The sequence below is a fragment of the Phoenix dactylifera genome, unplaced genomic scaffold (assembly GCF_009389715.1).
Source record: "Phoenix dactylifera cultivar Barhee BC4 unplaced genomic scaffold, palm_55x_up_171113_PBpolish2nd_filt_p 000437F, whole genome shotgun sequence".
Lineage (NCBI taxonomy): Eukaryota > Viridiplantae > Streptophyta > Magnoliopsida > Arecales > Arecaceae > Phoenix > Phoenix dactylifera.
In genome coordinates, this window is record NW_024067872.1 from 48,793 (window position 1) to 119,697 (window position 70,905).

A 70,905-nucleotide genomic window follows, 5' to 3' on the forward strand; every position below is an offset into this window, starting at 1 on the left:
CCACTTCACAATCTACATTGCTACAACTATCATTATAATTTTTAACTTCACCATGGAGAATCAGGCTCAGGTTAAGCCTGCTGAATATTGTAAACTGTAACACTAGATATCTTTTTATGCTACCTAGTCACAGTTATCACTGGTTCAGTTGGCAGGCTCCTGTACTAAATGGCAGGCATCCTCCCCAGGTTCTGATCATGTTGAGATCATGTTCACAAATCATCCTTGTTATAGTTAATGGAACACTTCTTCTACATGCATGGTGCCAACATACATCAAATGCTTTACATGATGATAATTGGCATAACAGGATTTTTCCTGTTTGCACATTGACCTACAAATTAGATTTTGTGGCAACAAAAACCTTGAGGTTTTTTTTGTTTTTTGATGGAAAACCTTGAGGAACTTCCTAGTAGGGAAGCTTTTCTTTCTTGCTTTTGATTGATTATTAGATTGGGGAGGGGGAATTGATTTAGATTCCTTCTGGTGGGCATATGTCCTTTTATATGTACAGTGGAAGTAGGATCCTCCAATATAATTAATTCAACCATATAAAGGTTTCAAGCACTGGTGACATACGCTTTACTTGCTCTGTTCTAGCCACTCATCACAGAATTTATTTGGATTTCCAATCCATATTCAGAGGTGAAAACATCGGTCACCAATTTAGATTCCTCCCCTCATAGCCGCCATCAATTCCCTACAACCAATATGAACATAGTCTGGCTGCTGCAGTGAAGGAGGTGAAAACATGCTCTTGGTCCAAAGACAAGAAGAACAGTAGCCTTCCATCAGACAACATGATACCTGAAATCATCCTCAGCCTACCAACAGTGTCAGACTTGAATGCAAGTACTTCCGATGGCTAACCTCCGATACCTCCTCCATCCGATCTCATGCCGCATGCCAAGCCTTCACCCCTTGCCTATGACCTGGGCCAATCAACCACCTGGTATGACATCCTGCACTCAACAAGATGAAGAGACAATGTAATAGTTTGTGGTGACCTGCAAGCTGACAGAAAAAATATTCATGGCAAGTTTAGGAACATATAAAACATGAGATATCTGGTGTGTAACAGATAAAGTAGAGCCCTTGGCAATCAATATTTCAAGAGTATGAAGTGATAATGGATGATCCATGATGAAGATATCAGCTGTCATATGGTGGGAGGCTCCTGAATCTAAAATCCAGCTAGGTGCAGATGCAGCAATGCATGTCTTGGAAGGGTTTATCATGGACCTCTGAGAATGAAATGGGCATTAAAGCCCCTCCATGTATGCGGCAGTAAACCGAGTTTGGGGCTCATCCTGGATACACACTGGGGTACATCTAATAGTACTCTTTTTTTCTTCGAGTAAAGTACTCCTAAGAGTACTAATATGACAAATATCGACAATGATCTGCCTGCAGAGCAAAGAATCTCTATGACAAATATCAGCAATGATCTGCAAGGAGAGCAAAGAATATCTATTGATTTCAAAAAAGCGCAAGCCGATAGGTTAATTATTATTTGAGGACTAAAACTTGGCACCTAAAATGCGTGTGGGTTCATAGAGAGAGTATTTGATGGATGGACCTACTTAAATGGAGGAAAAGAAGAGGCCATGATTAAAGGGGGAAGAGAAAAGATGGATAAAAAAAGGACAGATCATGCTATTGAGACTTTGAGGAGTTTAAAAAAGTTAAAAAAAAAAGTTAAAGAAGCCATGTTGGTAACACATGTAACATTTTTAAGGCCTTCGAGAGCAAGCTCCCACTTCTTGACTCTTTAAGACTTTCTTATTATATATAGTAGATTGGGTTGCAATGTAAGTCTTAAATAATTGTGCTACACATTAAAGTGATGTGTTACTTGTGAGGGGATAAGTAGTAAATATTTTGATGTACCATACACTAAAGTTCAATGTCTTTCTCATTCTCATGCTTGACAAATAGAGTTGTCCAAAGTTAAAATGCATGTGCGCCATCACAAAAGTGTGAGATTTCATTTTACATGAACTTTAGACTAATTGTATAATTATTTTAATAATAAATAATCTAAACAAATAAATATGAGAAGCATAGGAAGTCATGATTTTCAGATGATTTTTATCAATAAATTTATATTCTTTTCAGCCAATATAAAGGCCAATAAATATAATAGGCATGAAGAATATTTATAGAAATTCAAACAGAACATCACACATCATCAGCTAATGCAACAGGAAGCACTTACTAGAAGAAAGGGGAAGCTTTATATAAATTCAAACAGAGCATGATTTGCTTCCATGCCACTGGACCAAACAAGTTTATCTAAAATTGTAACCAGAAACAGAACACCAAGGCAACAGCTCATTAATACATAGTAACTCTGACCAAAAAAAAAAGACCCTGCTATGAGGACAAATGATGTTGATCTCTTCTTCAAAACAAAGTACAAGAATTATGAAAACATCATTTTTATGTCTAACCTCATTCCTATCCCCGTGAAGATCTTCCATTAGAAACACAGAAATCATCATGGGGAAGCTTCTACAGTGGCAAGCATTCAATCTCGAGATTAGTACTCTCCAAAGTTGCGAATCTTGTCCATAAATTTTCCATCAATGTTGCTCACAACTGTTTTGGTGCTAGATTAACCCAAAAAAAAATGCATTTCTTAACTCCACTTTAGACTAGAAGATACCAGTTATGTTCCTCCTACCTTCACAGGTTTCATTCTTCCACCTCCTCTTGTGCATCATCTTCCGTTAGGAGGTGTTCCAGAGAAACCTTAGCCTTCTTGGGCTTTGGCAAGCTTTCGTCATCGGCTTCTTCTGCTTTTCGCTTCTCTCTTGCATCACTGTCTTCATCATCAACTTCATTAACTGTATCATTAGCATCAGAACCTGTGTTGGTTTCATTGACAGACTGAGCTAACACTGATTCTTTACCCATCTTGCTTGTGGTCGATTGGTCCCCTTTGGTTAATGACTTTTCACACTCCAGCAGAAAAGAGCGGACCTCCTTAGTAGGTGCAGAATCTAGAGGGGTTTGCCCAGATTTTGTTTTGGCAGTAAGGCTCGCACCTTTCTTAATTAGATACTTAATGAGCTCTAGATGGGATCCCTGAGCAGCATAGTGCAGAGGAGTCAGCCCTTTCCTGTTAGCAGCTTTTACGGAGACTCCGGAAGCCAAAAGAATACGAACTATTTCTAGATGACCTTTCTGAGAAGCAAAATGGATCGCAGCTGTGTCATCCATCGCAGCAGCTCCAACATCAGCCTTGTTCTTGCAGAGAAACCTCACCACATCTGTCTGCCCAGACCATGCAGCTAGATGCAGTCTCAATTTCAGATCATTAATGTCAGGGAAACATACTATAGATAATGGCCAAGATGAAGAGAAACATTATAATATGTAGAGAGCATGTAAGAAGGAAAAGTTTTGTTTAATACCCTAAAAACTACATTTATTGCAAGTTTGCATTGCAAACAAAATGACCAACAAAAGGACCAAACAATTGGGGAAAGAAAAAGAAAGAAAGAAAGATCATTAATTAAAATAAGTATCAGTACAGAAATTGTGTAATCAAACAACAGTCAAGCATTTCAAACCATTAAAGTCACTTACAGTTACAGAGTTTCAATATCCGAAACAAAAAGTAAATGAATAGTCTACCACCTTATGTGGTCTGGTAAGTTGGTTTAAGGTAAATTAAAAAATCAGTTGTTCACAAGAGTTAGCAGGAATAGGATAATTAAATCATAAGAAGCATTTCCAAGTTGTCAAGAGAAGCAAAAAGTGTATTGTGTTTGTAAAAGAAGAGATAGCAGTTGAATGATCCGCAAATTAAACTATTTACATTTTGAATCATAAACAATTTAACCAGTCATGACTTCAACCAAATGAAAGTCTTCAATATTCTTTTACATAAAACATAAGATATCCTCAATATTCTTTTAAATGCAAAAATAAGACTTTGAAGTCATAAAGAAAAAAAAAAATTGTCGATATCAGCAATCAGTCGCAAGACCACATTATTCAAAACCTTAGGCAACAATTCTGGTTATACAATTACAAATACTGAGAACAAAAATCGAGCAGTCCATCACCCTTTTGTTTGCTTTAGTTTATAAATTACTTTTGATTAGCTTATTTAGGCATTCCTACCATCATCTGATAAGTGCAATATGGTTTGGGAGCAAAATGTTTTTCAGGAAAAACATGTAGAGCATGCATATAAGAGGAAAAACAACCAAAACACATTTGATTGAATTGTTCTTTAAATTCATTGGTTCCAATACTAGACTTCCATTTTATAGAAAGTACATCACTCCATTAAAATGCTTTAGCACAAATAGACAAAAAACTAACAATTAATTGACCCTCAAACCAAATTTGCAATCCTCCAAAATAATCATATTTTTTCTTAAGGGAACGCTGTTAATATGATAACAAATATATTCTTTTGTAGCAACATGCCCATCTAACTACCCACTGACTTGTCATCCAAATATGTAATCTTCAAACTCACGAAACAGACCAATCAAGTGACATTGGCTGACTATAGGGGGATCTGCTGGCTAATATTTCCAGCTCATAACAGTAGAAAAATGTCCTACATCACCATTAAGAGTATGCATTATATACCCCTGAGAATCTAGAAGATGATTTTTGCAACTTGCTATCCATTCCCTCACTCTTTAAAATAATAAAAAATAGAAAAATTGTTCTGGCATATCTATGGATGTTTTGCCATTGCAGAAGAAAGCAAAGTAATTTTTTGAAAGAGCAAAGGTTTATTGTAATTTCTGGAACTAACTTTGTTCAAGATATTTCCTTCATCTTTCACATTCCTCACTTCATGCAAAACTTATCGTTCCTTTTCTTGCTTAGCTTCTCTTAAGTCTACTATATCAGGCTTTATATGTTACTTGGGAAAAGATTTCTAATATCAATTTGCATTTTCCTTCAATTCTTACTAAGAATATTTTCCCACTCCTCCAAGCCAAGAAAAAAAATAGAACAGAATTAATTTGATAATAAAAGCAGAATCTGCCCAGGTACTGCCATACTATATTTGAGAATAAAATTTAATCCAGTTAATCAAGAATGAGAAGGTTAACTTCCACTCATTTTTTTTATAAATACCACAGATTTATCTCTCACATCCTTTTATGATAGCCCACTCCTTATCCTGAATTGTCAGAAGATAACTACAATGACTGAAACCATTAGTTGTCTATACTCTTGGAGATAGGAATATCAGTTCCCGATACCTATAGAAGTCATGTTGCTCAAATAGGAACTATTTTTTTCTAGTGTTTTATACTGTACTAGTAATTTTTGTTCTTACTTCTTATATATCTACAGGAACCATATCCTACATGCACATGGGTTTCCTCCGTAACTAATTAGCCTGATGCCATATGTTTGGACTGCCTCCATTAGTTCTTTGCCGTCCTAATTCAACCAAAAGATTTTCAAATCCTATATCCAACAAGGTTTTCTGAGATACGGCCCTCTTTCTTGACCTTTACACATAAATCCAATAAGTTCTCCTTGCAAGGACCTGCTGTAGTCTTTCTTCCATGCATGATCTCAAGGTATTTATCTCACAAGTTTCTGATGTCCCATTATATTCCATAGAAACATGTCCTGGAATAGATTATTTTGAATTTCCCAAAAACATGATGTGTAGAAAACGCTATAGAAAACCATACGAAAGCAACTAGAACATAAATGGTTCATGTTTTCTTTCCTAAAATAATTCCCTGAAATATCAAACTTGTACCCACAAATACCATGGCCTATGGTTTTACCCAAGGTTTGCTGTACCGGTCGGTACCAGTCGGTACCGACCGTATCGTACCCGTACCGATGGGTACCGGTATCGGTACACCAATGTCGGTACGGTCGGTACCGAGCGTATGGTACCGTACCGACACTCGGTACGCCTATACTAGTGCGGCACCGGTACGGGGTTCGGTACCGGTACGGCGAACCTTGGACTTTTACCTAATGGTGAATATGTCATGTGTCTGTCCCATTCCTTGATTGTACTGTCACTTTTGTGTGATTCTTCTCTACAGTGAATAAGGTGAATCCATCTTATTCAGCTCTAAATCACTATAACTCATATAAGTGCAACTCCTTAACTTTGTCTTTTCTCATTTCTAATTGGTTTTTCGGTGTACTCATTTCTAACTCTGTAATCCTAAACTTACCACACACACGCCTCATTATATTCACTCCTTGTGTCTAATAATCTTCTTCATAATCTTACCCTAACATTCCCACTCAGAAAAACACCACTGGAGCTATATAACTTTCCCTATCAGAGACACATGGGACTGTCCCAAATCTCCTGGGAAATCCACTATACATAAGTAGACCGTACACTGCTATTTTTTCACCGGTAATTAGCTTCTGAAATGAATACATTAGCATCTCCGGCCTCGATTTCCAAAAAAAATCATGGCAACAAGATGCATCTTTTTAATATGTCCACTAAAACAAAGATCTTTAAACAGATTTCCACCAAAAAACAAAATTTTAAAAACCACCTCATGGATAACAATGCCATAATTCCCCTAGATTGATAGACATCCACCAACTTTAGCCTACCAGCTAAAAAGGGGGAAAATGTTCAGAGCCTTTGCCTTGAGCATAAATCTCTATTCCTGTTCACTGCTCCAAAAAAAAAAAGTATTCTTTTTGATAATTCTTGCCAATAGGAATCCATAAAATCAACTGCAAGATAAAAACATCAAAAAAAGAAAGAAAAAAAACACGAAAGATGAATAAAACCTAACCCTAAAAGAATGATAGCAGTCTACCAAATTACCATGGGGCAAGGGGCAGTTTACTCTAATTCCATTCAGCACTGAAATCTAGAGACATGGAGATGAGACCGTATGGAGAATATTTTTAAGATTAAACGATCCGAGAAAAGAAGGATACGGCGTTCGGGAATGGCGGTCTCTGGAATTGATGGCAAGGGGATTGGAGTTGCAGATGGATTCGACATTGCGGAGGTCGCCGGACCTCGCGGCGGCGTGGAGATCGGATTCGCCACCTCCTTGGTTCTTCTTCGAGGGCCCCCGAGGGTTTCCCATCTCCTCGACACCAACAAGTTCGAGACTTCAGGACAACCTCCGGAACGCGAACTTGCGAGGCGAATGCTGCGCGTACGCTTCTTTTGGCTATCTTTGAAGCACCGACATCGATCGGTGTGACCAAGCCAACCAACCTTGGGTCTGATCAAACTTACTAAGGCCCTGTTTGGGGAGCTGTTGGCAGTAGAGCTGTTGGAAGTAGAGCTGTCTGAAGTAGAGCTGTTATAAAAAGCTGTTTGCTGTTTGGTAACTACATTCGTAAAGTGTTGTGGTACTTTGTTTTGTGTTTGGTAAACAAACTGAGAAAGTACTTTTGTATGACAAAATTACCATAAAGGACATTGCATAGTATTATACAACAGAACATAATAAAACATAACATAAATTAATACATAAATATACGATATAGTATAATATTATTGTAATATAAAATAATGTTATGTTAATATAGCATAATAGTAATATAATTATTAGAGTAAATTAATATTTGGTAATATAACATAATATTAAATTATTTAACATAACATATTAATGTATTATGATATAATGTAATATATATTATATTTATAGTATAATACAATAATAAAAGTATAAAATATTATAATTATTAGTATAAATTAATTTCTCATAATATAACATAATATTAAATTATTTAAAATAACATATTAATGTATTATAATGTAATGTAAGATAATATAATATAATATTTATAGTATCATACAATAATAAAGGTATAAAATATTATAATTATTAGTATTAATTAATTTTCCATAATATAATATAATATTAAATTATTTAAAATAACATATTAATGTATTATAATGTAATGTAATATAATATAATATTTATAGTATAATACAATAATAAAGGTATAAAATATTATAATTATTAGTATAAATTAATTTTTCATAATATAACATAATATTAAATTATTTAAAATAACATATTAATGTATTATAATGTAATATAATATAATATAATATTTATAGTATAATACAATAATAAAGGTATAAAATATTATAATTATTAGTATAAATTAATTTTTCATAATATAACATAATATTAAATTATTTAACATAACATATTAATGTATTATGATATAACGTATTATAATATTATATTTATAGTAGGTGATAACGTATTATGGTATCTCTCTAACAATTTTTCTAGTTAGGTGATAAAATTGATTAAATGATTACTAGATGTTTAGACGAGAATCACATAGATGAAAAATTATTTAGCATATTCTACGTGCATACTTTAATAAGGCTTGGAATATACTTCATATAGCCTGGCACACAGTTTAGCCTTTCTAACACACAATTAAGGATTGGACACAATTAATCTAGCATGGTATACATATATCTTAGCACATAGTTAATCAAGGATTGCACATAGTTAATATCCATCCTCTCTAACTTTACCTTGTTCATACTTTTTTACATTGTTGACGTAGTAGCAACAAAAATACAACGAACATTCATGTTTGGTCAAATACAAAATAAAACAACATGTGGAATTGCACTGCACTCAAAAGTCAACGAGCTATAAGTTGAGAAGCAATATGATCACGCAGAATATCCATCTCACGGTTACCCAATATTTGGCTTTGCTCTGCACTCAGTTCTTCCTGTGGTTCATTAATCTCTAAACAATCAGAAGGGAGTAGATCCTCATTATCATCATAAGGCTGAAACTCCAAATCTTTGATTGCATGATTTCTAATAAAATTATGAATAGCCATGGAAGCCACCACAATTTGGACTTGTTTATGATAAGAAAAGTTGGGCATGGTACTCAACATTCTCCATCTACTTTTCCAGCATCCGAATGTCCTCTCAATAGTGCATCTCAGGGAGGAATGTGCATGATTAAAGATTTCATGCATACCCTTTGGTTGACTTCCACGTCGAAAATCTGGTAAATGATACCTCTCCCCTTTGTAAGGCCCCATATATCCCAACATGTGAGGATATCCTGCATCCACCAAATAATATTTACCTGCATATATATATATATATGAGTTAGTATTTTAATATATTTAATGAAAGTTAAAAAAGTATACTTGCGATCATAATATATTTAATTAATATGCATACGTCTATATTATAATATATTTAATTAAAATGCATACCTCTAGGTGGGTGTGGAAATTGGAGCTCTTTTCTGTGTATAGCATCTAAAAAAATACGAGTATCATGAGCAGTACCTTCCCATCCAGCACAAACAAAAGTGAAACGCATATCAAAATCACAACAAGCCATAACATTTTGTGTAGGAATCCCTTTTCGGCCAATATATGGTACTTGTTTGGATGGAGAAATTTTCACTGGTATATGGGTGCCATCAATTGCTCCAATGCAGTCCTTAAAATAAGGCCACCAACGATGATCATCGCGGATTTTACTTGGAATATTTTTGAACTCTTTATCCAGCGGGGTAATAATATCCTTGGACATCCTTAAAACAGCATTTAAAACATGGGTGAAATATCTACTAACTGTTTCTCCGGAATGTTGAAATCTTTCTTGAACCATCCTATTCCCAAACCCATGTCCTAGAATCATCAAAAACATAGACACCAGCTCCTCAACAGGAATATATCTAGAAGCCTTTAAACCATATTTGATTTTCAATTCCATGCACAGATTAATAAATACATGTTTTTCCATTCGAAATTGTTGTTGGCATCTATATGGATTGCCATGTAAAATTTCTGATACAAACTTGTATCCAGTTTGATAAGAGGTCCTACAAGGCTCCTTTTCAATATATTTTGTGTAATATTCAGTAACCATACCAACAGTTGCAGTTAGTAGAATATTATAATTATCATTATCAACTATCTCATCTTCACTGGAATAATTCTCCTCAGAACTATTGTCAATGCTGCCCATACCTGTAGAAAACATATTATGCAAAAAATAAAACATCTGTAGCAAATAAAACAAATGATATATAAACATATAATGCAAATACATATAATATCACAAAATCATAACATCTATAATATCCATAAAATCAATAGCATCCACGATACATTATCCAAGAGATACCACAAATACATATAGTCCATCATCATTCTATAATAGAAGTTCATAATTAAAACTACAAAACATATTGCCATAATAGTACGTCAACAACTACTTATGTAAGTTTGACATTCGCTTGAGCCATTCAATTCGAAGATTGGTATCTCGGAGTGCCATAAACATCTCTCGATGTTCTCTTTTAAGGAGCACCTCAGCAGCAATCAAAAGCAGTTCAGGTTGTGTTACCATCTCAGGCATCATATGCACTACGTCCATCACCTCATCGATACTACGTCCAGGTTTATCAATCATCTTGGATGGCACTGTACTTTTCTTCTCCACTGCATCAATAAGACGACTCAATTGCTGAGATAGTTGTGCAGCACCCCCAACCTTCTTGCATTTCTTATCATGCAAAGTAGAGCTAACTCTTTTCTTTCCTCTCTCTTGGATAGCATCAGATGCAAGAGTAAGGTTAACATTAAAATTATCAGTGGGAACATCATCAATTTTATATGCAATCATATGATGGTCCTCATCTGAGTCACCTAAGCCCTCAAATGTATCATTATTAACCCCATCCAACCTCTCATATACTTCAATTGTGTCCTCAACATCCTCCTGCAACAGTAAAGCTGGTGCCCAGGCCCCCTCCCCAGTGGCACTAGTACCTCTAAATAACCTATCCAATTTTATGGCATGTTGTAGACCACGTTCTCGAAACTTAGCTGCATCAGGAATCTCCTGCAAGTTAACAATATATAGTTGTCAATAGTAGTTTATAGGTTAGTATAAAAAATCTTACAAATATTAAACTAGTGGCACGTGTACCTGCAATTTTTTTTCCCACCATGCATCTGGTGCATCTATTGTATTTCTAACAGGATCCCATCCAAGTCCTGTTTCCTTTCCCACCAATTTCATCCAAATGCTCCAATTTGCTTTCAGGTTATCCCACTTATTTTTAAATTTTTTGTAGTCATATTGATTTCCAGTCTTCTCATTGAATTTCTTAATTATATTGGCCCACCCTAACCTATTGAAATGTGTTCCTGGGCGATTACCAGCTTCAACTTCACCAATACATATATCGATAAACTCCTCTATCAATTTTTCATTCCAAATGGCCTTCCTCTTCTTCTCATCTTGGGTTGATGGACCAGCAAGGGTATGTTGGCTCTTCTTAGACATTTGTTTTTCTTACAATGCAACAACAAAGACATGAAACATTTTGTCAATCATAAGTCATGATTTCATCCATATGAATAAAACACCTTGTAAAGCATATTAGAAAAACAATGAGATATTAGACAAGGCATGCAATAAGAGGCAATTATTTGATAGAACTATAAGCATTTTGTTGCTTGCACTATAAACCTGTGCCTAACTGCACTTTGTTGCTTGCACTAACTACGCTCAAGCCAAAACATATTACATTGTCAAGTTCCCAATATTAGCCAAATACGATGTTGAGTACCCAATATCTTCTTGGCAATATTGGAAGTATTAGTAACAATAGTATGCACCACTAAAATGACAATAAGGTGTAAGATCTTTTAATTAAAACATGCTTCAATATTCATTAAATGTCCATTCTTGGAATCACTAGCAGTGAATTTTGTTGAAGAATGATAATGTAAGTAGTAATTTGGACTTTAAGTCAAAAGTATAAGCATAAAATATTTTTGCTAATTAAGAATAAAAGGAGTATTCTTACTTCTTAAAGCTTCAAAGTGCAATGGAGATTGCAAATTTCTGAGCCACTAGGTGATAGTACCTGACAGAAAATGATCCAATCATAAGTTAGAAGGCAACAATAATATTACCAAACTCCATTAAAATTCTAAATACAAATCTATCTTTCTCTCTGTAACAGAGAGAGGAAAAACTTGGTCCACCCGAAGAGAGAGGAAAAATTTGGTCCACCCGAACCACAGAGGGAAATCTCTCTCTCTGTAACAGAGATGTCTCTCTCTGTTCTCTCTCTCTCTCTCCCTCTGTAACAGAGAGGGAAAAGAGCTCGCCGTCCACGAGAACTTCCTCCCTGCAACAGAGAGAGGATCTCGCGGTCCACCGTGGACCGCGAGATCATTAAGCATACAGAGAGAGGATCTCTCTGTGTTATAGAGAGAGATCCTCTCTCTCTGTTACAGAGAGATCCTCTCTCTCTGTAACAGAGAGAGATCCTCTCTCTCTGTAAGGGGAGGCACCGTGGACCGTGGTGGTGCGGTCCACGGTGTCGCAGCTTGATCAGAGGGAGGATCTCTCTGTAACAGAGAGAGATCCTCCCTCTGTCTCACCCGTGGCGAGAGAGGAGGCATCGTGGACCGCAATGCTGCGGTCCACGGTGTCGCGGCCACAGCCTGGACCGCGATGCCGTGGTCCAGGGGGGTTCTTCGTGGTCCATGATCGAGGAGGACGGGCCGCTAGGTGATGATTAAAAAAAAAAAAAAACAACACATTGGTTTTGGAAGGTGCAGAGAAGGATTAAATTTTTTTTATTTTAAAATATTGGTCAAGGAATGCATACAAAAATTAAAAAAAAAATACCTTCTCTTACGGAAAGAACTCTGACGGCTAGGGTTCTTGGCTCAACCAGATTTTTTAGGTTTATAAAGGGGCAAGCTATGTAATTATTAGATTTTAATGGGGGCATTTTTGTCAAAAAGAGAGCTTTCCGAAAAAGCTGAAACAGCTTCCTCCCAAAAGCTCCAAATTGGAGCTTCTGCCAAAAAGCTGTTTTCAGCTTCCCGCAAAAGCTGAAACAGCTTCTTGGAAATTTTACCAAACACACTTTTTTCCCCAAAAGTACTTTTGGAGGGCCAGAAAGTGCTTTTTGGCCCTCCAAAAGCTCCCCCAAACAGGGCCTAATTAAATCTCCACCTCCAATTTTAAGGTCAAGCCTAATTTATTTATAATTATTTTCAGCTTAATTTAAATTTAATTTTCAAACAAGCCAATCCTAAATCAAGCTGAAATTAACTCAAAATTAATCAAATTAATTCAAGCTTAAATGAAAGCTGAAACACACGCCCGCATGGTCCTCACATACTATTTAAGCTTTAGTGTCCTCACTAGACTAAAGGTCTAAATCCATTCAAATCCAATCATAAATACCATAAATCCAATCTAAACCTCTGTTGTAGTGCCCCCTAGTCTATATGGGCTAGGACGGGGTCCGCTTTGATACCATTTTGTAACAATCTAGGACCTCACCCAAAACAACTAGTCGAAAGGTAGGTTCCTTGGTCTGGTACAAATATCCAAGATATATCTAGTGCATAACTGATGTGAGACTAAACACATGCTCACATGAGTTCTCACATCCTCCTCCTGTTTAAGTCCTAACGTTCTTATCGGGTTAAGAGTTCAAATCCATTCAAATATAATCACAAGCAACACGATCAGCCCCTAATCAACCTCCATGAACCCGTGCTGTAGTGTCCCGTAGTCTACATGGGCCTTGATCCACTCTAGTACCATTTGTAACAATCTAGGATCTCACCTCAAATGACTAGCTGAAAAATGTTATTTAGGTTTCTTGATCCTGTACAAGTATTCAAGATCTACCGAGTGCATAGCTGATGTAGAATTAAATAAATACGCACGTGGGTTCTCACATTGGGGCTCCATTATTCTTTGCCTTTAAATCTCATTCGTTCAACATATTGCCTCTCGTTTTCCATTATATATTTAATTTGAATTATTTATCCAAAAATAAATAAATATCTTTGAGATTCATGTTAAAAGTATTTAGTTTTTACTGCCAAGTCAATATTTTTTCTGAGTGTGAAATTGAAACATTTTCATTTGTTTTGCAGCACGAGCCCTTCTTTATCAATCTTGTAAATTTTGTTGTGGTGGTGGCTAAATTTGTGTATAGTACCATATGTATTAGTTCTGTGATATATGATGTTATTAACTGAAAAAAAAAATAATGCTAAATTTCTTGCCTCAAAGCTTACCTAGATTGTTCCTTTGGATCAATGGTGAGACACAAGCAGCTTCATTCTAAATACTCAATATTTTGACCCTGACACGAAAAAAAGTGAAGTTTAATGAAAATCCTAAGATTGAAAGCTTTATTACTTTTTAGGATCTATTTTGAATATTCCTGCAATAATTTTCGAGAAAGAAAAACAAAATAGCAATGTTTTTTTTTGCTTATCCAATCCCACAAATCTAGCCGGAGCACCCAAACAGGCCCTAAAAATGAAAATCCCCCATGTATTAAAATTTGACCGAAAAAATATCTCATGCTTCGCTGCTCGGACATTTGAACAGATCCAAAAAGATATTGACCGTTACATGTCCCCCATTGAGGCTGTTGAATATGGAATTACCAATGGTGTTATTGATAGGGATCCTAGAAAACTTTTAACGCTAGATATTCCAGTTGATGAGATATACTAATTAAAATTCATTTAGGAAGGAGCACCTTCGATCTGATCTCTGTTTGTATGTGATTGTTGCCTTTATTTTGCAGCAAATACTGGAAATAGAATGCTGTGAGATCTTAGCTTTATTTGACAATGAGTGCCCTATAAGTAGAGGTGGGCAACGGGCCGTGCCGGGCCGGCCCGGCCCAGGCCCCCCGGGCCCAAAGACTAAACGGGCCGTGCCTGGCACGGCCCGTCCAGCACGGAAGGCCAGCCCGGCCCGGCCCCAGGCCCCTCTATTGGTGGGCCGGGCCGGGCACGGCACGCCACGGGCCGTGCCAGGCACGGCCCGTAACGGGCGCAAACGGGCCGTGCCAGGCACGGCCCGCAACGTCTCCAAACGGGCCGTGCCTGGCACGGCCCGTAACGGCTCCAGACGGGCCGTGCCAGGCACGGCCCGTCTGGAGAGGGGGGAGGAAAATAGCCGTTTCCAACGGCTATTTTCGTGAAAATGACCCTTTTACCCCTCCCAACAGTCCAATAACGGCTGAATTGAGGGGTATTTTGGGAAAAAAAAATTTTGGGCTTCTATAAGTAGCCCATTCCTCCCTCATTCTCACCACACCAAACCTCTCATTCTCTCCTTCTCTACTGCTATTATTTCTCTCTTCTAAAGTGCTCTTCTAGCAATTTAATTTTTAGTTTGTTCAAGTGCTACACAAGAGGAGGTTCCTGTTGAGAAGAGAAGGTCGCTTCTGTTGAGAGCACAAGAGGAAGCTCGGAATCTCGGCTCTGCCTCTGCCCTCCGACCCTCTACTCAATTCCTCCTTGCGGTTAGTTTTTATTTTTTGAATTAATCATAGATATGTCATCTTTTGAGGAAAGTCAGTTTGGCATTCCTGTTTCTGAGGGAGAAGAAACTAATCCCCAACCCCCTGTTCCTAGTTCCTCTAGAACTGGTGAACCGAGTGAAGGTCAAACCTCTTCTCGTAAGAGGACTAGTACTGTATGGAATGAATTTGATAGAGTTATGGTTGAGGGAGTCTGGAAAGCTAAATGTAAAAAATATGCCAAACTTTATAGTTGTAGTAGTAGTGGGGGAATAGGGCATTTAAAAAGACATCAAGAGAGTCATAGGATGCATGATTCTCATGCTCAAACTCAAAGTACCCTTAATATACAAGGGGGATTACTTGTAGGTAATTTTGCATATAATCATGAAAATCAAAGAAAAGCACTTGTAAAATGGATAGTTAAGGATGAATTACCTTTTAGTTTATGTGAATCTTTTAATTTTGAAGAATATGTTCAATTAAACCTACAACCTGCTTACAAAAGAACTAGTAGGCGTACATTTAGAAGAGTAGCTATGACCAATTTTTTAGCAATGAAACAAAATTTAATTGAAACACTTTCTACTTTAAATGTAAAAATTTCATTAACTTCTGATATTTGGTCAGCATCTGTAGGTAGTAATTGTTTTATTGCCATTACTGCTCATTATATTGATAATGATTGGCAATTAAATAAACGTATTCTTGCTTTTCGTGCTTTTGATTTTCCACATTCTGGGCAACAAATTTCAAATATAATTTATCAAACTGCATGTTCATATAATATTAATGATAAAATTATGTCTATTACTTTTGATAATGCATCTAATAATAATTCTGCTGTTGTATTATTAAAAGACTCATTGCATCCCATATTAGATGGAAATTTACTGCATATTAGATGTGCATGTCATATCTTAAATCTTTCTGTTCAAGCTGGCATGGGCATGATTCAAGATGTGATTTCAAAAATTAGAAATGCAGTTTCTTTTATTCATGCTTCTAGATCAAGACTTCAAGAATTTAAGGAATTATGCATAAATCATGGTAAACGTTTTAAAAAATTTAAACTTGATGTAATTACTCGTTGGAACTCCACATATAGCATGATACATGATGCATACCCATATAAAAATTTATTAAGTGCATATATTAATGATCGTGGATTAGGATTTACATTGACTGAAACTGATTGGAATAAAGAAAAAATTTTGGAAGATTTTTTGCTTAGTTTTTATAATGCTACCAATGTTCTTTCTGGTATTTATTACCCTACTTCATGTTCATTTTTACAACAAGCATATATAATTAGTCAAAAATTTGCAGAACATAGATATGATGATGTTTTAATACCTATTATTGACCTAATGGAATCTAAATGGAATGAGTATTGGGACAGGATATGTCCTATGCATAACTTAGCTGCTGTATTTGATCCTAGAGTTAAATTAAATGGCGTGCTAATTTTACTTGATGCATACTCTGAAAATATGAATCAAGATGCTGAATCTGCTAAAGATGAGGTAAAAAAACTTCTTTATGATATTTATGCTATATATGATGAAAAAATTCGTGGATCTAGAACACAAATACAAACCTCTATTTCTCCTTCTAGTAGTTCTCGTTCGTCATCTATTTTTTCATTCATTGCACAGAGAAGACACACACATGCTTCAAGTTCCTCTTCATCTTCTTCATCTTTAAGTAGTGAACTAGAATTTTATTTACGAAATGATCTTCATTCTGCATATGATGAAAATCAAATAGAGAATCTAGATGTATTATCTTGGTGGAAGAGTGTTAGAAATCAATATCCTGTTATGTCTGCAATTGCACGCGATATTTTAGCTGTGCCGATGTCCACGGTAGCATCGGAATCCGCTTTTAGTGCAGGTCGGCGTGTTCTTGACGAAAAGAGAAGTAGGATGACGGGCGAAACGGTGGAGATGCTTCTCTGCTTCAAGGATTGGCTGGATGCTGAGGCAAGACTTCAAGATAAAGGTGGACATAATACAACATCCTCTGATGATGATGATACAAACACTACTGAAGACTGAAGACTGAAGACTGAAGACTGAAGACTGAATACTGATTCACTGAATCACTGATGATTAGTAAGATTTCTTAATTTTTTATAATTGTACATTTTTATTGTATTCTGGAGGTCAGACCAAGGTCCAAACCTCGGCCCTTTCTTAGTTTCTTATTGTATTCTAGAGGTCAGACCAAGGTCCAAACCTCCCTTCATGTACCATTTTGATTTAAATTAATAAACTGGTAGGGGTCTATGCCAAACCCCCCACCATTAAGGTGGCTTTATATTCATAAATCATAAATTCTTAGTGTTCAATATTTATTAATTTATTAAAAAAATTTATGAAGCATTAATTTTTATCCGGCCGAGCCGGGCCCAGGCCCGGACCGTGCCAGGCCCGCGTGCTAGCCCGGCCCAGGCCCTTATGGGCCGTGCCGTGCTGGCCCGCGGGCCGTGCCGTGCTTGGCCCGCGGGCCTAGACCGGGCCGTGCCGGCCCAGGCCCGCTGGCCAGGACCCTCTAGCCCAGCACGACCCTCTCAAAGGGGCCGTGCCAGGCACGACCCGGCACTGTAGCTGGCGGGCCGTGCCAGGCACGGCCCGCTTCGTGCCGTGCCGTGCCGGGCCGTGGGCGGCCCGGCCCAGTGCCCATCTCTACCTATAAGCTTCAAACTGTTTTACTTTGTCAATCTCTGAAATTTAGGAGGCAAGTGATGCAACCTAGCAATTTTATCCACCTAATTAATGTCTCTATATTATCATTATCATCTGCCAATTATTACTTCAGGTACTCTAAACTCTTGCTTTAACTGCATTGATATTTTATTCGTAACTAGTAAAGATGTAGCAATTTTGATGGCTCTAAAGTTTTGGGGAAAAAAATAAAGGTACAGATGGTTGCGTGCTACAATTTTGAAGGAATTGTGTTGATGGAATTCAACATTTATTTTATATTTTAATCTAAATATTATAATAAATAGTCTAATTATTTATTTATTTGTTAATCTGATTCTTCATCAAATTCATTATACCGCTTGTTAATTTATAAATTCTTTGCTCAAATTACCTTTTGGGGACCTTTTTTTCCTAGTTGATATAAAGTTCAAATTTTAAAAATATAATTTCATTTCTATAAGTAGCAAAAATATCAAATAACTTCTGATAATTATAGTGAGACAATGAGTAGCTTCTATTCTTTTCATTTTCATTGTTTAACAACTATCTTTGAAATATAATAACTGCTATTTAGATTTCTTATCTATAATGTAAATAGGAGGGCTTTCTCCTACGGCTACGAGCGTCAGCAAGGAGGCCAGACACGATAGAGTAGGGGGTTCGGAGTGCCTAGCCTACCATATTTTGCTGAATAGGAACGTCCGGATCTTCGAGGACTGATGGCTACATCTGAGGATGGTGGCAACCAGAGCCCTGCTTCATACATCGGAGTTCATCAGCAGTGCAATATCCTATTCCCTTGAGACGGTTTGGGACACCTAGGTCTCCTATCCAGCTGTGACAGTGGCTAGGTTTGCTTATGTTTCCTGGAAGACTCCACGCTCTGGCTTTCTCAAGATGAATTTTGATGGTGGTACTATTAAGCAAGGCGAGAGGGGGGTGTGGGTTTTATTATCAGAGATCACTACTCCAGGTTTGTAGCGGCTGGCAGTCGACGGATTTTCGACACCTCTATTATTAGTGCGAAGCTGCAGGCGGTATGGAAGGAACTTTCCTTCGCGAGGCACACTCTGGGTAAGGAGTACGTCCACCTAGAAAGTGACTCGATCTCAGTGATCGAGAAAAATCTGCAGGTAACTCTTCAAGTCGGATGGGCAGTCCTTGCTCCTTAATATACTACGGATGGCAGGAGACTGCGGCTCCTTCAGGGCTACACATGTATATCTGGAGGCCAACTCAGCTGCAGACTAGGGAGCCTCCTACGCGGCACATTGCTCGAAGGACTTCTTTTGGATGAATCAAGCAGATGTTTTTTTTTTCAATTTTTTTTCTGATTTTTTTAACTGTACTTATATACCGGTGCGCAAAAAAAATAAAATAAAATAAAATAATAATAATAATAATAATAATAAATCGTAAAGCGCAAGTCTAAAAACTCAATCACGCGATGATAATTTTAAATCTAAACCCCCTCTCCATCCTTTGAAGAAACGGCTGTCCTCGTTTAGGCTTCTCCGTGGGAGACGCATCCCATGCTTCTTGCTGCTGCTTCCCCAAAGCTCCTTCTCCACCACTTGGTCCTCAAACTCGAGCCCCGTTTCCTCCTCCGCTCCCTCTCCTCCCTCCCCTCCCCCCAACTCTCCGACCCCATCTCCTCCCAAACCCTTCGCGAGATCGCCTCCGCGTTCTCCCACCCAAACCCCCCCAATCCCCTCGACCCCCTCTCCCTCTCCGGCGTCCGCCCCCACCACGCCGAGGCCGTTCTCCGCCTCCTCCTCCTCCGCTCCGATCCCGCCTCCGCTGTCCGCTTCCTCCAATGGTCCGAGCGCCACCTCCACCTCTCCCCCACCCTCCCTTCCCTCTCCGCCGCCGCCCACGCCGCCCTCCGCCTCCAAATGTTCGACGTTGCGCGCCAACTCGTCGACCGAATGATCCAAAACTTCAGTTTTGCCGAAGTTCTCTCGGCTTTCCCGGGCAGCTCTCAGTCGCTATGTTCCGATCCTGGAATGGCCTTTAGCTGTTTGACTGAATGCTGCTGTCGCGCTGGGATTACAGACCGAGCAGTGGATTCTTTTCTTCGGGCTCGGCAGATGGGTATCAGCATTTCCCCGCTCGTAGTTGCGAAGCTATTAGATTCTTTGGTCACTGTGGGCCAAATCGATGAGATGCTGGAAATTTACAGAGAATTATCTGATGGTTATAACACTCTAATGAATGCATTCTTAGGGAAGTCAGATGATCAAAAGGTATTGAACTTGCACAGAGTTCTAATGGAGAGAGGTTTTGTGCCGCGAATTTATGATTTTAATAGGTTTCTAAATTCTCTGTGCAAGGGGAATCGGTTCCGTACTGCTTCTGATTTATTTTATTTGGTGTTAGAAATTGGTCCGGAGCCAAGTGTGGTAACTTATAGTACTTTGATTCGTGCGTGCTGTAAAGGCAGTAGAGTGGATTCTGCAGTTGGGGTTTATGAGCTCATGGTAGAGAAGGGCATTGCTCCTGATTTGGTAGTTTATGGAATTCTGATTGATGGGTTATGTAAGGAAGGCAGAGTGAATGAGGGGCATGGTCTCCTTAGAAGGGGCTTAAATGATGGACTTAAGCCGGATGTGGTGATCTTCAGCTCACTTATAGATGGATATGTTAGAGTGGGAGATGTGAAGAAGGCATTCGAGTTGTACAAGAGAATGTTGGAGGAAGATGTATTGCCTAATGTTGTCACTTATAGCATTTTGATTAATGGGCTATGTCAGAATGACCGAGTTGCTGAGGCTTGTGGAATTTTTTCTAGAATCTTGAAGCAGGGGATTGAGCCGAATGTTTTGACATATAGCAGCCTGATTGATGGGCTATGCAATGCTGGGAATTTGAAGGAAGCATTTGAACTGTATGAACTTATGATAAACCAGGGCTTTTCTCCAGATGCATTTGTTTATAGTGTGCTAATAAAAGGTCTCTGTAAATTGGGGAGGATGAATGATGCCCTCAGGTTACTTATCAAGTCAGGTTTGAAATCTAATACTGTAACTTATAATGTGTTGATTGATGGGTTGTGTAGAGCGAAGAGATTAGGAGATATGCTGAGGGTTTTCAGGCAGTTGGTAGTGAAAAACCTAGAACCAGATTTAGTTACTTTCAGTGTGATTATCAAGGGAATGGCAGATGAAGGGAGATTGAGGGAAGCAACTATGGTTCTCTTTCAGATCCTGAAGAAAGGTTTTATGCCAGATGTTGTAACATACTGCAGTTTGATTGACGGCTTCTGTAGACATAATAATGTCATGGCCGGATTTAGAGTTTATGATATTATGCTTATGAATGGTGTTGATCCTGATATGTTTATTTATAATGTTCTAATAAATGGTCTTTTTAAGGAGGGCCATGTGGAAGAGGCATCTAAATTGTTTAGCCAGCTTAATGAACGGGCATGGGAGCTAGACATTGTGACATACAATACGATGATTAGCGGCTTCTGTTCTGTGAAAACAATTGATAAAGCCATTGAATATTATGAAAAATTGCCTGATGAAAGAGGTCTTCAGCCAAATGCTATTACGTTCACAATTCTGATTGATGCATTTTGTAAAGAAGGCAGAATGGATGAAGCGATGCTATTTTTTAATAAAATGCTCGATAAGGGTCCGTTGCCCAACGTGGTCACCTACAGTTGCTTGGTAGATGGTCGTTTCAAAGCTCAAAATTTCAAAAATGCAATTGCACTCCATGAAGAAATGCTAAATAATCATGTCACCCCCAATATCATTAGCTACAGCATTCTTATCGATGGCCTTTGCAAGGCAGGCCAGTTGGAAGAAGCTTCACTGGCTTTTCACTGCGCTGTGAACAGGGGCTTGTTGCCTGATGTTGTGGCATATGGAATTTTGATTCGTGGATTTTGTGCAGTTGGAAGATTAGCTGAAGCCAGGATGTTTTACAATAAGATGGTAGCAGATGGTGTCAAACCTGATAGTCTTGTATATAGCACACTTGCAGAGTATTTTCATGGAAACAATTCTGTAGTAAATGTTGGTGAACCAAAACCAAATGCTTAGCAAAATAGTCTTCCATGGGAGCAGAGCATGCTCCTGGATGTAAGCCTGAAAATATGCAATTCTGGCGAAATTTAATTCTTTTGCATCTGATATTGTAGATAATTTAAACGTGCACCAGATCTTCAAACATCCTTAGATTTTGACTCTTCAGTTGTATAATTTTCTTTGGCAGTACAAAGATTCATTTAGTTGTTTTTTATTTTTTGATTATTTAATAATAAACTTGATTATAAAACATTCTGCTTTGTGATTTTCTCTTCCATTGCTTGACATAGTGCGGAGTTATTCATTTGAGGTCATGTAAAGGCATCTTCTTTACTTTTTGAGTTACTTGTTTTCAATTGTACAGATTATGTGTTTCGACTGATACAAGAGCAGGTTTATAATTTAGACTGGCCAGAAAAAATTAATTCACATAACAAAGATTGTAGACTTTATTGTTTATATTATGTGACCCTTCTCAGAGAGATAATGCTGTTTTTGATTTTGGTAGATGTTAAAATACATCTTGGTGCAGAGGTATCTCTTTCTTGCCTTCTGATCAAACCTAATTTCCTCGGGCCTGAAAGACGAACTGATTATTATCCATCATCCAAAATAGGTTTGCTTATATATTTCTTTGCTTTGGTGAACTTATTGCTTGGTGGAGTATTTGCTGCACCTTAAAGGCTTCAACTACTTTCAGCTTTTTCTGTTTGCTGGTTACATGCACGAAAATGGTTGATACTGGAAAGTTGGATAATTTCAATGGAAAGTGATGCTATATATGACAGGCTTATCTTTCATATTGTGCTCTTACAAGTACCTACTTTTTGCTTTCCTGTATCAGTCTTAGTGAGCTAACTTAAATTGTTATATTGTAAAGGGAGTATAAGCCTGCCTCTTCAATTGCATATAGTGTCCTACTTCATGGTGCCCATTTTAGATGAGAACCAAAGAGAATTCTCATTATTGTCCCATGCTCCACTGTCATGAATCTGAGGAGCATCTCTTAGTACATTTTTGTGGGTTCTGACCTCATGTTTTGCTTGCTTTTTTCATTGCTGATCAATATATTCTCTAATACAAGAAGAAAATGATTTATGACAAGAAGCAACCATGCATTTTGGCTACCTTGAGCTTAGTTTGGCATTTTAAGTTGGCTCGAGCTGGCTGGGAGTTGAATCAAGTAAAATTGGCTATTGTGAGCTCAAAGGTGATCTGGAGACCCTATTTGAACTGCAAGGTAGAGGATCAAATGCCTGGTTGCAACTTAGAGCTTTGAGATGATCGTACACTTGCCCTATCTAATTAGAACTCTTTTAAATCCATGGCAGCTCTGGATGAAATATGACTCGGCTATTCTTTCAATCTGAGCCTCAGGAATCTCAAGATCACTTGTTGCATTTGCAAGAGTCTATTTATTGCGGTGGTTCATCAAGTTGACAATTACTATAATTGTAGGCCCTCTTAATGGACAAATTTTTGAGGGATCATAAGATAGGCTGCAATAATAGACAATTTGCCTTTGTCATAGGCTACTATCTTCGAGCTCTCGATCTCAGTGTAAATGGTAGTGATCTGTCCTAGAGCAAGTAATGATTTTTCCATTAACACCTTTGTCATAGAAAATTTAACATTTGGCTCTGGCGAATTTTTGTTAGATGTGCAAAAATTCTATCTTGGCCTATTAGAATTTGCCATCGAGACATTTGTGTTGCAGCATATCAAAAATATGGGAGGAACAGATAGAAAAGGGTTTAATTCAAAACTCCATGATAACATTTAGTCCCACATCGGAAGTGGAAGCTATTGGGAGTTTAATATCTCATACGTGGGCCATCGGCCCACCATGATATTAAATTAATTTTTTGTGGGCCCGCGAGTGTTGCAGCTGCACTGTTCTGGTGCACCCAAGATTGGGCAGTAGACGAGGTCAAAGTGTTTTCTACGCCAGACGAGTGTTAGGGGCAGATCACATTATTATTGAGGGGGACACTGTTATGGTGATCGAGGGGATCTTGGGGCCCGAGGGGGACGCGATTGCTTCATGATATTCGCCTTTTGTTAGGCCAATGTGTTGTATTTCGGACCACTCATGTCTTCAGAGAAGCCAAAAACACTGCAGATTGGGCGACATCATATGCGACTCATTACTCCGGAGATTTTTTTTGGAAGACCCACAACTCCGTTTTGTCTCTCTTGTATTCTCTTCTATTGTCTGACTCTTTAGGTAGTGTTCACACTAGAAAAAATAAAGGATTGGGCGGTAGTGAGAAAAGCTATTTTTCTACCTATTAAAAATTAGAATTTTTTTTAAAGCACCTTTAAACCATCAAATTCTATAGGTTATTTTTTTTCTTTATTAAAGATATAATAGATATTTTACACACTTTTCTGAGAAACTAGATGTTCAACCAAATATAAGCCTTTCTAAAATATGTCACTTTTCCATGATCAACCAAACGTGTCAAAACTATTTTTCTTGATATCATATTCTCAGAAATCTTCTCCAAAAAAATATTTCAGCGAGATAAAATTTTTTCTGCGAACCAAATGAATCCTAAAATCACCCACCATATATTTAAAGTGCTCCGAAGCTATCATTCATCTGCCTACACAGATCTCAAAATGGCTAGTAAATAATTCAATGATGGATTGGCACAAAGCAAGGTGATTTTTTTTTCTCACAAAAGATACAACTCCGATCCCCCGTCCTACACCTATCAGCTCGGTCAATATTGGGACAGAGGAGTCGCCTTAATGGACCTAGCAGCCTCCTCTCCAAAAGCATTCATAAAATTTCCTCCTAACCCAGTAACCATTAGTGACAAAGGAAACAATATTTGTATCAAACATAAAGAATGCTCATGAAAGAAAGAATATTTGTAGGTACAGGAGATGAAAGAAAGAAGTTTTATCAAGGTTCCGTCTCACATTCTATCTCCAAAATATAATGTAACAACTGCTACCTCAGTTGGTTGGTACTTCCTCGACCCAGAATTCAAATCATATGCATTTTTTAAAATAATAATAATAAGAAGAAAAAAGCACCATTCAAAGAGATTAGAGTTGTCCGCAAGGAACTAATCCTCGGATCCTTTTTGTAAGATTTCCAAACAGATTAGATTTTATATCTAATACAAGAAGAAAATGACTTACGACAAGATGCAACCATGCATTTTAGCTGCTTTGAGCTTAGTATGGCATTTCAAGTTGGCTCGAGCTGATAGGGAGTTTAATCAAGTAGAATTGGCTGGTGTTAATTCAAAGGTGATCCGGAGACCCTATTTGAAGTGCAAGATAGAGGATCAAATGCCTTGTTGCAACTTAGAGCTTTGAGGTGATCGTACGCATTCCCTATCTAATTAGAAGTCCTTTAAATCCATGGCAGCTCTGGACGAAATATGACTCCGTGCTTCTTCCAATCCGAGCCTCAGGAATCTTAAGATCACTTGTTGCATTTGCAAGAGTCTGTTTATTGCAGTTCATCAAGCTGACAATTACTATAATTATAGGCCCCGTCAATGAAAAAAATTTTAGAGGGATCATAAGATAGGCGACAATAATAGACAATTTGCCTTCGTCATAACCAAGCTACCATCTTCGATCTCTCAATCTCAGGGTAAATGGTAGCGATCCGCCTTACAACAAGTAATGAATTTTCCATTAACACCTTTGTCATAGAAAATTTAACATTTGGCTGTGGCGAATTTTTGTTAGTTGTGTAAATATTCTATCTTGGCCTATTAGAATTTACCATCGAGGCAATTTGTGTTGCAGCATATCAAAAATATGGGAGGAAGAGATAGAAACGGGTTAAATTCAAAACTCCTTGTTAACGTTTAGTCCCACATCGGAAGTGGAACCTATTGGGAGGAGCCACTGTTGCAATAAAAGAAGGTCGAAGCCTCATTTAGAAGTCATACCTTTCTCGGCCTTTTGGCTAAGATCAAGTGTAGTATCTGTTCTTATCAGTTTAATATCTGATACGTGGGCCATCGGCCCACCATGATATTAAATTAATTTTTTGTGGGGGAGGGCCCACCCCGGTGGCTTGCCATCGGGGCCCTCGAGCGTCGCCCATGCGTTGCACTACTGCACGGGCCTGGCGCACCCCTACCAAATCTAAGCTCTAAATTTTGTTCATTTTCTTCGCCTCATTTCGTAGCGGGGTTTCAGACTTTCAGCCTGCGTGGGCGAAGGGGTGGCTGCAGGCTGACTCTAGAGGCAACCATCGGAGAGAGGTCGATCCAGGAGGGGATCAAAGAAAGTAGAGATTATCGAAAATGGCGATGGATGGCAGAAGGGCGAAGCGATGCTTACTACCACCTTACTCTCCACTTCAAGACTACAACGGACCGAGGCTTATGACAAGATGGAAAAGTAGCATTCTAATGAGAAAAGCTATTTTTTTTTTCAAAAGTAACTTTAAGCCATTAAAATTCATATAGGTAGAATTTTTTTCTTTATTTCATATAATTTTTCTGATAAAGTAAATACTCAACTAAATATAAATCACTTTTAAATGTCACTTTCTCATGATCAACCAAATATATTAAAACCATATTTTTAGACATCATATTCCCAAGAATCTTTTCAAAAAAAAGGGTTTTTTGTATGGATATCCCTCTAAATATCATATTTTGCGTAAATACCCTTCTAAAATTGATATTTGCATGTATATCCTCATCAAACTCTGTTATTATACAAATTTCCTTAATAGTTCTAACAGTATTAAAAAAATCATATTTATATTAATTAAAAATAAAATTAAAATTTGAAATGATGTTATTAGCCTCACCCTTCTCACACACTGGCTTCCCCCCGACCCGCACCGCCGCGTCCCCCCACCCCACCCCCACCCCCCGCCCTGTGCGGTGCCCGGCTCCCCCCCCCCCCTCCCCAGCCCCATGACCCCCCCAGCGCCTGGCTCCCCCACCGCCCCCCCCCCCCCCCCCCCCGGGCGCGGCGCCCGGCTTCCCCCCGACCCCGCACCCCCCCCCCCATCGGCGACTTCCCCCCTGCCCGCCCCCCGCGTATCGGGATCGCGATCGCGATGGCGAGATCGCGATCACGCGGACCATGGGGAGCGAGATCAAGATCACGCAGGCCATGGGGAGCGAGGTCGGCCCGAAAACGCGATACAGCTCGCTCGCGATCTCCTTCCTCCTTCCTTCCTGTTCTATAATCCAATAAATGATAAACAATTCTTACTCCTAAATCTATCCTCTCCAAAAATTAGTCGTGAACGCAATCCATTCTTCAAATCTTCCAAATCTCTCTTATCTTTCATTGTCAGGATGCAACTCTATATTTAATCAAAAAGGGTACAACAAAAAATTTAAAAGATATGCCAAGTGGATCTGTAAGCTAGATATCTACCTTGAAAATAAGTAAACAACGATGACTCAAGCTCAATGCAATATCTGTTAAACCAAAATAATAATAATAATAATAATAATAATTCACACCATCTGTTTCCCTGACTCTAATATACTTTGATTATGAAATGCTTCACATTTCATTCTAATAGACACATAGAACAATATTTGGAATTGAATATTATATGCTAATTCATAGAAGTAACACACTATCCAACATAAAATTAGAATTTAAAGAAGAAGCTCAATACAATCAGTTAACAGAATAGCTGAGATCCAAATGCATTTCCCAATAAATATAGGATTATAAATATAGGATTATAGAACCAAATGCATTTCCCAATAAATATAGGATTATAAAGGCTATCACATTAATTAATATATCTAAATTCTTTCCATCTATTAGGATTATTTTTTTTGCGTATATACCCTTCTAAATATAGAAAATTGTATGAATATCCTTGTAAAGTTACTATTTTCCGCACGAAAGATACCCCAATCCCTTGTCCTAAACCTATCATCTCCATCAATATTGGGATAGAGGAATCGCCTTAATGGACTTGGCAGCTTCCTCTGCAAAGGCATTCACAAAATTTCCTCCTAACCCAATAACTGTTAGTGACAAAGGAAACAATATTTGGATCAAACATAAGAGAATGTTCATGAAAGAAAGAAGGTTTGTAGGTACAGGGGATGAAAGAAGTTTTATCAAGGTTCCGTCTCAAATTCTCTCATCAAAAATTCAATGTAACAACTGCTAGCACAGTTGCCTGGTACCTCCTCAATTCAAATTATATGCATCACTTAAAATAATAATAATAATAATAAAAGCATCATTCAAAGAGATTGGATCTGTCTTAGAGCAAGTAATGATTTTTCCATTAACACCTTTGTCATAGAAAATTTAACATTTGGCTGTGGTGAATTTTTGTTAGTTGTGCAAAAATTTTATCTTGGCCTATTAGAATTTGCCATCGAGGCAATTTGTGTTGCAGCATATCAAAAATATGGGAGGAACAGATAGAAAAGGGTTAAATTCAAAACTCCTTGATAACATTTAGTCCCACATCAGAAGTGGAAGCTGTTGCTGGTGGTCCAAACCGAGAACGATTGGCACAGCGGTGTGAACGGGGTTCCGTTTGAGTTACCTTGGTTGGTGTTGATTGCGCTCCACCTTCCACCGGGAAACCTGCAAGCAAGCCCCGCACCACCACTGGGGTAGTGGGGGCCCTCCGACGATCAAGTCAGAGAAGATTGGAGGAGAAAGAGAGATAATAGTAGCAAGTAAGAGAATGCTCCGGAAGTTCTTGCTTACCTCCCCCCTTCTCCCCCCAGCCGCATATATACCAGGCTGGGGGGTCCTTCTGGGGGGTTGGTCATCGTGTAGCACGATGGAGCTGCCACTGACATGGCCGTTACAGGGCGTCGTGGGGCAGCGCTGGGTACGGCCATGACAGGGCGTAGTGGAGCTCCGCTTTGTACGGCTGTTACAGGGGATCGTGGAGCAGCGCCGGATACGACCGTTGCAGGGAGTAGTGGAGCAGAGGGCCGCGGCGTGCTTCAGGGGAACAGCCTGTCGTTGTCGAGAGATTACCGACTCGGGGTCGGACTGCTGGATCAAGGGGCAGCCGACTCGGGGTCGGGCTGCGAAGCCGAAGATATCCGACTCGGGGTCGGACTGCTGGATCAAGGGACAGCCGACTCGGGGTCGGGCTGCGAAGCCGAAGATATCCGACTCGGGGTCAGACAGCTGGATCTAGGGGCAGCCGACTCGGGGTCGGGCTGCGAAGCCGAAGATATCCGACTTGGGGTCGGACAGCTGGATCAAGGGGCAGCCGACTCGGGGTCAGGCTGCGGAGCCGAAGATATCCGACTCGGGGTCGGATTACTGGATCAAGGGACTGCCGTAGTCTTCCTGGGTGCGCGTGCCGGTCACGTGGGGCGTGGCGGCTAAGTTCCCCCGTAACAGTAGCCCCCCACTTCCGAGCCTGGAACCAGGAGGGGAACGGGTGAAGGGAGTGATGCTTCGAGATTGCCGCCATCCCTCGGAAAGGCGCGCGCGCTTCGAGCTCCCCGCCTCCTTTATGGCGTATAGCGGTTGTCGCTGATCTGGCAGTCTGCGGATTTCGGCGGACATCCTTCCTCTTTTTAACTCTTGGTAGCGTCTCGCCGACTCCTGACTCTCGAAGTTCTTCCGGCGCTAGGCCAGGCATCCGAGGGTTAGGCCTCAGAAAATTCTTCCGGCGCTAAGCCAGGCATCCGAGGGTTAGGCCCCAGGAGATTCTTCCGGCGCTAAGCCAGGCATCCGAGGGTTAGGCCTCAGGAAATTCGTCCGGCGCTAGGCCAGGCATCCAAGGGTTAGGCCTCAGGAAATTCTTCCGGCGCTAAGCCAGGCATCCGAGGGTTAGGCCTCAGGAAATTCGTCCGGCGCTAGGCCAGGCATCCGAGGGTTAGGCCTCAGGAAATTCTTCCGGCGCTAAGCTAGGCATCCGAGGGTTAGGCCTCAGGAAATTCGTCCGGCGCTAAGCCAGGCATCCGAGGGTTAGGCCTCAGGAAATTCGTCCGGCGCTAGGCCAGGCATCTGAGGGTTAGGCCTCAGGAAATTCTTCCGGCGCTAAGCCAGGCATCCGAGGGTTAGGCCTCAGGAAATTCGTCCGGCGCTAAGCCAGGCATCCGAGGGTTAGGCCTCAGAAAATTCGTCCGGCGCTAAGCCAGGCATCCGAGGGTTAAGCCTCAGGAAATTCGTCCGGCGCTAGGCCAGGCATCCGAGGGTTAGGCCTCAGGAAATTCTTCCGGCGCTAAGCCAGGCATCCGAGGGTTAGGCCTCAGGAAATTCTTCCGGCGCTAAGCCAGGCATCCGAGGGTTAGGCCTCAGGAAATTCGTCCGGCGCTAGGCCAGGCATCCGAGGGTTAGGCCTCAGGAAATTCCGCTCGTTGGTCGGCCAAGGCTGGCGCAAGCCGAGGCGACCGGTCGGGGCTTCAGGCTAGTCTGCTCCCGGGATGATCATCGGGTTAGCCTGGCATCCGAGGGCCGAGCCTCGGGAAATTCCGCTCGTTGGTCGGCCAAGGCTGGCGCAAGCCGAGGCGACCGGTCGGGGCTTCAGGCTAGTCTGCTCCCGGGATGATCATCGGGTTAGCCTGGCATCCGAGGGCCGAGCCTCGGGAAATTCCGCTCGTTGGTCGGCCAAGGCTGGCGCAAGCCGAGGCGACCGGTCGGGGCTTCAGGCTAGTCTGCTCCCGGGATGGTCATCGGGTTAGCCTGGCATCCGAGGGCCGAGCCTCGGAAAATTCCGCTCGTTGGTCGGCCAAGGCTGGCGCAAGCCGAGGCGACCGGTCGGGGCTTCAGGCTAGTCTGCTCCCGGGATGATCATCGGGTTAGCCTGGCATCCGAGGGCCGAGCCTCGGGAAATTCCGCTCGTTGGTCGGCCAAGGCTGGCGCAAGCCGAGGCGACCGGTCGGGGCTTCAGGCTAGTCTGCTCCCGGGATGATCATCGGGTTAGCCTGGCATCCGAGGGCCGAGCCTCGGGAAATTCCGCTCGTTGGTCGGCCAAGGCTGGCGCAAGCCGAGACGACCGGTCGGGGCTTCAGGCTAGTCTGCTCCCGGGATGATCATCGGGTTAGTCGGGGCTTCAGGCTAGTCTGCTCCCGGGATGATCATCGGGTTAGCCTGGCATCCGAGGGCTGAGCCTCGGGAAATTCCGCTCGTTGGTCGGCCAAGGCTGGCGCAAGCCGAGGCGACCGGTCGGGGCTTCAGGCTAGTCTGCTCCCGGGATGGTCATCGGGTTAGCCTGGCATCCGAGGGCCGAGCCTCGAGAAATTCCGCTCGTTGGTCGGCCAAGGCTGGCGCAAGCCGAGGCGACCGGTCGGGGCTTCAGGCTAGTCTACTCCCGGGATGATCATCGGGTTAGCCTGGCATCCGGGGGCCGAGCCTCGGGAAATTCCGCTCGTTGGTCGGCCAAGGCTGGCGCAAGCCGAGGCGACCGGTCGGGGCTTCAGGCTAGTCTGCTCCCGGGATGATCATTGGGTTAGCCTGGCATCCGAGGGCCGAGCCTCGGAAAATTCCACTCGTTGGTCGGCCAAGGCTGGCGCAAGCCGAGGCGACCGGTCGGGGCTTCAGGCTAGTCTGCTCCCGGGATGATCATTGGGTTAGCCTGGCATCCGAGGGCCGAGCCTCGGAAAATTCCGCTCGTTGGTCGGCCAAGGCTGGCGCAAGCCGAGGCGACCGGTCGGGGCTTCAGGCTAGTCTGCTCCCGGGATGATCATCGGGTTAGCCTGGCATCCGAGGGCCGAGCCTCGGGAAATTCCGCTCGTTGGTCGGCCAAGGCTGGCGCAAGCCGAGGCGACCGGTCGGAGCTTCAGGCTAGTCTGCTCCCGGGATGATCATCGGGTTAGCCTGGCATCCGAGGGCCGAGCCTCGGAAAATTCCGCTCGTTGGTCGGCCAAGGCTGGCGCAAGCCGAGGCGACCGGTCGGGGCTTCAGGCTAGTCTGCTCCCGGGATGGTCATCGGGTTAGCCTGGCATCCGAGGGCCGAGCCTCGGAAAATTCCGCTCGTTGGTCGGCCAAGGCTGGCGCAAGCCGAGGCGACCGGTCGGGGCTTCAGGCTAGTCTGCTCCCGGGATGATCATCGGGTTAGCCTGGCATCCGAGGGCCGAGCCTCGGGAAATTCCGCTCGTTGGTCGGCCAAGGCTGGCGCAAGCCGAGGCGACCGGTCGGGGCTTCAGGCTAGTCTGCTCCCGGGATGATCATCGGGTTAGCCTGGCATCCGAGGGCCGAGCCTCGGGAAATTCCGCTCGTTGGCCACGCGCCCGTCGCTTGCCACTCGACGGGATTTCTCCGTGTCCAGCTACGATCGTGTTTCTCCTCCTCTCCAAGCGTCGCCTGGGGAACACCAGAAGGGCATTAAATGCTAATTGAAGCGTTACCTGGGAAATCGGGCCGCCAGTTGCTGCTTGCAAGGAGTGTCAGTTAAGCGGCCGCGATACGCGCGTTCTTCGAGGCGGATGCGGCCTGGGCGCGAGCGGAGATACGTGGACCGAGGGATACATGCCGCCCGGAGTGTCCTTGGATAGCCTTGATTTTGTCCGGGTTTGCTTCGATACCCCGCTGGTTGACAATGAAACCAAGGAACCTCCCGGCCGAAGCGCCGAAGGCGCACTTCGCCGGGTTCAGCTTCATGCGAAACTTCCGCAAGGTGGTGAAAGTCTCCTCCAGGTCCGCGATGTGCTGATCTGCATGGCGGCTCTTCACCAGCATATCGTCCACGTACACCTCCATGTTCCGGCCGATTTGCTCTTTAAAGATTTTGTTGACGAGGCGCTGGTAAGTGGCGCCAGCATTCTTCAGACCGAAAGGCATCACCTTGTAGCAGTACAGCCCCCGGTCTGTTATAAAAGCAGTTTTCTCCTCGTCCTGTGGAGCCATCATTATCTGGTTGTAGCCAGAGAAGGCGTCCATGAAAGACAGCAGCTGATATCCGGAAGTCGCGTCGACCAGTTGGTCTATCCGCGGAAGCGGAAAGCTATCCTTGGGGCATGCCTTGTTCAGGTCGGTGTAGTCGACGCACATCCTCCACTTTCCGCTCGCCTTCCGGACAAGTACGACATTTGCCAGCCATTCGGGGTAGCTGACCTCCCTTATGAATCCTGCCTCCAAGAGCTTGTCTACCTCCTGGTCGACCACTCGGATCCGATCCGGGGCACAGTGTCTCTTCTTCTGTTTTACCGGTCGGTGGGTCGGGTCGACGTTGAGGGCGTGAGAAATGACCTCCGGGTCGATCCCAGGTACATCGGCCGCCGACCAGGCAAACACATCGACATTGGCTCGGAGGAATTCCACCAACCGGGCCCGAGCTCCCGGGTCGAGATTGGCGCCGACCCGGATCGTCCTGTCCGGGCGACCTTCCTCGAGGGGAACTTCGATCACACCCTCGGCCGGCTCCCCGTGCCGCAAGGCCACCTCGTCTCTGGCGTCGAGGGACTCGACGCTTAAGGCTTCTACGGGCTTCTTCCCTTTGAGAGTTGCTAGGAAACATTGCCTTGCGGTCGGTTGGTCACCTCGGACCTCTCCAATCCCGGCCGCCGTGGGGAACCGCATGAGCAAGTGGTACGTAGAGACCACCGCGCGAAGGGCGTTCAGTCCGGGTCGTCCGAGGATAGCGTTGTAGGCCGAGGGAACACGGACGACCAAGAACCCGAGCCGCACCGTGGCTTCTGCGGGTGCAACGCCCGCAGTCACAGGCAGCTCAACGACACCTTCGGCCGAGATAGCGTCACCAGTAAATCCTATGAGGGGGGTGGATGTTTTGTGCAACAATTGTCTGGACAAGCTCATCTTTTGGAAGGCCTCGTAAAACAAAATGTCAGCTGAGCTTCCACTATCCACAAGAACACGCCTTACATCGTAGTTTGCCATAGTGAGGGAGATCACCATGGCGTCATCGTGGGGGGTCTGAACCCCCTTTACATCTTCATCACAAAAAGTGATTACATTACCGACCCTCTGCCTCTTTGCGACGGCTGCCCCTGACGCTTCAGTCGAGCCCCCTGCGTTCCTCTCGGGCCGGGGGCAGCCCCCAGTGATAGTGTGGATCACGCCCGCGACGGGTCGATTCTGCTCCCGAGGCTCCTGAGGGGCCGGGTCGGCCGGACGCGGGTCTGCGGGGGGACGTCGGTCGTTCACATATCGACCGAGACGCCCTCGGCGGATGAGAGCCTCGATCTCGTCCCGAAGCTGGAAGCAGTCTTCGGTGTCGTGGCCGTGGTCCCGGTGGTACTCACAGTACGCCCGAGAGGGCCTCCTCCTAGGAATCTTCTTCATCTGTCTCGGGACCGGGAGGTCCTCCCGCCCCTTGATTTCCATGAGGATCTGGGCCCGGGGAGTCAGGAGAGGAGTGTACCGGGTGAAACGTCGGGGCGGAGAACGAGGGCGTAGGGCGCCGTGGTTCCTCGCCGGCGACAGGCTTCTGCGCCGACGTTGAGGCGTCAGGCTCCTCTGGCGTGCCTCTTTTCGCCTTTTCTTCCCGAGCTTTGGAGGGATCTCGGCGGCCTCCTTGCTCCGGTGGGCGGCCGCCTCCTCGGTGTCCGCATACTGGTTCGCCCGGGACAACAGCTCCGGGAAGCTCCGCGGCAGGCGTTTGTCCAGGGAGAAGGTGAGTCTGCCCTTTCGGAAGCCACGCTTCAGGGCTGAAAGAGCCACCTCCTGGCTCAGGTTCCGGACTTCCAGCGTAGCCTTGTTGAAGCGGGTAAGATAATCCCGCAAGCTTTCTCCCTCGTTTTGCCGGACATCAAAGAGGGAGTCGGAGACCAGTCGCCGCCGGCTACTGACGGCGAAATGGGTGATGAAGAGGCGAGTAAACTGGTCGAAGGACTGGATTGAGTTAGCCTCCAAGCCGGCGAACCACGCCCTTGCCGGGCCACGGAGGGTCGCCGGGAAGGCCTTGCAGAGGAGAGGATCTGATGCTCCGTGGAGGAGCATAAGGGTCCTGAAACTCTCGACGTGATCCCGCGGGTCCGCCGCCCCGTCATAGGGCTCGATCGCCGGCATTTTAAACCCCGGCGGATTCGGGATCCGCAGGATCCTCGAGGCAAGCGCCGGCTGGGAGGAGATCTCCAAGTCGGCGAAGGGATCTTTGGAGTGGCCCTTCAGGACCTGGAGTTGTCGGTGGAGATCGTCCACCCGCCGGTCCAGGGAGCGCGACCGATGGGTGGGAGACAAGGAGCACCGAGAGGGGGACCGACTGGAGCGCGGGTTTCTTGAGGACTGGGGGGTCTGGGAACGCGCCCGGGCCCGCCTCTCGTACCCCGCGCAGCTCCGATGGGAAGGTCCCGGCAGAATGGACCGTGCTCGAGAATCTTCCTCGCGCCGGCGCTCCTCCCCATGGGAGAGGAAGGAGCGCGGGTTGAGGAGGACAGGTGAGCGCTCAGGGAGCAGCGGCTCCTGGGCCCGCTGCGGCGCCCGAGACATCACACCCTGCAGGTTCTGCACTGCCTCCGCGAGAGTGCGAACCTGCTGGGCTAGCTGGTCGGACTGAGCGGCTTCGACCATCTGAATGGGAGGTGGAGCGGTGGAGTGTTGCTGAGAATGTGTTGGAGACGCAGCGGCCTCCCGGCCGGAGGCGCGAGAGGCCCCGCGACCGGAGGCATTGGAAGCTCCACGACCACCTCGCCGTGCCATTACAATCGCTCTGAGATTCGATGCCCTTCCTCTAGCGCCAACTGTTGCTGGTGGTCCAAACCGAGAACGATTGGCACAGCGGTGTGAACGGGGTTCCGTTTGAGTTGCCTTGGTTGGTGTTGATTGCGCTCCACCTTCCACCGGGAAACCTGCAAGCAAGCCCCGCACCACCACTGGGGTAGTGGGGGCCCTCCGACGATCAAGTCAGAGGAGATTGGAGGAGAAAGAGAGATAATAGTAGCAAGTAAGAGAATGCTCTGGAAGTTCTTGCTTACCTCCCCCCTTCTCCCCCCAGCCGCATATATACCAGGCTGGGGGGTCCTTCTGGGGGGTTGGTCATCGTGTAGCACGATGGAGCTGCCACTGACATGGCCGTTACAGGGCGTCGTGGGGCAGCGCTGGGTACGGCCATGACAGGGCGTAGTGGAGCTCCGCTTTGTACGGCTGTTACAGGGGATCGTGGAGCAGCGCCGGATACGACCGTTGCAGGGAGTAGTGGAGCAGAGGGCCGCGGCGTGCTTCAGGGGAATAGCCTGTCGTTGTCGAGAGATTACCGACTCGGGGTCGGACTGCTGGATCAAGGGGCAGCCGACTCGGGGTCGGGCTGCGAAGCCGAAGATATCCGACTCGGGGTCGGACTGCTGGATCAAGGGACAGCCGACTCGGGGTCGGGCTGCGAAGCCGAAGATATCCGACTCGGGGTCGGACAGCTGGATCTAGGGGCAGCCGACTCGGGGTCGGGCTGCGAAGCCGAAGATATCCGACTTGGGGTCGGACAGCTGGATCAAGGGGCAGCCGACTCGGGGTCAGGCTGCGGAGCCGAAGATATCCGACTCGGGGTCGGATTACTGGATCAAGGGACTGCCGTAGTCTTCCTGGGTGCGCGTGCCGATCACGTGGGGCGTGGCGGCTAAGTTCCCCCGTAACAGTATCTGATGTGGGGTCGGAACCCCGACACCCGCCCGCACACCGGCCGAGCAGGAAAAGCATCTGCGTCCCTCCCGAGGTATTGTCCGCTCTGGGATTGCCGCTTTCGGGTCTGCGGGAGGTCGCCCAGGGCCGGAGCCCAATGACAGTCCCAATGACAGTCCCGAGCCCTAACGGCGCGGGGGTCCGCGGAGGTACTACCCCTACCCTCACGGTTTTGTCCTACAAAAGGGCCCTCGGTAAGGAGAGGTTATTGAGCCCCCCATTTAAGGCACAGACCTTTCCGCTGATTAGCCGATGTGGGACTAAACTGGGAACCCCATCCCACAACACAGCCCCCCCAGCGGGAAGGTCTGTGCGTGGCCGGGGCCCTTCCTCTAGCGCCATCTGATGTGGGGTCGGAACCCCGACACCCGCCCGCACACCGGCCGAGCAGGGAAAGCATCTGCGTCCCTCCCGAGATATTGTCCGCTCTGGGATTGCCGCTTTCGGGTCTGCGGGAGGTCGCCCAGGGCCGGAGCCCAATGACAGTCCCGAGCCCTAACGGCGCGGGGGTCCGCGGAGGTACTACCCCTACCCTCACGGTTTTATCCTACAAAAGGGCCCTCGGTAAGGAGAGGTTATTGAGCCCCCCATTTAAGGCACAGACCTTTCCGCTGATTAGCCGATGTAGGACTAAACTGGGAACCCCATCCCACAACAGAAGCTATTGAGAATTTAATATCTCATACATGGGCCATCGGCCCACCATGATATTAAATTAATTTTTTTCCGGGCGCGGGACCACCATGGTGGCTTGCCATTGGGGCCCGCAAGCGTCGCCAATGCGTTGCAGCTGCACGGTCCTGGCGCACCCCTACCAAATCTTATCTTTAAATTATGTTAGGCGGGTGCCTAGAAGAGGCAACCGTGCCGGGAGGTTTCTGGAGGTAGACTGTATTATGATTGAGAGGGGACTCTGCTATAGTGATTGAGGGGATCTTGGAGCCCGAGGGGACACAGTTGCTTCATAATATTCGCTTTTTGTTAGATGAGTGTGTTATATTTCGGGCCACTCATATCTTCAAAGAGGCCAATAGCACTGTAGATTGAGTGGCATCATATGCGACTCATCACTCTGGAGATTTTCTTTGGGAGACCCACAACTCCGTTTTGTCTCTTTTGTCTGACTCTTTGGGCTGTATTCATCCTAAGTGTAGGTGAGTTGCCGATGTACCAAAAAAAAAAGAAAATTGGGCGGTAGTGAGAAAAGCTATTTTTCTACCTATTAAAAATTAGTTTTTTTAAAAAAAAGCACCTTTAAACCATTAAAATCTATAGATAAATTTTTTTCTTTATTAAATATATAATAGATATTTTATACAACTTTTCTGAAAAACTAAATGCTCAACTAAATATAAGCCTCTCTAAAATATGCCACTTTTCTATGATCAACGAAACATGCCAAAACTATTTTTCTAGACATCATATTCTCAGAAATCTTTCAAAAAAAAAATATTTCAGTAAGAAAAATTTTTCTGCGAACCAAATGAGCCCTAAGATCGCCCACCACATATCTAAAGCGCTCCGAAGCCGTCATCCATATGCCTACACAGATCTCAAAATGGCTAGTAAATGATTCAATAATGCATTGGCACAAAGCAAGGTGATTTTTTTTTCGCAGGAAAGATACAACTCCGATCCCTCGTCCTAAACCTATCAGCTCCATCAATATTGGTACACAGGAGTCGCCTTAATGGACCTAGCAGCGTCCTCTCCAAAAGCATTCACAAAACTTCCTCCTAACCCAGTAACCGTCAGTGACAAAGGAAACAATATTTGCATCAAACATAAGAGAATGCTCATGAAAGGAAGGTTTGTAGGTACAGGAGATGAAAGAAAGAAGTTTTATCAAGGTTCCGTCTCACGTTCTATCTCCAAAAATATAATGTAACAACTGCTAGCTCAGTTGGTTGGTACCTCCTCGATCCAGAATTCAAATCATATGCATTATTTAAAATAATAAGAATAAGAAAAAAACACTATTCAAAGAAATTGGAGTTGTCTACAGGGAACTAATCATCGGATCCTTTTTGTAAAATTTCCAAACAGATTAGATTTTATATCTAATACAAGAAGGAAATGACTTGCGACAAGATGCAACCATGCATTTTAGCTGCCTTGAGCTTAGTATGGCATTTCAAGTTGGCTCGAGCTGGCGGGGAGTTTAATCAAGTAGAATTGGCTATTGTGAGCTCAAAGGTGATCCGGAGACCCTATCTGAACTGCAAGATAGAGGATCAAATGCCTGGTTGCTTAGAGCTTTGAGGTGATCGTACGCTTGCCCTATCTAGTTAGAAGTCTTTTAAATCCATGGCAGCTCTGGATGAAATATGACTCGGCACCATCAAGTTGACAATTACTATAATTGTAGGCCCTGTTAACGGACTAATTTTCAGAGGGATCATAAGATAGGATGCAACAATAGACAATTCGCTTACGCTATAGCTAGGCTACTATCTTCGAGCTCTCAATCTTGGTGTAAATGGTAGCGGTCTATCTTACAGAAAGTAACGATCTTTCCATTAACATCTTTGTCATAGAAAATTTAACATTTGGCTATGGCAAATTTTTGTTAGCTGTGCAAAAATTCTATCTTGGCCTATTAGAATTTGCCATCAATGCAATTTGTTTTGCAGCATATCAAAAATATGGGAGGAATAGAAAGAAAAGGGCTAAATTCGAAACTCCTTGATAACATTTAGTCCCACATCGGAAGGGGGAGCTATTGGGAGGAGCCACTGTTGCGATAAACGAAGGTCGAAGCCTCCTTTTGAAATCATACCTTTCTCGGCCTTTTGGCTAAGATCAAGTGTAGTATCTGTTCTTATCAGTTTAATATCTGATACGTGGGCCATCGGCCCACCATGATATTAAATTAATTTTTTGTGGGGGAGGGCCCATCACGGTGGCTTGCCATCGGGGCCCTCGAGCGTCGCCCATGCGTTGCACTGCTGCACGGGCCTGGCGCACCCCTACCAAATCTAATCTTTAAAACTTTAGCAGAGATTGGCAGGACTTCGAGGGCTTTCCTATTGGAGGCGATCACTTTGTATTCAGATTTCCAATATGGCAACCATTTGCCTATGGAGGCATACATATCTATTGTTGTGCGTGCGGTACTACAAAGAAGGAAAGAGGTATCATTATGAGAGATAACGAAGGCAAGGAATCAGAGGAGACTGCTACGGGGATTCAATGGAAAAAATTGCCATCGATGGCATGGATTCTCATCTTAATCGAACTCGACCTCAGCCCATTCTCAAAAGGGCCCATGCAGTTCGCTCTGGGTTTGGTTCGGAAGACTACAACGTAGAGTCCAAGATTTGGGCTGGGCCAAATCGATTGGGCACAGGATCCAACTGGCAAAAAGAAGAACTCCCCTCACACCCAAATTGCCCCGACTCAGGCACCGACGTTGAACCATCCATCAATGCCGGCTTCCGCATCAGCTGGCGATAGAAGATGAATCTAAGACGGCGGTGGGGGGAGTTGGTAGAGTCTGTGATGGCGGCTAAGGGCCTGCAGAATGATGGGAGTGAATGGGTTGAAGAGAAGAATGGACGAAATCAAATTACGGAGGGAAGAGAAGATCGGTCAAAAGAGGCAGATCGAAAGGTAAATACCACATGTCTGTGATCTTATGACCCCGGGGGGGGGGGGGGGGGGGGGGGGGGCGCGATTGGGATGAGACTCGATTGGCCCAGTTCTTCGGGAAGTATCTGGCGGAGCGGGTCCGTTCCCTCTTTTTACCACGGAGTGGTGGACCAGATGTACGAGTGTGGAGTTCCTCTACTAGAACCAGGGTCAGGATGGGCGATCTTTTCCGCATTCTTAAGCAGAAGTATGAGCCCAGTCCGGATTGTGCCTGAATCTGGCGATTGGGACTCCACCCGAGGGTCGCGTTGTTCCTCTGGAAGGTGGCCTGGGACCACCTTCCTACGAGAGCGGTACTTGGAGGTCAAGGATTGAGGATTCCTTTGGAGTGTGGGGTTTGCGGTATATGGTCGAGACGGTGGACCATGCCTTGTTTCAGTGCACATGGGCTAGAGTTACTTAGCGTATGGTAGGGGTCCCGCAGGTGGTGTGGAGCCGTAACGATCAGTTCTTACAGGCCATGTGTCAGGGCTCGCAGTCTCCAGTGCTTCGTCAGGAGGCGGTTTGAGCGAGTTGCACTGCCTACCAGATCTGGTTGGCCAGGAATGCTCGTACATTCGGCGAACGACGTATGTCGCCGAGACTTGTGGTCGAGAGTGCTCGCGTTCAGACGGTTGAGCTGTGTCACACTATCCTCGTTTGAAGGACCTTGATAGCTCGGGACATCTGGGGTTCCCATTCTGTTTCGGCAGTATCCCGTACGGTGTTTTTCACCTGGAAGCCCCCACCCCCGAGTTTTCTTAAGGTCAACTTTGATGGATCAGTCCTGGATAGTGGCACGAGGGGAGGTGCGGGTTTTGTTATTCGGAACCCGTCTGCTTGGGTTGTGGCTGCTGGGGGTAATAAGTTATTTGACACTTCGGCTCCGTGTGCGGAGCTGATAGCTGCCTGAGCGGGCCTTCGCCATGCCCGGTGCGTGTTACAGACCAGGTCCATCATCTTGGAGGAGAATTCAGCCACCGTTATCAGTTGGATCCGGAGGGGTCCAAGGGGTAACAGCTGTGAACATCCATTGCCCCGTGACATTTAGGCTATGGTGAGTGACAGTGGGGCCTTTCAGGCCAAGCATATTTACCGTAAAGCCAATGGTGCTGCGGATTGGGTGGCTGCGTATATAGCTTGTCACTCCGGAGGCACCTTGTGGACTGGAGATGGGGAGTTGCCCTTGGCACTCCGAGGTAATCTATTTTTTGACTTTATTGGGTGTATCCGTACCCATCAGGTATGATCCACCCGTCCTAGCAAAAAAAAAAAGAAAAAAAAAGGTAAATACCGATCCTATATTAATCTTTCCTCATGAATGTGCTTATCTGGAGCTGCCTTGGGGCGGCCAAGCCTTCCTTCGATTGAAAGAATGCATTACCTCGTGCAGGGTTAAAGCTATTCCCTCTCATGAATTACCGAGTGGTTTGATAGCCCATATGGAGAAGAGAATTAGAAGTAAAACATATTGTTGCCCAGATAGACAACCCAAGAGGGGGGGTGAATTGGGTTTTTAATATAATTTGGCTAATTAAAACTTTGTGGATGATTAATTAAAAACTATAGCAAGTTATTTAATTAACGCCTAGTGCTGTGAGTAATGTGCGGGGAAGAAGATGAGAGACAATGCACTACAAACACAAAATTTTATAGTGGTTCGGAGCTAACCCTTGCTCCTACGTCCACTCCCCAAGTCTCACTTGGGAATTTCACTATAACCCCCTTGGATTACAGCCGGTTGTTTTGCAAGCTCACAACCAAACTTGTTGTTTTACGAGCTCACAACGAACTCGGTCGGTTTTCCCAGGCTCACCGACTAGAACCAACCCCGATTGTTTTCCCGGGCTCACAATCAAACCCTTACACACGTTGGTTTTAACTTGGCTCACCAACCAACCTTAAACCCCTTGATTCAATCCCCCGATTGAATCAAGTAAATACAAGAGATAGAAGAAAACAGAAAATAGCTTCTCAAAAAGCAGACTTAAGACAATATAATCGTAAAGGAGTTAGAAGCCCTCAAACGCTTTTAAGCTGGTGAAGAGGTATGGCTTCTGGAACTCCGGTCTCCTCTTGAAAGAGTGGTCGACTTGAATGCAGGAGGAGGAAGCTTTGATTGTTGGGAAGAAGTTGTTGGAGCAGTAAATGCAGATCTCCCCTTTTTCGTTTAAGAGCACTTGGAGAGCTTGAAAACTTGAATGCTTGGAGTGGAATCTCTGTTCTCTGCCTTGCTACAGTCCACTGTGGCTATTTAACCCAATCCCTACGGAAACTAGCCGTTACTCTGCTTTTTCTGGCCGTTCTGCATACTCTGCGCAGCCTGACAATATGACCGTTGGTGGGTTGGAGTCGACTCGCGCGATCAGGAGTCGACTCGGCTGTAGCAGGAGTTGACTCACGCTTTTCCGGAGTCGACTCGGCAACTGTTCCAAATTTGAATTAAAGTTGCCGTCTTGACTGGGAGTCGACTCGTCTTGACCTGGAGTCGACTCGCCAACTTCTGGAGTTGACCTGGCAATTTTTGGAGTCGGCTCATCCACTAAAGTCCGTGGATCCAAATTTGAATTTTGTCCACTCGAGTCGACTCGACTGTCCTGGGAGTCGACTCGAATCTCAGAGCCCGAACTCTCGATTCTCTGTCGTTTGGCTCATCCAGTCTTGGAGTCGACTCGAACCTCCTTGGAGTCGACTCGGCTCTCAGTTTCCGAAAGTTGGTCTTCTGCCTTTTGACGTGTAGCTTGTCTTGGAGTCGACTCGAGCTGTCTGTGAGTCGACTCGAATCTCAGAGGCAGTAACATGGTCTTCTGTCTGTTGATGGTCACTCAGTCTCGGAGTCGACTCGTGTACTGCGGGAGTCGACTCGAATCTCAGAGTCCGAAAATCGTTCTCTGACTTTTTCCTTGTGTTCCTCTGAGAGTCGACTCTTACCTTCTTTGGAGTCGACCTGCCAACCATCGGAGTCGACTCGCGTTCCACTGGAGTCGACTCGAATCTCAGACCCGAAACTGCTCTCTGACTTTTCTGCCTGTGACTGCTTGGAGTCGACTCTTACTTCCCTGGAGTCGACTCGGTGAACATTGGAGTCGACTCGCGCACTTCAGGAGTCGACTCGTTGACAGGTTCTGAGATGAAGCTTTCTGTTCTTCTTTCTGTTCTCAGTCGGAGTCGACTCGTACTAATCTGGAGTCGACTCGAGCTCGTGCCAGTGAACTTGATACGCTTGGAGTCGACTCGTGATACTCGGGAGTGGACTCGAGTCTCAGACATTGGTTCATGCAGACTTCTTAACTTATCCAAAATACTATGAACCAAGTCTAGAAACACTTGGACAGGATTTTCACTGAAACACTCAATTGAATTCATTAGTAATCACAAGATATACTCAATTGCTTTGAGCTCATCAAAATCAAATGGGGTTTTAATCAATCACTCCACAATCTTCCCCTTTTTGATGATGACAAAACTTTGAGTATATGTAAAATGAATTGCTCATAAAACAATGAAGTAAAATTCATAAATGAATTCAAATGTCTGATAATTTAATTTATCCAAGTTTGAAAGGAGTGAAACATTAAATTTCGGAGTTAAAGCTCTCCCTTTCATTTGGAATTATATAAGCCTACATATTATGCAATCAATTGTTTGGCTTATATGTCATTAATGATTTAGCTTGATTAAAATTCAGATTCTCCCCCTCAACATATGCATTCAACTATGTTTTGATTCTCTGAATTTCCTTTTAATGCTTTGAAGTTTTTGAACTGAATTTTATCTTTTTAGAGGGAAAATCTGTCAATTTGTTCTTGAGTAGGATTCAGCTAATCTCCGAATATCCCTTGAATAGATTCTGGAGATTACTCCATTAGGAGCCCCAAAAGAGAGATAATGAGCCTCGAGGTACCGAATCCTCTTAGAACAAATTTGTGTGTGTTTTTAAGAGTTTATCGTTATATTGATTTCCATTGATTTCTTTTACATATTTTTTAATATTTCTCCCCTTTTACATATTTTACCATATTTTATACATATTTCTCCCCCTTTTTGTCATCATACCAAAAAGGAGGTAATCACACACAATCAACAAATGGCACATAATTGAAGATAAAATGTCTACTCATTGTATTGATATGAATGTGAATACATTTGAGAATACAATAAGTAAAGCAAAACAAGACAAAACACAAAAACATCTATGGCCTCCTCGAGGATGAGGCTCCCCCTCTCGAGGATGCATCTCCTCCTCTGGAGGATGTGGCTCCTCCTCTCGAGGATGTGGCTCCTCCTCTCAATCGGCTCTGCTCCATGAGGAGGGTGACTGCATCTGTCACATGGCCAAGCTGTGCGATGATAGACGTGGTGGCTCTGCTATGTGTAGTGGAGAGCTCTGTCACCGACGCCTGAAGCCCAGTCACCGATGTCTGAAGTGCGTCCAGCTTGTCGATGAGTACATTCGACAAGCGCTCGGCCCCCTCGGTGGTGGTGTGCATGTCACGACCTATCTCCTCTCGCATCTGTCGAGTGGAGCTCGTGACCTCACTCATGCTGTGGAACTGGGCCTGGACCAAACTCCGGATATTGTAGATCTCTTCCCGTACATGAGCCGTCATGTCAGTCACGGCTGTCAAGGAAGGGACCAACTGAGAAGATACGGGTGCAGGAGTGGGAGCAGGCACCGCACCTCGGAGCTCCCGAAGCAGCTCGTCCCTCAGATCTCGGACGATCTCCTGCCGCAGCTCCCGGAGCTGCTCTGGATCAATCCGAACCTCCATAGATGGTGTAGCTGAGGAGGAAGGTCCGGCAAAGGTGGTAGGAGCAGGAGGAGTGGATGGGAGGTCTGGATGGTCTGGAAGGTCTGGGTAGTCTGAATCTGGCTCAGGACTGGGTGATGGTCTGGTGGTCTGAGCAGTGAGAGTAGACTTCCTAACCCAGATCCCTTCTCTCTTCCGAAATCCCATCCTGTGCATAGTCCCCGTACACAAGCGATCAGTCCATCGCAAGGCACGAGAGGGTTCCCTCTCAGGAATGGAAATCTCGTACTGCCTAAAAAGAAGAGTGAATAACATCCCGTATGGGAGTGAGAGCCTAGGTCTATCTAGGGGCTCACACATATACCTATAAATTAGCTTTGGGAAGTTGATCGGGGTGTCCTGAAGGATATAAGACATAATAGCTAAGTCCCTCTCATTCACAAAATCAAATCTCCCTGTCTTAGGGAAGATGGACCTGGACAGAATGCTCAAAAGAATTCTTACTTCAATAGGAAGTGAGCTAGCAGATACCTCATCTAGGGGGGACTGAGGTGGATGCCCTAAGACGACCGTAAGGGCCGCAACTCTATCCTCAGGGTGTGCGGGAGCCACCCCTACTAATGGAAGATGAAGGATATGGGCAATGAGGTCCTCTGTGACACGCAACGGGACACCTACTACCGTACCCTCGATACCTCCATCTCCCCGATGGACGGTACTGTAAAACTCTTGAACTAGGCCAGGATAGGTGGGAAGGTCCAAGGTGAGGAAGTACTCTAGGCCCTGGGCTCTAAGCCTATCGCCTATGGTGAACCCCTCCCGGGAGAGATAGTCGAAATCGACAAACCTCCCGGAGGTGATGGCCTTCCCGGCCAACGGCCTAACGAGAACCACCCTAGGCGGGGACCGATCCGGAGGTGGTTGCCTCGCGGGATCGTGCCGCGCCTTGGAGCGTCGCTCGGGACCGGCCTCGGGACGGGACCTCTTCCTAACGACGGTCTTACGAGGCATCTTGACTTAAACGGGAAGGAAAATACCTAGAGGACGGTGAAGAACCGACAGAGGAAGCTCGGGACGGACCGGAAATGACCTAGGAACGGACGGAAACTCAATGTCCGGCGAAGAATCGACGGGAAAAGGTCTTGGAGACGATCGGGGATGACCTAGGAGTCGGCTCTAGGGCTTTGTGAACAGTGGCGGCTTGAGGAAAAGTGTTTGCGAAACGACAAACCTAGGGTTAAAAAGTCGGATCCCGACTGCGAGTCGACTCCCCTGAGTCGCGAGTCGACTCGACCTCGAGTCGACTCCAGAGTATGCGCGAGTCGACTCTCTGTTAGCGCATGTAGACTTCGAGTCGACTCCCGACAGTGTGCGAGTCGACTCCCCCTCAGCTGCCAACTTTGCGAGTCGACTCCCGCTAATGCGCGAGTCGACTCCCCCTTAGGAGCCGGCTCTGAAACTTACTCGAGTCGTCTCTAACCTTGGCACGCACCTAAAAACCATGCCATAATCGTGCCAAATAAGGAAAAATCACCTAATTAAGGACTGATTTGATGATCACTGCATAGAAACTCTATTTTAACCTCATTCTAATCATCAAAATCAATTAATCTAGTGAAAAACTCCCACTAGGATGGATCAATCACTCCTAATCCCCTTCTAAGCACACTAAACCTCTCTTCACTTAGGGGTTTTGTAAAAATGTCTGCTAATTGATTATCAGTACACACAAATTGGAGTGACACATCACCATTCAATACATGATCTCTTATGAAGTGATGTCTTATCTCAATGTGTTTAGTTCTTGAGTGTTGAATTGGATTTTTAGTTAGATTTATGGCACTTGTGTTATCACAATTAATGGAAATTTTATCTTGTTTAATGCCATAATCTTCTAATTGTTGTTTAATCCATAAGATTTGAGCACAACAACTCCCGGCTGCAACATATTCAGCTTCTGCAGTGGATAATGCAACCGAGTTTTGTTTCTTGCTAAACCATGAGATTAGGTTTTCTCCTAGAAATTGACAAGACCCGCTGGTACTTTTTCTATCAAGCTTACATCCAGCGAAGTCTGAATCTGTGTACCCTATTAAGTTTAGGCTAGATTCTTTAGAGTACCACAGCCCTATGTTCTTAGTTCCAATTAAGTATTTAAAGATTCTCTTAACTGCAGCTAGGTGTGATTCTTTAGGATTAGCCTGATATCTAGCACACATGCACACACTAAACATAATATCAGGCCTACTTGCAGTAAGATACAGTAAAGAACCTATCATACCTCTATAAAGTTTTTGATCTACAGATTTACCTGATTCATCTTGGTCTAACTTGCATGATGAGCTCATGGGGGTGCTGATTGACTTGTTTCCCTCCATATCAAACTTCTTGCATTGCATTTATCCAATTTACATCATTTTCGGCTTCTTCTATATGTTTGGGCTCAAAGTGTGAAACAAAAGCTAGATGGTTGTTCAAATTTCTAAGAGATGCTCTAGTCCTAACCGGTTGTGATGGATCATCTAGAATTAGTTCCTTAGGATGCCCGTGAGCATACCTCCAAGCTTTAGTTAGCCCATGATCCACTATAGGCTCTTGGTTTGATGATTCTCCTTCAATCAACTTTTGATTACCATCTTGTAATCCCACCTCATCTATCTTTTCTTCAAGTATTTCAATATCATCATCAAGATTGGCTTTCTTACTAGAGGAGATGTCACTAGAGTCATCAAATACAACATGTATAGATTCTTCTATAACTAGTGTTCTTTTATTAAAGACTCTATAGGCTTTACTAGTTGTAGAATAACCTAAGAATATTCCTTCATCAGATTTAGGGTCAAATTTTTCTAGATTATCTTTCCCATTATTATGTACAAAACACCTACATCCAAAAACATGAAAATAGTTAACCTTTGGTTTTCTGTTTTTCCACAGTTCATAAGGTGTTTTCTTTATGATGGGTCTTAATAGAACTCTATTTAATATATGGCAAGAAGTATTAATGGCTTCTTCCCAAAAGTACTTAGGGAGGTTACTTTCACATAACATCGTTCTAGCCATTTCCTCTAGTGTTCTATTTTTCCTTTCCATAACTCCATTTTGTTATGGTGTCCTAGGTGCAGAAAAATTATGGGTTATCCCCTTTTTACTACAAAATTCATCAAATAATTAATTTTCGAATTCGGTACCATGGTCACTTCTAATGGCTATGACTGAAGACTCTCTAGCATTTGTTACTTCCTTATGGAACTTTTTAAACATGGAAAATGCTTGGTCCTTATGTGCTAGAAACATGACCCATGTGTACCTAGAGTAATCATCTACTATGACTAGACCATATTTATTTCCACCTAGACTTGTTGTTCTAGTTGGACCAAATAGGTCCATGTGTAATAATTCTAGAGGCCTAGAGGTAGAGACACATTTTATGAGTTTAAAAGAATTTCTAGATTGTTTGCCAAATTGACATGCTTCACAGATTTTGTTCTTTTCAAATTTTAACTTTGGCAAACCTATCACGGAATCTCTTTTAACTAATTTAGTTATTGTGTCCATGCTTGCATGACCTAACTTACGGTGCCATAACCAACTAGCATTATTATCTTTAGTTTCATTAACAACTAAACATTGGTTATGTTTTGCAAGGTCTTCTAGGTCTACCACATATACATTTCCACGTCTAATCCCTTTAAAAACTAAACTATTATCATTAGTATTTGTTATAATGCACAGTGATGGTTTAAACATAACATCATATCCTTTGTCACATAATTGACTAATGCTTAATAAGTTATGCTTAAGACCATCAACATATCTAACATTATCTATAAAAGTAGAAGGGGTGATTTGAACTTTACCAATACCAATGATGTGACCTTGGTTGTTGTCTCCAAACATCACAGCACCTCCCTTCTTAGCTTCAAGGGTGAAAAATTGGTCTTTGTCACCCGTCATGTGCCTTGAGCAGCCACTATCCAAATACCAGCAATTTTTGTTGACCTTGGCTGCAAGACACTCTACACAAGCAAATCATGTCATCTTAGGTACCCAAGTTTTTTTGGGTCCTTCATGGTTAGTCAAGTTGGTTCCTTTTGGAACCCATACCCTTTTAATTTTTCTTTTAGTTTTACTTTTCCTAAAATTATATACATTTGCTTTATGGCCTACTGTACCACAACAAAAGCAGGTTATTTTCTTAGTTTTTGTTTTCCCAGCTTTAACAAAGAAGTTACTAAGAAGTTTTTGCTTATTCCTTGGTTTATATCCTAAACCGGCTTTATTAAACACTGCACATTGACTATTTAGTATCATGTTTAATTTTTCAGAACTATAGGTAAATCTTTCAACTAAGGATTTGTATTTGTTAAGTTCTTTAGTTAGTGTCTGATTTTCGGCTTTTAGATCATTAAGTTCTTTAGTAAAATCCTTATCTAAGGTTTGTTTATATTTTTTAAGTTCTGAAAATTTCTTAGTTAGTTTTTCATTTTCTTTAGTTAAGGTGTTGGTCTTTTGAGTTAAAAGTTGGTTGCTTGTTTTAAGTTCTATATTTTCTTTGGTGATTAAATCCTTATCCTTAACTAATTTATCGTATTTATGTAGGTATGATTGATTGGTTATTTTCAGTTCTTTATTCTTAAGATTTATAGCCTTATATTCTACCATTAATTCATTAAATGCATCATAAAGTTCATCAAATGAAAAATCATAGTGCGTATCGGAAGTTACCTCATTTTCGTTGGCCATGAAACAAAAATTGGCCTTCTCTTCTTGTTCTTCATCCGATGATGAAGATGATGCGTCGGAGTCCGATAGGGTGGTGACAAGGGCTTTCTTCTTCTTCTTGTACTTGCTGCTCTTCTTTAGTAAGGGACACTCAGCTCGGATGTGTCCCGGCTTTTTGCACTCATAGCAGCCGATCCCCTCACTTTCCCTTTCCTTACCTTTGTCCTTGCGGTAGAAATTTGAGGGGCCTCTCCTTTGATGATAGGACTTCTTGTGGTTGATGAATTTCTTGAACTTGCGCACAAGAAGAGCCTCACCACCATCTTCCTCATCTTCTTCTTCTTCACTGCTGCTGCTGCAAGACAAGTCCTTGTTAGAAGAAGTAGATTTTAAAGCTATTACCTTTTTCTTATGGGAGGACTCTTCCTCGTTGTGTTGTTTCATGGTAAGCTCATGCGTCATAAGGGATCCAAGGAGCTCTTCAAGTGGAAGCTTGTTCAAGTCTTTAGCTTCTTGGATTGCCGTCACTTTAGCTTCCCACGACCTTGGTAGACACCGAAGGATTTTCCTGACAAGTTCACTGTTAGTATAATTCTTGCCAAGGCTTTTTAGGCCATTGACAATATCAGTAAACCTAGTGAACATGCATGTAATTGTTTCGTTAGAGTCCATTTTAAATAGTTCATATTTATGAACCAAAATATTTATTTTGGACTCTTTCACTTGATTCGTGCCCTCATGGGTCACTTCAAGTCTGTCCCAAATCTCTTTTGCAGAATTGCAAGTAGAGACCCTATTGAATTCATTACGGTCTAAGGCACAATAAAACACATTCATAGCTTTAGAGTTTAATTGTGCCTTCCTCATGTCATGTTCATCCCAGTCCATTTCTAGTTTAGGTACCTTAACACCATCTACGTATATGGATGGGATGTATGGCCCATTTACTACAATGGACCACATCTCATAGTCTTGGGCTTGGATGAATATTCTCATCCTAGCCTTCCAGTATGAGTAGTCAGATCCATTGAAGAAAGGGGGTCTTTGGGTGGACTGACCCTCAATGTGAGAAGATCCAAATGGGGTTGTCATTTTGATCTTTTAACTCTTGAGTGGAAGAGTTTTTGGCTCTGATACCACTTGTTGCCCAGATAGACAACCCAAGAGGGGGGGTGAATTGGGTTTTTAATATAATTTGGCTAATTAAAACTTTGTGGATGATTAATTAAAAACTATAGCAAGTTATTTAATTAACGCCTAGTGCTGTGAGTAATGTGCGGGGAAGAAGATGAGAGACAATGCACTACAAACACAAAGTTTTATAGTGGTTCGGAGCTAACCCTTGCTCCTACGTCCACTCCCCAAGTCTCACTTGGGAATTTCACTATAACCCCCTTGGATTACAGCCGGTTGTTTTGCAAGCTCACAACCAAACTTGTTGTTTTACGAGCTCACAACGAACTCGGTCGGTTTTCCCAGGCTCACCGACTAGAACCAACCCCGATTGTTTTCCCGGGCTCACAATCAAACCCTTACACACGTTGGTTTTAACTTGGCTCACCAACCAACCTTAAACCCCTTGATTCAATCCCCCGATTGAATCAAGTAAATACAAGAGATAGAAGAAAACAGAAAATAGCTTCTCAAAAAGCAGACTTAAGACAATATAATCGTAAAGGAGTTAGAAGCCCTCAAACGCTTTTAAGCTGGTGAAGAGGTATGGCTTCTGGAACTCCGGTCTCCTCTTGAAAGAGTGGTCGACTTGAATGCAGGAGGAGGAAGCTTTGATTGTTGGGAAGAAGTTGTTGGAGCAGTAAATGCAGATCTCCCCTTTTTCGTTTAAGAGCACTTGGAGAGCTTGAAAACTTGAATGCTTGGAGTGGAATCTCTGTTCTCTGCCTTGCTACAGTCCACTGTGGCTATTTAACCCAATCCCCACGGAAACTAGCCGTTACTCTGCTTTTTCTGGCCGTTCTGCATACTCTGCGCAGCCTGACAATATGACCGTTGGTGGGTTGGAGTCGACTCGCGCGATCAGGAGTCGACTCGGCTGTAGCAGGAGTCGACTCACGCTTTTCCGGAGTCGACTCGGCAACTGTTCCAAATTTGAATTAAAGTTGCCGTCTTGACTGGGAGTCGACTCGTCTTGACCTGGAGTCGACTCGCCAACTTCTGGAGTTGACCTGGCAATTTTTGGAGTCGGCTCATCCACTGAAGTCCGTGGATCCAAATTTGAATTTTGTCCACTCGAGTCGACTCGACTGTCCTGGGAGTCGACTCGAATCTCAGAGCCCGAACTCTCGATTCTCTGTCGTTTGGCTCATTCAGTCTTGGAGTCGACTCGAACCTCCTTGGAGTCGACTCGGCTCTCAGTTTCCGAAAGTTGGTCTTCTGCCTTTTGACGTGTAGCTTGTCTTGGAGTCGACTCGAGCTGTCTGTGAGTCGACTCGAATCTCAGAGGCAGTAACATGGTCTTCTGTCTGTTGATGGTCACTCAGTCTCGGAGTCGACTCGTGTACTGCGGGAGTCGACTCGAATCTCAGAGTCCGAAAATCGTTCTCTGACTTTTTCCTTGTGTTCCTCTGAGAGTCGACTCTTACCTTCTTTGGAGTCGACCTGCCAACCATCGGAGTCGACTCGCGTTCCACTGGAGTCGACTCGAATCTCAGACCCGAAAACTGCTCTCTGACTTTTCTGCCTGTGACTGCTTGGAGTCGACTCTTACTTCCCTGGAGTCGACTCGCGCACTTCAGGAGTCGACTCGTTGACAGGTTCTGAGATGAAGCTTTCTGTTCTTCTTTCTGTTCTCAGTCGGAGTCGACTCGTACTAATCTGGAGTCGACTCGAGCTCGTGCCAGTGAACTTGATACGCTTGGAGTCGACTCGTGATACTCGGGAGTGGACTCGAGTCTCAGACATTGGTTCATGCAGACTTCTTAACTTATCCAAAATACTATGAACCAAGTCTAGAAACACTTGGACAGGATTTTCACTGAAACACTCAATTGAATTCATTAGTAATCACAAGATATACTCAATTGCTTTGAGCTCATCAAAATCAAATGGGGTTTTAATCAATCACTCCACACATATGAAAGTATAGAGTTGAGAGCGGCGTAGGCTAGTCTGGAGTATACACGGCGTGTGCTGCGGGCCAGAGCGGTCGTACTAGAGGGCGACTCACACGATGATCGGCTAGATTTAGAGAGATCTAATGGCGCGGATGGGCGTCATCCTCTATTCCAGGACATTTGGATCATGGTGAGAGATAATGTTGAGTTCCAAGCTAGGCACGTTTATAGAGAAGCTATAGGGGTTGCGAATTTGGTGGCCTCGTACGTGGCTAATCACTCTAGAGGTACTCTTTGTGTTGGAGAAAGGGAGTTACCTATTTGCTTTCAGATTTCATTGGGCGTATTCGTACCCGTGATGTATGAAATATCCGTTTTAGCAAAAAAAAAGGGGGGGGAGTTACTAGCAAAAAAAAAATATGGAGACCTGGATATGCAACTTAAACCATAATTATAATAAGCTAGTAGATTTTCTCTGGGGAACATAATCAAAATTTCTATGGCGAGAGTGTATTAAGAGTTATAGACAAACCCCTTGCCGACACAGATGCCAAGGCCTTGTCTGAGGTGATCTGGGGGCATCCGTCGAGAACGTGACACACTTGGAGTCACGCGCAAGCACGTGAACGACAGCCATTACGCGCAACCGCCGCTCTAATCCATTCGCCTCTCTTTGTAGCCCCTTTTCTCCTCCCTTTTGCAACTAGATAAAGTTACCCTCTATCATTAGCAGCACTAATGATAGGTCCCATGTCATGAACACTTGGAGAGATGGAGACAGCTTCATTTGGATGATGGAGGGTGCTAAGGTTCAATTGCAAATGGCCGAGGGGCATTCTACCTAAAAATATCAGAATAGTAACCTATTTTATTTTTGGATACCAGAGGTAAGTTAAGTGACCTTATTGCTTCATAGAGAATGTGATTTAAAGAAAATGTCACACCGACAGACAGCTAGAAAAAACAATGAAACTACTATACATGTGAGAAAAGAACACTCCTTCAACCTCATGAAAGCTATATATTTTATGGAGAATCTCCATTCCAACTATTTTACTTTCACCTTGACGACTTTATTTTATCTTTGCTTCGAAGTTGAAAGAACTCGTGCCATGAAGTCCTCAAGCGATGATAGTTGAAAAATAAAAAAAAGATAAATCAAGAAATGCAGTACTCCCTGAATAGGAGAAGAAAATGAAGAATCACTTCTTAATTAGTAATTAAAAATGAACTTTTAAATTTTAAAATAAAATCAATAAATTAGATAAATCTAACAACAGCCTAATACAAATTCCTAAGTGGGCTCGAAATCAATCATCAATTATGCCCACCAGTGCTAACTAATTTTACTCGGCCATAATACCACAAGGAAATATCTGATGGTTCTGGAGGAGCCAATGCTCGTTCTAGGTTGCATGCAAGCCTTCTCCAAACAAAGATGCCAAAAGGATTAATTCTCTGAGGTTCCATCATTCCATAAGACGTATCATTGGATAGGTGTAAGTAAGATTCCATTCCATCTTGCACCGACACCACCCCCTTAAGCCAGACCAATCCCCATGCTCTCTCTTTATTGTTTTTGTCTGATGCAAGTACCCCGTTTTTGACAAAACCCAAACTGGTCTTCTTCTGGCGCATGTTTATGATCTCAAAAAAGAGAGAGTGCTAATGGGGCAATGGATTGGATAGCTGCTTATGTAGATAGTCATTCTGGTAGTACTATGTAGGCTGGTGATGGGGAGTGCATTTCGAGGTATTCTATTTTTTGATTTTATTGGGTGCATCTGTACTCGTCATGTATGATCCATCCGCCTTAGTAAAAAAAGAAAAAAAAAAGAAAGAGAGGGCGCTTAGCGATAAGAATAAAAGTAATGTTAGGTTAATGTGCCTTTTTGTTTTTTCTTCGTGTTGTTCAAACATTACTTTTTTCACGTAATTATTAGTAGTTCGTTAAAGCTCATTTGGAGCCCAACCTAAACGTAAAGAAAGAAAATATAAAAAAATGAAATATATAAGGAGAGGGCAGTGTATCAATTTTTTTCCCCCCTTTACTTTGAGGTCAATTGTGATTCTGTGATGCTGAGGGGCTCACAGAGTCACAGTGGGGTTGGCAAGATGGCGAAGTTTGAAAGAAAAGAATAAAGTACAGCCGGTGGCGGAAGGGATTGTGTCGGCGCGCGAAGTTATTGAACTTCTTTATTTACAGTCGTAGGCTATCAGTGCATGGCTCCTTCCAGGAACCCCGTCAACTTTTATCAACGCTATGCGAGTCCCACCAAGAAATAGCTGTTATATATATATATCCTTGTAATAATAATCAATAGTGGGTTGGTCCTGGGGTCTACCAAATTGAATAACAAAAGGCTCAAGTTTGACTTAATTTAAAATATTAAGATTCAAAATTTGATTTGAGATTAATCGAGCTTTAATATTCAAGCTTAAACTCGTCTAAATAAAAAAATAAATAATACTCAAAATTGGCTCAACTCGAATATTAACCGAGCTATTTTAAGCTCGAATTCAAAAATTAAAAAAATATAATTAAAAAATATAACATAATATTATATTTTAAATTATTAAATTAATAATATATTATATATATATATATATATATATATATATATATATATATATATAATTAGGTTTGTAAGCTTTCGAGTCGAGTATTTTACTACTCGAGCTAGATTTGAAAAACTCTTCAAGCTATTCGAGCTTGACTTGAGTCTAGTAATAACCGAGTCAAGTTGGGCTTGGGATTGAGTCAGACTTGAGCAGCTCAGGAGGAGTTAGGCTCATTTGTACTCTTAGTTGGAACAGAATAAGGTACTATTCAGTAAGATAATATAAAGTCGGATTAACGGATGTGACGTACAGTGAAGGGTAGGGTAACCACCTCAGTCTCATGTGAGCCCCACCTTGCTTGATTTTGAGCACTGACTTCGCCAAACAGTAGTATCTACTATTTCAAGATGGTTCACTCTTATGTCCATGCCCATGCTTAAAGTCTACCATTGCCAATGCAGAGCATTGTACATGAACACAACAAAATAGTGTCAAATCTGAACCATACACACATCCATCATCAGAAAATCATGCTGCAATTATTATTAAAACAAATCCAAATAATTAAAAATAAGAATGGATGGTTATAATTGCGATCCTTTTAATTCTAGATAAAATAAAATAAAACATATCTAGATTTCTTTTATAGAAGATTTAGTCTCCAATTGAAGGCTAGGCAACATATAAGGCTGTATTTCAAGATTCATGGTTGAAGGATAATCACTTGATCATATTATCATAGCATTTAAGTGAAGTTTCTGTTGGGAATATACTGTCCCAGAAAATTTTAAATCTATAATACTCTACTTCAATAAATAATAGGCAGAAATAGGCTTACAGAAAATAAATAGAGAAAGTGGAAAAATGGAACCCGAGATGCTGAGGCGTGGTATGTTGGTCACTTTCCTTGAAGTAGATTTCGCCGCCTTACAGTGCACTAGGCTTGGATGGCGTTCTACTCCTGAGATACAACAGCCTCTCGCACTGTTCCTTCTGCCTCAATGATTTGCACGGATCAAAGAAGCTTTCGAACCCAGAATCAGTATGCAGCAAGCCCGTTGATTGAAAGAAAAATAACAAACAGGGAGAATAGTAGTTTTCTGCTTTCAAATTATATATGTCTCCTGTCTAATCCGAAGAGGTCTATTTATAGACTTCTTCGGGACAGACGCGACCCAAAACCGATCCAACGGTCAAAACCGGTAAGAAAGTTTGAAAAAACACTGGGAGTATGGCCAGCGGATGCGAGGTCGGTTGCGAAGAGGTGCTATCGAGGAAGCGACGTGGCTCCTCGTGCTAAGGGTGCGAAGCACGACTCATGCGCCTCTTGGCTCATCGCACCTGTTGTCCGACCTCGGCTCCTCTGGGCTCATTGCACCTGTGGTCCGACCTCGGCCTCGGCTCTTCGCGCTTCAGTTGAGGTGGGTCGGACGAGCACAGGCACACAGAACCTCGGACGAGCAGGGGCAGGGCCCAGCGAGCACAAGCACATGCGCAAAGAACCTTCGCTCGGACAAGCACAGGCACAGCTCGGCTGCAGAGAACCTCGGCTCGGACAAGCACATGCCCAGCTCGGCTGCAGAGAACCTCGGCTCGGACAAGGAGGGAACATCCCAACGAGCACAAGAAAACCAAGCTTTACGTAATGGAAATAAAAAGGAGGGAATGGGAATCGAACCTGTTATCTCATCCCCACCCAAACAACACACCAACCACCAAGCCAAACTCCCTTATTAACATATATGTATAATATATATATTTTAAGTATGAAAACTTTTAATCATTATTTAATAAAAATCTAACATTCCCCCACCTGATTAAAATGTTTTCAAAACTTTATAAAATAAAAAATAGTCAAACCGGGCTTGTTTATGTCGCGACTTCAATAAAGGTAGCTTGCGGCTTTGAACCTTTACCTAGTGAAAGTATATTTTCATCTGAAAGGTATAGTGGTAGCTAAAAAGCTTTGAACCAAATCCTTTGGTTCAGATTTCTATATACTTCACCCATGACAAATGCAAATACTGGGTTCATTATAGGTGGTGCTTTTTCTAGCCTTATGCACCAATATCTCAGTTTCATGAGTGCTCTAGGGGTTAAACCCTTATCCCCATAGACTGCGGCCACACAGTCACACTCACATAGGTGAGTCCTCTAAGGGTGCTCGCAGCACAGCACCTTGCCATAGTCTCGGACTCATTCAGAGTTTTAAACTCTTCCGTATACCTCTGCTGTATTTAGCACTCACATCACAGGGAGAGACCAAATGACATAAAGTCATTTTATTATAGTGCTAACTAATCATTAAACAACTTGTTTTTCCCGTTGAACCTTTCATCTTGGGATCTCCAGTCGGAATAGGTTGGGTTGCCATTGTCAATGATTCCTTATGGGTTTCAGTCCCATCCCCTTTGATGTTTCTATGACTTTGCTTCTAGCCAGTCCTTTAGTTAAAGGATCTGCTAGGTTTTCTTTAGATCCAATAAATTCCAAAGTTATGATACCATTTTTAATTAAGTATCTAATAGTCTTATGTCTCACACTAATGTGTCTTCTGTTTCTCTTGTTATACTCAGTATTTCTACAAGTATTAATTGCAGCTTCATTATCACATAACAAAGAGATAGCAGGTATAGGCTTTTCCATAATAGGTATTTCAGACATAAGATTCTTAAACCATTCTGCTTCTTGACTTGCAGAATCTAAGGCTACAATCTCAGCCTCCATAGTGGATCTTGTGATCACAGTTTGTTTGGATGATCTCTAAGCAACAGCTGCACCACCCAACATGAATATGTATCCACTAGTTCCTTTTCGGTTCACTGAATCAGTGATCCAACTAGCATCACTGTATCCTTCAAGTACAGTGGGAAATCTTGAGTAATGTAAACCATAATACATGGTACCTCTCAAGTATCTAAGTACTCTATCCAGTGCTTCCCAGTGACTAAGACTAGGGCAACTATTAAACCTACTGAGCTTTCCTATAGCATAAGAAATGTCAGGTCTACTTGTATTTGCAACATACATCAGTGTCCCAATAATTTGAGCAAATTTTCTCTTGGGCCACTGGATCACCTTTATTGCACTTCAAGTTCAAACCATGCTCATAAGGTGTACTCACTGGTTTACAGTTGTACTTATCAAATTTCTTCAATATTTTCTCAATATATTGTGATTGATCAAAGATTATACCATCAGGTATTCTGGTAATCCTGTTACCAAAATTACCTCTGCCTGACCTAAATCTTTCATATCAAAATTATTAGATAAGAAAGTTTTGATATCAGTCACCATATTCATATCAGTACCAAAAATTAAAATATCATCAACATATAAACACAAGATAATACATGAATCATTTTCTAACTTTGAATATAAGCACTTATCTGATTCATTTGCTTTAAAGCCATAAGAAACAATTATTTTATCAAATTTCCTATGCCATTGCTTAGGAGCTTGTTTTAAACCATAGAGAGATTTGACTAACCTACAAACTTTTCTTTCCTGTCCTTGAGCCACATATCCCTCTGGCTGATCCATATAGATCTCTTCCTCTAAATCACCATGAAGGAAGGCAGTCTTGACATCCATTTGATAAATTATCAAATTATGGATTGAAGCCAGTGCAATTAAAGTACGAATTGTGGTTATCCTAGTTACAGGAGAATATGTATCAAAGTAGTCAATACCCTCTTTCTGAGAAAAGCCCTTAGCAACTAATCTTGCTTTATATTTTTCAATAGAACCATCAGGTCTTAATTTCTTCTTAAATATCCATTTACAACCTATAGCCTTACTACCAGGTGGTAAGTCAGTTAAAAATCATGTTTTATTGGTCATAAGTGAATTCATTTCACTATTAATAGCTTCCTTCCAAAACATAGAATCTAATGAGTTCATAGCATCTTTATAAGTTTTAGGATCATCTTCAACCATAAAAGTATAGAAATCAGATCCAAAATCTTTCTTTTTCCTAATTCTTTTTTCTTTACCAAGTTCATTAATATCATTAAGTTCATTTTTATTCATTATTAGGAATAATTAGAGAATTAGATGGCGAACTACAAGATGCATCATTAGATCTATCTATTACATACTTTTCTATTTTATCCTTAAATGGAAAAATGTCTTCAAAGAAAGAAGCATCTTTAGATTCAATTATAGTATTCTTATCTATGCCATTAATATCAGAATTAATGACTAAGAACCTATAAGTAACACTATTAAGAGAATAACCAAGAAACACAGCATCAAAAGTATTAGGTCCTAATTTTCTTTTCTTGATTAAAGGAATATTAACCTTAGCCAAACAACCCCAAACTTTTACAAAGTTTAGGTTAGGTTTTCTTCCTTTCCAAAGTTCATAAGGAGATTTATTAGAACCTTTAAATAGAACCCTATTAAGCAGGAAACATGCAGTAAGCATTGCTTCCCCCCACCAAACCTCAGGTAAACCTGAGTTGGCAAGCAAAGATCTTACCATATCTTGCAGAGTCCTATTTTTCCTTTCAGCCATTCCATTAGACTGAGGTGAATAGGGAGGTGTAACTTCATGTAGAATTCCATTAACTCTACAGAATTTATTCAAGTCATTAGAGGTGTATTCTCCTCCTCTGTCTGACCTGAGAATCTTTATTCTCTTGTCAAGTTGATTTTCTACTAAAGATTTATAAGTCTTAAACATCTCAAATGCTTCATCTTTAGATTTCATTAAATAAACTTGACAATACTTAGAAGAATCATCTATGAAGGTAATGAAATACCTTCTACCCCCTTTAGTCAAAGTTCCATTTAGATCACATACATCTGAATGTATTAATTCTAATAAAGTTGAATTTCTATTTACTATTTTAAATGGTTTTCTAGGTTGTTTAGATTGAACACAAATTTGGCACCTTTCCTTTTCATTTAATGAAACATTAGGCAATAAACCAGAGCTAATCATTCTTTTAATAGTATTATTATTCACATGTCCTAATCTAGCATGCCAAAGAGATGAAGAACATATTGAAAGCACAATTTTATTATTGTTATCAGAAGGAAAATCCAAAGATACATTATTTATTACATACAAGCCATCACACTCATAGCCTTTGCCTACAAATGTTCCATTCTTTGTTATAATCACTTTCTTAGATTGAAATAACAAAGAATAACCACTTCTATTTAGAAGAGATCCACTGATCAGATTCCTCCTTCCATCGGGCACATGGTACACATTAAATAGTGTAAGCACATTCCCAGACGTAAGCCTTAGAAGTACTTTTCCAGTTCCAAGCACTTGTGCCGAGGTGGAGTTCCCCATAGTTACTGTTAGGCCGCTCCGGGCCTGATAAGTAGTAAAAAGGGTATGATCAGTACACATATGAACATTCGCACCTGTATCCACTAACCAATCGGTAGAGCAAATTGCCAAATTTAATTCTGGACTTAAAGTTACATACCGATCATCAGTACTAGTAGGACCAGTACTGGATAGCACCATGTTGGTTTGTGGATTTGTAGGTTGAGAAGGTGCATGTTCATAGTTCTGATACTTCTTCTTCTTCATCCGGCATACTCGAGCCATATGACCGAGTTTCCCACAATTGTAGCAAATCGGCTTCCGATCATTCTTATTGATATGATGTTTTGGCTTCATAGGTTTTCTTTTGTTTCTAGGTCCACCCTTTTCAAATTTGGAGTTCTTGAACTTATAGGTCTTATTCTGGCCTTCTACAAAGTTCAACTTGGTTAGAAGCTCAGGATTCATGAGTTGCTCATTATCTTTCTCAAGGTGTTGTTCTTGGATCCTAATGGCAGACAATAGAGTTTTCATTGTCATATCCTCGGTTTTATGTTTCAGGGATAACCCAAAGTCTTTCCAAGAAGGTGGGAGCTTGTCAATGGTACAAGCAACTTGAAGGCTCTCAGTTATTCCCATTCCCCTTAAGCCTAATTCATGATAAATTACTGTTAACTCATGGGCTTGGTCAACTACGGGCTTGGTGTCAACCATCTTATAAGACAGGAATTGACTAGCAGCATACTTCTCCATTCCGGCATCTTGGATACCATATTTCTTATTAAGATCATCCCAAATCTCCTTGGAGGTTTTAAAAGTGCAGTAGACATCAAAAAGGGGATCAGTAAGATAGGACAGAATCCTTCCCCTACACAGGTAGTCTTTCTTCTTAAATTCCTCCAAATTACAAGTTCTAGCTGGTTCATTCTCTTCCTCATTTGGAGGAGAGTCAAAGATTATGGAAAATAACCCAAGTGTGGTTAAGAAGATTTCCATCTTCTGTCTCCAACGCTTAAAGTTATTTCCATTAAATTTTTCAGGAGGAACCGGGTCACTTGCATTGGCCATTGGGGTAACTCTAAGTACTAGCCTATTATATGTAGGAGAATCTACTTCAAAAATGTTGGGAATATACTGTCCCAGAAAATTTTAAATCTATAATACTCTACTTCAATAAATAATAGGCAGAAATAGGCTTACAGAAAATAAATAGAGAAAGTGGAAAAATGGAACCCGAGATGCTGAGGCGTGGTATGTTGGTCACTTTCCTTGAAGTAGATTTCGCCGCCTTACAGTGCACTAGGCTTGGATGGCGTTCTACTCCTGAGATACAACAGCCTCTCGCACTGTTCCTTCTGCCTCAATGATTTGCACGGATCAAAGAAGCTTTCGAACCCAGAATCAGTATGCAGCAAGCCCGTTGATTGAAAGAAAAATAGCAAACAGGGAGAATAGTAGTTTTCTGCTTTCAAATTATATATGTCTCCTGTCTAATCCGAAGAGGTCTATTTATAGACTTCTTCGGGACAGACGCGACCCAAAACCGATCCAACGGTCAAAATCGGTAAGAAAGTTTGAAAAAACACTGGGAGTATGGCCAGCGGATGCGAGGTCGGTTGCGAAGAGGTGCTATCGAGGAAGCGACGTGGCTCCTCGTGCTAAGGGTGCGAAGCACGACTCATGCGCCTCTTGGCTCATCGCACCTGTTGTCCGACCTCGGCTCCTCTGGGCTCATTGCACCTGTGGTCCGACCTCGGCCTCGGCTCTTCGCGCTTCAGTTGAGGTGGGTCGGACGAGCACAGGCACACAGAACCTCGGACGAGCAGGGGCAGGGCCCAGCGAGCACAAGCACATGCGCAAAGAACCTTCGCTCGGACAAGCACAGGCACAGCTCGGCTGCAGAGAACTTCGGCTCGGACAAGCACATGCCCAGCTCGGCTGCAGAGAACCTCGGCTCGGACAAGGAGGGAACATCCCAACGAGCACAAGAAAACCAAGCTTTACGTAATGGAAATAAAAAGGAGGGAATGGGAATCGAACCTGTTATCTCATCCCCACCCAAACAACACACCAACCACCAAGCCAAACTCCCTTATTAACATATATGTATAATATATATATTTTAAGTATGAAAACTTTTAATCATTATTTAATAAAAATCTAACAGTTTCATCAAATTTCATAAATATCAAAGTTTAATGGGTAAAAAAAGAAATTAGATAATTTTTATATTTAAAAGTAAACTCTAAATAAATTAGATCTAAGTCAAAGTCATAACTTAGTAACAAATATCACTTATATCTTGATCTGGAAGAATTCCCTACACTCATATCTTTCTAGAATCACGGGCGCGGGAGTTAAAGATCCACTTACTTTTGGGTCTTCGAACTAGTGGTTCTTGGGAGGTATTAATTTTTGTCAAAAGGTGCTGCGGTTTTGACTCTGTTAGTCCAGCGGTTGGTGATTAATTGACTTTCTTTGAGCGGCTGGAGACGGGCAAGCTGCCAAACCTAGTTCCTCTCTCTCTCTCTCTCTCTCTCTCTCTCTCTCTCTCAAAGGGTGAACAGAAATAACAATCACGTGCGGATGTGTTTTCACCCTAACGCACACCGGGTATTGTTTGATGAATTGGAACCGATGATTTGGACAAGATCTGCCGAACGGATACCGAAACTCATATTGATTGGTGTTTGATACGGTTCGGTGCCAATTTAGTATGGGACAGAACCAGTAGAACAGTCGCAGGTGTTCCATACCCAATCTAGTTCGAAACTGGGTTGACTCGGTGCAAATCGGCATGTTCTGGGCAGTAAAAAATCGGTTTCAGTTGCTCCAATATCAGTTCTGGCCGGTAGGGGCCAAAACCGAACATGAATGACAAACCGACTTGGTTTCGGTACTGCCTGAATCTGGTGGTTTGGCCCGGTTTGAGTAGACTTTGAGTTTAGATAATATCTATCTGAATCTGTTTTCGTATTCGAATCTATCCGAATATGAATAGACATTTGAATATCCATGGATATAAATATGGATAGACACATATCCGATCTGTATCCGAATATTAAATTATATTTATAATCCTATTTAATTTTTTATAGCATTTATGAATTTTTAAGAAAAATAAATAATGGTATTAATATGTTATTAACTTGATTTATTATCCACTTGGTAATATCATTGATTTCGTGGTCATAAAGTTTAATTATCCGATTTATATTCATTTTTATATCTATATATTTAGTATCCGATTTGTATCTGTATCCGTTTGTGTTACGGGGGAACTTAGCCACCATGCCCCACGTGACCGGCACGCGCGCCCAGGAAGACTACGGCTGCCCCTTGATCCAGCAATCCGACCTCGGGTCGGATATCTTCGGCTCCGCAGCCCGACCCCGAGTCGGCTGCCCCTTGATCCAGCAATCCGACCTCGGGTCGGATATCTTCGGCTCCGCAGTCCGACCCCGAGTCGGTTGCCCCTTGATCCAGCAATCCGACCTCGGGTCGGCAATCTCTTGACAACAACAGACTGTTCCCCTGAGGCACGCCGCGGCCCCCTGCTCCACTACTCCCTGCAACGGCCGAATCCGGCGCTGCCCCACGATCCCCAGTAACAGCCGTACAAAGCGGAGCTCCACTACGCCCTGCCATGGCCGTACCCAGCGTTGCCCCACGACGCCCTGTAACGGCCACGTCAGTGGCAACCCCATCGTGCCACACGATGACCAATCCCCAGAAAAACCTCCCAGCCTGATGTATATGGGGCTGGGGGAGAAGGGGAAAAGAGAAGAAAGATTTTCCAGAGTATCATCTTACCTGCTACCTCTCCTTCTCCTTCTCCTTCGATCTCCCCTGACTTGATCGTCGGAGGGCCCCCACTACCCTGGTGGTGGTGCGAGGCTTGCTTGCAGGTTTCCCGGCGGAGGGCGGAGCGCAACCAAAGCAATTCAAAGGGAACCCCGTTCACACCGCTGTGCCAATCGTTCTCGGTTTGGACTCCCAGCAACAGTTGGCGCTAGAGGAAGGGCACCGGATCTCAGAGCGATCGTAATGGCACGGTGAGGTGGTCGTGGAGCTTCCAATGCTTCCGGTCGCGGGGCCTCTCGCGCCTCTGGCCGAGAGGCCGCTGCATCTCCAACACACTCTCAGCAACACTCCACCGCCCCACCGCCCATTCAGACGGTCGAAGCCGCCCAGTTCGACCAGCTAGCCCAGCAGGTTCGCACCCTCGCGGAGGCGGTGCAGAATCTGCAGGGTGCGATGTCCCGGGCGCCGCAGCGGGCTCAGGAGCCGCTGCTGCCTGAGCGTTCGCCTGTCCTCCTCAACCCGCGCTCCTTCCTCTCCCATGGGGAGGAGCGCCGGCGCGAGGAGGATTCTCGAGCACGCTCCATTCTGCCGGGACCTTCCCACCGGAGCTGCGCGGGGTACGAGAGGCGGGCCCGGGCGCGTTCCCAGACCCCCCAGTCCTCGAGGAACCCGCGCTCCAGTCGGTCCCCCTCTCGCCGCTCCTTGTCTCCCACCCACCGGTCGCGCTCCCTGGACCGGCGGGTGGACGATCCCCACCGACAACTCCAGGTCCTGAAGGGCCATTCCAAAGATCCCTTCGCCGACTTAGAGATCTCCTCCCAGCCGGCGCTTGCCTCGAGGATCCTGCGGACCCCGAATCCGCCAGGGTTCAAAATGCCGGCGATCGAGCCCTATGACGGGGCGGCGGACCCGCGGGATCACGTCGAGAGTTTCAGGACCCTTATGCTCCACGGAGCTTCAGATCCCCTTCTCTGCAAGGCTTTCCCGGCAACCCTCCGTGGCCCGGCGAGGGCGTGGTTCGCCGGGCTGGAGGCTGACTCAATCCGGTCCTTCGACCAGTTCACTCGCCTCTTCATCACTCATTTCGCCGTCAGTAGCCGGCGGCGACTGGTCTCCGACTCCCTCTTTGATGTCCGGCAAAACGAGGGAGAAAGCCTGCGGGATTATCTTACCCGCTTCAACAGGGCTACGCTGGAGGTCCGGAACCTGAGTCAGGAGGTAGCTCTTTCAGCCCTGAAGCGTGGCTTCCGGAAGGGCAGACTCACCTTCTCCCTGGACAAACGCCTGCCGCGGAGCTTCCCAGAGCTGTTGTCCCGGGCGAACCAGTATGCGGACGCCGAGGAGGCGGCCGCCCACCGGAGCAAGGAGGCCGCCGAGATCCCTCAAAAGCTTGGGAAGAAAAGGCGGAAAGAGGCACGCCAGAGGAGGAGCCCGACGCCTTAGCGTCGGCGCAGAAGCCCGTCGCCGGCGAAGAACCACGGCGCCCCACGCCCTCGTTCTCCGCCCCGACGTTTCAACCGGTACACCCCTCTCCTGACTCCCCGGGCCCAGATCCTTATGGAGAACAAGGGCCGGGAGGACCTCCCGGCCCCGAGACAGATGCGGAGGATCCCTGGGAAGAGGCCCTCCCGGGCGTACTGTGAGTACCACCGAGACCACGGCCACGACACGGAGGACTGCTTCCAGCTTCGGGACGAGATCGAGGCTCTCATCCGCCGGGGGCGTCTCGGTCGATATGTGAGCGACCGACGTCCCCCCGCAGACCCGCGTCCGGCCGACCCGGCCCCTCCGGAGCCTCGGGAGCAGAATCGACCCGTTGCGGGCGTGATCCACACTATCACTGGGGGCTGCCCCCGGCCCGTGAGGAATGCAGGGGGCTCGACGGAAGCATCAGGGGCGGCCGTCGCAAAGAGGCAGAGGGTCGGCAATGTAATCACCTTTTGTGATGAGGATGTAAAGGGGGTTCAGACCCCCCACGATGACGCCATGGTGATCTCCCTCACTATGGCAAACTATGATGTGAGGCGTGTTCTTGTGGATAGTGGAAGCTCAGCTGATATCTTGTTTTACGAGGCCTTCCAAAAGATGGGCTTGTCCAGACAATTGTTGCACAAAATATCCACCCCCCTCATAGGATTCACCGGTGATGCTGTCCCGGCGGAAGGTGTCGTTGAGCTGCCTGTGACTGCGGGCGTCGCACCCGCAGAAGCCACGGTGCGACTCGGGTTCTTGGTCGTCCGTGTTCCCTCAGCCTACAACGCTATCCTCGGACGACCCGGGCTGAACGCCCTTCGCGCGGTGGTCTCCACGTACCACTTGCTCATGCGGTTCCCCACGGCGGTCGGGATCGGAGAGGTCCGAGGCGACCAACCGACCGCACGGCAATGTTTCCTAGCGACCCTCAAAGGGAAGAAGCCACGACCTCCTAAGCGTCGTTCTCCTTAATTGCATTCTTCATGCAGGACACTCCGGGCGGCGTGTATCCCACGGCCCACGTATCTCCGCACGCGCCCAGGCCGCATCCGCCTCGAAGAACGCGCGTATCGCGGCCGCTTAACTGGCACTCCTCGCAAGCAGCAACTGGCGATCCGATTTCCCAGGTAACGCCTCAATTAGCATTTAATAGCCTTCTGGTGTTCCCCAGGCGACGCTTCGAGAGGAGGAGAAATACGATCGCAGCTGGCCACGGAGAAACCCCGTCGAGCGGCAAGTGATAGGCGCGCGACCAACGAGTGAAATTCTCCGAGGCTTGGCCCTCGGATGCCAGGCTAACCCGATGATCATCCCGGGAGCAGACTAGCCTGAAGCCCCGACCGGTTGCCTCGGCTTGCGCCAGCCTTGGCCGACCAACGAGCGGAATTCCCCGAGGCTCAGCCCTCGGATGCCAGGCTAACCCGATGATCATCCCGGGAACAGACTAGCCTGAAGCCCCGACCGGTCGCCTCGGCTTGCGCCAGCCTTGGCCGACCAACGAGCGGAATTCCCCGAGGCTTAGTCCTCGGATGCCAGGCTAACCCGATGACCATCCCGGGAGCAGACTAGCCTGAAGCCCCGACCGGTCGCCTCGGCTTGCGCCAGCCTTGGCCGACCAACGAGCGGAATTCTCCGAGGCTCAGCCCTCGGATGCCAGGCTAACTCGATGATCATGCCGGGAGCAGACTAGCCTGAAGCCCCGACCGGTCGCCTCGGCTTGCGCCAGCCTTGGCCGACCAACGAGCGGAATTCCCCGAGGCTCAGCCCTCGGATGCCAGGCTAACCCGATGATCATCCCGGGAGCAGACTAGCCTGAAGCCCCGACCGGTCGCCTCGGCTTGCGCCAGCCTTGGCCGACCAACGAGCGGAATTCCCCGAGGCTCGGTCCTCGGATGCCAGGCTAACCCGATGATCATCCCGGGAGCAGACTAGCCTGAAGCCCCGACCGGTCGCCTCGGCTTGCGCCAGCCTTGGCCGACCAACGAGCGGAATTCCCCGAGGCTCAGCCCTCGGATGCCAGGCTAACCCGATGATCATCCCGGGAGCAGACTAGCCTGAAGCCCCGACCGGTCGCCTCGGCTTGCGCCAGCCTTGGCCGACCAACGAGCGGAATTCTCCGAGGCTCGGTCCTCGGATGCCAGGCTAACCCGATGATCATCCCGGGAGCAGACTAGCCTGAAGCCCCGACCGGTCGCCTCGGCTTACGCCAGCCTTGGCCGACCAACGAGCGGAATTCCCCGAGGCTCAGTCCTCGGATGCCAGGCTAACCCGATGATCATCTCGGGAGCAGACTAGCCTGAAGCCCCGACCAGTCGCCTCGGCTTGCGCCAGCCTTGGCCGACCAACGAGCGGAATTCTCCGAGGCTCGGCCCTCGGATGCCAGGCTAACCCGATGATCATCCCGGGAGCAGACTAGCCTGAAGCCCCGACCGGTCGCCTCGGCTTGCGCCAGCCTTGGCCGACCAACAAGCGGAATTCCCCGAGGCTCAGTCCTCGGATGCCAGGCTAACCCGATGATCATTCCGGGAGCAGACTAGCCTGAAGCCCCGACCGGTCGCCTCGGCTTGCGCCAGCCTTGGCCGACCAATGAGCGGAATTTCCTGAGGCCTAACCCTCGGATGCCTGGCCTAGCGCCGGAAGAATTTCCTGAGGCCTAACCCTCGGATGCCTGGCCTAGCGCCGGAAGAATTTTCTGAGGCCTAACCCTCGGATGCCTGGCCTAGCGCCGGAAGAATTTCCTGAGGCCTAACCCTCGGATGCCTGGCCTAGCGCCGGAAGAATTTCCTGAGGCCTAACCCTCGGATGCCTGGCCTAGCGCCGGAAGAATTTTTTGAGGCCTAACCCTCGGATGCCTGGCCTAGTGCCGGAGGAACTTCAAGAGTCAGGAGCCGGCCCTCGGCAACCAACCCCCTCAAAACGGCGACGCCATCGGACTCCTCCCTTGACAACCTCGATAGGCCGATCGGGGACTTCATCGGCGTCTCCCAGGTTGTCCCGATTCCCCAAGAGGGATCTACGTCGATGAAAAAGAAACGCTCCTTCCAGCCATGAATGGAGGAAGGAGCCTCCTTGACGAGGCCGCACCCTCGCCGCGCCGCAAAGCACCACCACCCTCTGTCCCGGGGGTGGCCGTTCAGGCCGTAGCATTCCCAAAAGACATTCAGGGTGGCGGGAACCTCGTGCATGCGGCAGAGAACCTGGAAGGCCGTCAGGGTACGCCATGAGTTCGGCACCAGTTGCGTCGGCGCCACTCTTAAACCTCGAAGCACCTGCACGACTAAGTCCGAGGGGGAAAAGCGGAACCCAGCCCGAAGGATGTCCTCATTGATGGCGACCTTCCCTGGAGGAGGATGGGACATCCTCTCCTCAGGCCCCGGGAGCGTAACGTTGCAGGCTTCGGGAAGGTGGTACCGGGCCACGAACCTATCTAGGTCTTCGGGGACCAGCTCCGACTGAATGCGGTCCGCTCTTACTTCGTCCATCCCTAACGGCCAGAGAATCTACGGTCAGGACGGGGTCAAGAGGGGAGAAGGGACCTGAACGACTGGGGCACACTAATACGAAAGGAGAAAGTACGGAGAGCCCTAAATTGAAGAATGGGGCAACTCACCGGAAGGGAAGGAAGAACGGCTCCGAAAGCGTCAAAAGGGGAGCGAACGAACAGTCCGACAGCAACGGCAGCAGCACAAGGGAGAAACTCGAGGATACCTGTGGAGAGAAAGGCGGACGGGGAGGGCCCCCGGTTAAATAGGCGGAAAGGCGGGTGACGCCTCGGTGACGCCAGAGGACGCCTGGCTGCCGAAGGATCGTTCGCGCCCCAAAGGCGAATCGACGCCATTAAGGAAGGATGTCCGCCGAAATCCGCAGACTGCCAGATCAGCGACAACCGCCATACGCCATAAAGAAGGCGGGGAGCTCGGAGCGTGCGCGCCTTTCCGAGGGATGGCGGCAATCTCGAAGCGTCACTCCCTTCACCCGTTCCCCTCCTGGTTCCAAGCTCGGAAGTGGGGGGCTACTGTTACGGAGGAACTTAGCCACCATGCCCCACGTGACCGGCACGCGCGCCCAGGAAGACTACGGCTGCCCCTTGATCCAGCAATCCGACCTCGGGTCGGATATCTTCGGCTCCGCAGCCCGACCCCGAGTCGGCTGCCCCTTGATCCAGCAATCCGACCTCGGGTCGGATATCTTCGGCTCCGCAGCCCGACCCCGAGTTGGCTGCCCCTTGATCCAGCAATCCGACCTCGGGTCGGATATCTTCGGCTCCGCAGTCCGACCCCGAGTCGGTTGCCCCTTGATCCAGCAATCCGACCTCGGGTCGGCAATCTCTTGACAACAACAGACTGTTCCCCTGAGGCACGCCGCGGCCCCCTGCTCCACTACTCCCTGCAACGGCCGAATCCGGCGCTGCCCCACGATCCCCTGTAACAGCCGTACAAAGCGGAGCTCCACTACGCCTTGCCATGGCCGTACCCAGCGCTGCCCCACGACGCCCTGTAACGGCCACGTCAGTGGCAACCCCATCGTGCCACACGATGACCAATCCCCAGAAAAACCCCCCAGCCTGATATATATGGGGCTGGGGGGGAAGGGGAAAAGAGAAGAAAGATTTTCCAGAGTATCATCTTACCTGCTACCTCTCCTTCTCCTTCTCCTTCGATCTCCCCTGACTTGATCGTCGGAGGGCCCCCACTACCCTGGTGGTGGTGCGAGGCTTGCTTGCAGGTTTCCCGGCGGAGGGCGGAGCGCAACCAAAGCAATTCAAAGGGAACCCCGTTCACACCGCTGTGCCAATCGTTCTCGGTTTGGACTCCCAGCAACAGTTTGAAATAAATATGAGTGTGAATTTTTGCATTCGTCTAATATCTGTATTTCGTATGAAATAAAACAAATATGTATATAGATGTTAGAGCAGAAAAAGGGGATGCGTCCCCACAAGAGGTATTATCCGCTTTGGGGGTAGGTCACCCTCGGGCCTCTTCGGCTCTTTGAGGCGCCATATACCCAT

At 44.7% G+C, this 70,905-nt stretch overlaps 4 protein-coding genes, 2 non-coding genes and 1 pseudogene across 9 annotated transcripts; 4 read left to right on the plus strand and 3 right to left on the minus strand.

Moving 5' to 3' along the window:
- Positions 1-520: 520 nt before the first annotated feature.
- LOC120106036 (poly [ADP-ribose] polymerase tankyrase-like) lies at positions 521-7,158 on the minus strand. Of its 3 annotated transcripts, none has more exons than XR_005508268.1 (3): positions 6,928-7,157; positions 2,454-3,307; positions 521-962 (listed from the first exon to the last, which is right to left on the minus strand). XR_005508268.1 is itself a non-coding variant. In XM_039118878.1 (3 exons), the coding sequence occupies exons 1-2, from the start codon at positions 7,080-7,082 to the stop codon at positions 2,698-2,700; spliced, it is 765 nt and encodes a 254-aa protein (XP_038974806.1). In that variant the 5' UTR covers positions 7,083-7,158; the 3' UTR covers positions 521-962; positions 2,687-2,697. The 3 variants fall into 3 exon arrangements, 2 of the variants coding, with proteins under 2 accessions (XP_038974806.1, XP_038974805.1); XM_039118878.1 differs by having other exon boundaries at positions 2,687-3,307; positions 6,928-7,158; XM_039118877.1 differs by lacking the exon at positions 521-962 and having other exon boundaries at positions 2,215-3,307.
- Positions 7,159-8,459: 1,301 nt separating this feature from the next.
- On the minus strand, positions 8,460-12,523 carry LOC113462206 (protein ALP1-like). Of its 2 annotated transcripts, XM_039118879.1 has the most exons (3): positions 11,832-12,523; positions 9,217-9,981; positions 8,460-9,083 (listed from the first exon to the last, which is right to left on the minus strand). In XM_039118879.1, the coding sequence occupies exons 2-3, from the start codon at positions 9,977-9,979 to the stop codon at positions 8,620-8,622; spliced, it is 1,227 nt and encodes a 408-aa protein (XP_038974807.1). In that variant the 5' UTR covers positions 9,980-9,981; positions 11,832-12,523; the 3' UTR covers positions 8,460-8,619. The 2 variants fall into 2 exon arrangements, with proteins under 2 accessions (XP_038974807.1, XP_026657860.2); XM_026802059.2 differs by lacking the exon at positions 11,832-12,523 and having other exon boundaries at positions 9,217-10,092.
- On the minus strand, positions 10,070-11,311 carry LOC120106037 (L10-interacting MYB domain-containing protein-like). Its single transcript, XM_039118880.1, has 2 exons — positions 10,946-11,311; positions 10,070-10,858 (listed from the first exon to the last, which is right to left on the minus strand). The coding sequence occupies exons 1-2, from the start codon at positions 11,303-11,305 to the stop codon at positions 10,226-10,228; spliced, it is 993 nt and encodes a 330-aa protein (XP_038974808.1). The 5' UTR covers positions 11,306-11,311; the 3' UTR covers positions 10,070-10,225.
- Positions 12,524-19,505: 6,982 nt separating the features above from the next.
- LOC103703805 (putative pentatricopeptide repeat-containing protein At1g31840) lies at positions 19,506-22,333 on the plus strand. Its single transcript, XM_008786795.4, has one exon. The coding sequence runs from the start codon at positions 19,567-19,569 to the stop codon at positions 22,084-22,086; it is 2,520 nt and encodes an 839-aa protein (XP_008785017.4). The 5' UTR covers positions 19,506-19,566; the 3' UTR covers positions 22,087-22,333.
- Positions 22,334-25,990: 3,657 nt separating this feature from the next.
- LOC113462524 lies at positions 25,991-26,187 on the plus strand. The gene has a single exon (XR_003384992.1). It is a non-coding gene; the product is annotated as a U2 spliceosomal RNA (small nuclear RNA).
- Positions 26,188-37,235: 11,048 nt separating this feature from the next.
- Positions 37,236-37,408, plus strand: LOC120106040 (annotated as a pseudogene).
- A 1,961-nt stretch (positions 37,409-39,369) lies between these two features.
- On the plus strand, positions 39,370-39,566 carry LOC113462525. Its single transcript, XR_003384993.1, has one exon. It is a non-coding gene; the product is annotated as a U2 spliceosomal RNA (small nuclear RNA).
- The last annotated feature ends 31,339 nt before the right edge of the window (positions 39,567-70,905 follow it).

Bases quoted from the DNA above. Each gene is read 5' to 3' on its own strand.
- LOC120106036 (XM_039118878.1), bottom strand. From the start codon at position 7,082: ATGGGAAACCCTCGGGGGCCCTCGAAGAAGAACCAAGGAGGTGGCGAA. The intron at 3,308-6,927 runs GTATCCTTCTTT...TCTGAAATTGAG, and splicing joins GACCGCCATTCCCGAACGCC to ACTGCATCTAGCTGCATGGT.
- LOC113462206 (XM_026802059.2), bottom strand. From the start codon at position 10,063: ATGTATTTGCATTATATGTTTATATATCATTTGTTTTATTTGCTACAG. The intron at 9,084-9,216 runs GTATGCATTTTA...ATATATATGCAG, and splicing joins ATTTCCACACCCACCTAGAG to GTAAATATTATTTGGTGGAT.
- LOC120106037 (XM_039118880.1), bottom strand. From the start codon at position 11,305: ATGTCTAAGAAGAGCCAACATACCCTTGCTGGTCCATCAACCCAAGAT. The intron at 10,859-10,945 runs GTACACGTGCCA...GTTAACTTGCAG, and splicing joins GGTGGGAAAAAAAATTGCAG to GAGATTCCTGATGCAGCTAA.
- LOC103703805 (XM_008786795.4), top strand. From the start codon at position 19,567: ATGCTTCTTGCTGCTGCTTCCCCAAAGCTCCTTCTCCACCACTTGGTC.